We start from the raw sequence: 72,089 nt of genomic DNA, 5'->3' as shown, positions 1-72,089 counted from the left end.
GGAATAATATACGGATTGGTTACAATATTTATATCATTATGGAAATACATGTTGGTGCATGCTTGATTTTTAAACATTAAGGCAAAAAATATCCAGGCAAACATAAATCCCTCCCACCGGTAGTGACGTAGATATATAGAGGGGCTGTGGGATTTGTAGTCCAGTTTAAAAAATGGTTTCTTCTCTTTACTCTTGGGAGATAAAACCAGGCTACTAGCTAACATAAATCATTTAATATTCAGAATAAAAATATTATTGCGTTTACGGTGCAGTAATTGACCTCTGGACATGTTAAGAATATAAACTAAACTCAGATAAACAGCAACATTCCCAGAATTCCTTGCGTCATGTCGTTCATCGCTTCTGCGGCTCGTTTGAAACATGGAGGAAAAGGAAAGAAACTCTGCGAAGCCCGATAGAAAACAAACAGAACCGGAGACTGAGAGCAAACAAACAGAACCGGAGCCGGTACCGGAGGGTGATGAATTAAATGTCTGCTCTGAGAGGTTCGACCCGCTGCTGGCTCTCTACTCCCCCACGGCGCCGCCGCTTCCCTTCCCCAACATTAAATGCTTCAACAACGTGGCGGAGTACGAGAGCTTCCTGAGAGGCGGCCCTGGCCGAGCAAAGCCGGAGAATGTGGAGAAAAGGCTGCGGAAAGCCACGAAGGGCCGGGCGGACCCGGAGCGCATGGAGAGGCTGAGAAAGCTGATGGTGAACAACCCGGTGACCGAGTCCCAGGAGGCGGGAGAGAGCAGCGGGGCAGCGCCGAGAGGAAGGAGGCGGAGACCGCAGAGAAACGTCCTGACCAGGATGGCCTGTAGGTCCTAAAACAGACCCTACAAACTAAACACAGTTAATTTAGGTTTTATTTGTCTAAAGTTAGAAACCGCATATTTTACGACGCAGTATTAGAGCCAGGCTAGAAAATGTTGTCTTCTATTTCGAGAATAAACTCGTAAAATTACGAGAATAAACTCGTAAAATTACGAGAATAAACTCGTAAAATTACGAGAATAAACTCGTACAATTACGAGAATAAACTCGTAAAATTACGAGAATAGTCGTACAATTACGAGAATAAAGTCGTAAAATTACGAAAATAAAGTCGTAAAATTACCAGAACAAAGTCGTAAAAATTACGGGAATAAAGTCGTAAAATTGGCAGTATAAAGTCGTAAAATACGTCAATTAAGTCGTAAAATTACGAGAAGAAAGTCGTGAAATTACGAGAAGAAAGTCGTAAAATTACGAGAAGAAAGTCGTAAAATTACGAGAATAAAGTCGTAAAATTGGCAGTATAAAGTCGTAAAATTACGTCAATAAAGTCGCAAAATTACTAGAACAAAGTCATAAAATTACCAGAACAAAGTCGTAAAATTACGAGAATAAAGGCGTAAAATTACGAGAATAAAGTCGTAAAATTACGAGAATAAAGTCGTAAAATTATGAGAAGAAAGTCATAAAATTACGTCAATTACGTCATAAATTACGTCAATATTACGAGAATAGAATTTAGATATCCGTTTAGATATCTGTATTTACATTTTGATTAGGATGAATAATAATTTAAGATATCTAAAATTACGTTTTGACTAGTCAAAAGTCCTTTCAAGATATCTCAAATTACGACACCGGATTTGTCATTTAAAGCGTCACACGCTGATTTAACTTTTCCTCCTTTGGATTAAACTGACAGTAAGGAATTTTTTAGGAATGATCCTCCTGGAAGCCCATTAAAAAGATCATTACACATTTTGACCACTCAGAATGTCAATTTAAGATATTTTTAATGGAAAAGCTGAACAATTTAAGATATCATCAATTCATTTAGAGATATCTTAAAAGGAATTTCGAATAGTCAAACTTACAACTCAAGATATCTTTAAATTTGTTTTTTCTAGTCATTATTTGCTTTTAAGATATCTATAATTGAGTTTTCCCTAGTCAAAACTGCATATCTCCTATCCTAAAATACATTTAAGATATCATGAACTATGGTGGCATTTGAGATATCTTTAATTAGAATTATGACTAGTCAAAACTAAAATCGAGATATCTTAAAATTAGTTTGACTATTCGTAATTTAATCGTAGATATCTGAGATGTGTATTTCAGATAGTCAGTAATTCATGCTAGATATCTTAAATTGACATCTCCATACAAGTTAGTGGTAAATCTGACGTCATTTCGACTAGTCAAAATATAACTAGAAAAAGCTGTTTCGGAGAAACATCAAAGTGGGAATGCTTTTGCTGAATGAAACAAGCTGAAATTAACTGCAGAACATATGAAAATGTGATAGGAAGTCATCAGAAAGTTCAAACTGCAGAAAACAATTGAATTATCTGAAGATTTTGTAGGGTAGAATCATTTGGCAGTAAAATTGCAGAAACAGACTCATCTTAAAAGCTGCACAGCCAAACCATACATGATATCAAAAAATGTCTTGAATGTGGGCACTAGAAGGGTCTTAATATAATGTCTCCCAAGTTGCTAGAAAAATGTATAAAGAAATTTTGAAGGGGGGTTTACCTACTTTCCAGAAACATGTCAGGCGTGTTATGAATTAGCAGCAAACAGAAAAGCTTAATTCCTGTCCAGAAACAGAGCAGAATGAAGCCAAAGTTCACAACATAGGCTGAAAAGTATGAAATTAGCTGAAGTAGAAAAGAAATTACAAAGAAAAACTTTAATCTTATCTGGTTGAAGAAAAAATTTGTAGCTTAAGGATGGGAAGTAAAATGTTGAGGACGATGGTATTGAATAAGTATTAACATTTTGAAATCATATGTGGAAATGTCAAGACTTGGCAAAACAATTGGAAAATTATTTAAAATGTGTCGGTTGATCAGCATAAAGAAAACAGTGTCATCCTTAGAGGATTGAAAATCTACAAACCTATGTGCAAGACTGACCATGAGAAGCAGAGGAAGGACAGAGAGAGAAGCTTATAGAAAGAGAGCTAATACCACTTAAGGAGCTGAATTTATAAAAAAAATTGAACCTGCATGTTACGAGCCGCTGTGGTAATGAAAGCACCGTTGGCAGGCTTAGGCTGCATGTTACAAGGTTAGCAGATGCTTTATTACAGTATAAATCTTAGAACCTGATTAAGAAATATGCACTGAGGTGTGTGGTCCACAGGCCTTGGTAGTGTAATTTGAAGAAATTGGTTGACTTTGGGTCATAGCTACAAGCCATACGGCACAATGAATGAGTGTGCGTAAGGAAGAGGCTTTTATTTTGTAGGTTCCCTTTAGTCTTATTTTGAAAGTCTATCATGGATGTGTGTCAAGGGAAGGGTCATGCCCAGCAGTGATATAGAATCCATTTCCAAATATGAAATCACTGGTTTTCCATGTTATTGGGTGAATAGATGCTGTATTAGAGCGTAAATGGGAGACTTTTATTGTGAAATTTGCTCCTGGGTATGTTTTGAAAAGGCTTCTAGAGTCTAATAGTAACAAGCTGGTGGAGTTTGGGTCATAATGCTGAGCCATTTGCATCAATTAATACACGAGTATAATATAGAGGCTTTTATTTTGTAGGGTAACTGAAGTCTTATTTTGAAAGTCTAGCAGGGTTGTGTGTTGAGAAAAGGGTCAGACCCAGCAGTGATACTTGATGACTTTCCAATCGTTAAATTACTCTTTTCCCTTGTTATTAGGGCAGTAGATAAAGTGGCAATGGGAGGCTTTTATTTTGAAATTTTCCATGGGGTGTGTTTTGAAAACCCCCTAGAGTCTCATTTTTTAAAAAGTGGTTGAGTTTCTGTCTAAGCGAGAGCTATCCTTTGTCTCCAATTGGGGTAACTTTCATGGCTGTAGCTCATTCACAGCCTTAATGGGAAGGAGGAATATAAAGGTTTATAAATCCTGCTGGTCTCATTAAATAACATGCAGCACAATGGTAGAGCAGAACTCTCAAAAGCAAAACTTTCCCTCCGAACAAACGAGCGGTGAGCCAAAACCGTATTAGGTATTCAAAAAATTCTTTCACCGTGAGCGTCAGCCATCTTTGGACTACAACTGGTGTAACTTTCATATTTCTACAATATTTCGTCTAGGCGTGGTGACGATGTAAAAAAGTGTATAATTGTCAAAATCTTGATTTTGGGGTTCGGACAGATTTGTTACCCCCGAACAAACCTTTTTCCTAGCTAAACGATAAAAGATATCGACACACTTCCTTCAATGTGAGTGCTAGGAAGGTCTGAGGAACAACTTCCACAAGGCTCATGTTGCTACGTCGAACGGTTCCCGAATGGGAGCGATACGAAAAAATCTGTTTTTTTGAATTTTCAGTTCGGATTTTCAGAGAGCTCTCATTGGATTTCTATTGGGGAAGTGTGGACTTCTTCGTGGTCTGGGCCAAACTGTCGGAAAACCGTAAATGCCACACAGATGAGGGTTACATTTCCTGAATCCTGACAAAAATCCCTACGTTTTGATGTAAAATTTATCTAGATAGGGTAAAAAATGAGCGAGTGAGTTGAAGCTGTTCGGCATGAGTGAAATGTTTGAAAACGCTAGAGTGGCACACTCTAGCAGCTGAACATTCCGTCCATAGACTTCCATTATAAATTTGAAAATTTGTAAAAATTGTTTAAAAGTTTGAAGCTTCACTGAAGCAAAACTGTAAAAGTTAGCTGAAAGCCGAGTTAAACAGTAATAGCAGAAAGATACGGAAACATTTTAAAAGTTGAATGGTGTTTCTAGCTGAAAGTATGCTGAAGTAGTTAAAGGGCAAAGTAGCTGAAGATTTAGTGGAATTTTTGAAGTTTTACATGCATTTCAATGGGGCCAAAAATCGCAGAAAAAGCTGAATATCGCGAAAACTACGAACAATATCTTTACCAAAAGATATAGCAGAATTCTCCTGAACAAGCTGAACGTTTTGATACCAAATTTGTTTAAATCGGCTGAAAACTGTTGAACTAGTTAAACGAAGAAAAACCTACGGAATAATAATAATAATAACTAGAAAAAGCTGTTTCGGAGAAACATCAAAGTGGGAATGCTTTTGCTGAATGAAAAAAGCTGAAATTAACTGCAGAACATATAAAAATGTGATAGGAAGTCATTAGAAACTTCAAACTGCAGAAAACAATTGAATCATCTGAAGATTTTATAGGGTAGAAACATCTGGCAGTAAAATGGCAGAAACAAACTCATCTTAAAAGCTGCACAGTCAAACCATACATGATATCAAAAAATGTTGATCAGCATAAAGAAAACAGTGTCATCATTTGAGGATTGAAAATTTACAAACCTATGTGCAAGACTAACCATGAGAAGCAGAGGAAGGACAGAGAGAGAAGCTTATAGAAAGAGAGCTAATACCACTTAAGGAGCTGAATTTATAAAAAAAAAACTAACCTGCATAATACGAGCCGCTGTGGTGATGAAAGCACAGTTGGCAGGCTTAGGCTGCATGTTACTAGGTTAGCAGATGCTTTATTACAGTGTAAATCTTAGAGCCTTATTAAGAAATGTAAACTGAGGTGTGTGGTCAACAGGCCTTGGTAGTGTAATTTGAAGAAATTGGTTGACTTTGGGTCATAGCTACAAGCCATACTGCACAATGAATGAGTGTGCATAAGGAAGAGGCTTTTATTTTGTAGGGTCCCTTTAGTCTTATTTTGAAAGTCTATCATGGATGTGTGTCAAGGGAAGGGTCATGCCCAGCAGTGATATAGAATCCATTTCTAAATATGAAATCACTGGTTTTCCATGTTATTGGGTGAATAGATAATATATTAGAGCATAAATGGGAGACTTTTATTGTGAAATTCGCTCTGGGGTATGTTGTGAAAAGGTCCCTAGAGTCTAATAGAATCAAGCTGGTAGAGTTTGGGTCATAATTCTGAGCCATTTGCATCAATTAATACACAAGTATAATATAGAGGCTTTTATTTTGTAGGGTCACTGGAGTCTTATTTTGAAAGTCTAGCAGGGTTGTGTGTTGAGAAAAGGGTCAGACCCAGCAGTGATACTTGATGACTTTTCAATCCTTAAATCACTCTTTCCCCCTGTTATTAGGGCAGTAGATGAAGTGGAAATGGGAGGCTTTTATTTTGAAATTTGCTGTGGGGTGTGTTATGAAACCCCCCCTAGAGTATAATTTTAAAAAAGTCGTTGAGTTTGGGTCATAATGTTGAGCCATATGCTGGGAAAAAAAATATGAGTTTAATGTAGGGGCTTTTATTTTGAAGGGTCCCCGGAGTCTTATTTTGAAAGTCTAAACCTTTTTTTGCGTGTGAAGGGAAGGGTCATGGCCAGTAGTCATATTGTATCCACTTCCTAATGTTAAATCAGTGTTGTCTCCCTCCATTAGATTAAAATGTGCTGTTTAAAGTGGTGGAGGTAAAATCCTTTGAAGCACGGTTACCTTGACAACGCTTAACGAGCCTGTCAGTGACAGAGAGACATGCGCATCACTTTCGTTCCTTTCCTCTCAGGCTTTTTTGAATGGGAATAGCAGCTTCGAACAAACGAGTGCTGAAGACAAACCGTAAATGGTATCTAAAAAATTCTTTCAGTCTAAGCGAGAGCTATCCTTTGTCTCCAATTGGGATAACGTTCATGGCTGTAGCTCATTCACAGCCTTAATGGGAAGGAGAAATTTAAAGGTTTATAAATCCTGCTGGTCTCATTAAATAACATGGAGTCACATGGTAGAGCAGAGCTCTCAAAAGCAAAACTTTCCCTCCGAACAAACGAGCGGTGAGCCAAAACCGTAATAGGTATTCAAAAAATTCTTTCACCGTGAGCGTCAGCCATCTTTGGACTACAACTGGTGTAACTTTCATATTTCTACAATATTTCGTCTAGGCGTGGTGACGATGTAAAAAAGTGTATAATTGTCAAAATCTTGATTTTGGGGTTCGGACAGATTTGTTACCCCCGAACAAACCTTTTTCCTGGCTAAACGATAAAAGATATCAACACACTTCCTTCAATGTGAGTGCTAGGAAGGTCTGAGGAACAACTTCCACAAGGCTCATGTTGCTACGTCGAACGGTTCCCGAATGGGAGCGATACGAAAAAGTCTGTTTTTTTGAATTTTCAGTTCGGATTTTCAGAGAGCTCTCATTGGATTTCTATTGGGGAAGTGTGGACTTCTTCGTGGTCTGGGCCAAACTGTCGGAAAACCGTAAATGCCACACAAATTAGGGTTACATTTTCTGAATCCTGACAAAAATCCCTACATTTTGATGTAAAATTTGTCTAGATAGAGTAAAAGATGAGCGAGTGAGTTGAAGCTGTTCGGCATGAGTGAAATGTTTGAAAACGCTAGAGTGGCACACTCTAGCTGCTGAACATTCCGTCCATAGACTTCCATTATAAATTTGAAAATCTTAAAATTTTCTTCTAAAGTTTGAAGCTTCACTGAAGCAAAACTGTAAAAGTTAGCAAAAAGCTGAGTTAAACAGTAATAGCAGAAAGATACGGAAACATTTTAAAAGTTGAATGGTGTTTCTAGCTGAAAGTATGCTGAAGTAGTTAAAGGGCAAAGTAGCTAAAGTTTTAGCAGAATTTTTGAAGTTTTACATGCATTTCAATGGGGCAAAAAATCGCAGAAAAAGCTGAATATCGCGAAAACTACGAACAACATCTTTACCAAAAGTCATAGCAGAATTCTCCTGAACAAGCTGAACGTTTTGATACCAAATTTGTTTAAATCAGCTGAAAACTGTTGAACTAGTTAAACGAAGAAAAACCTACGGAATAATAATAATAATAACTAGAAAAAGCTGTTTCGGAGAAACAGCAAGTGGGAATGCTTTTGCTGAATGAAACAAGCTGAAATTAATAGCAGAACATATGAAAATGTGATAGGAAGTCATCAGAAACTTCAAACTGCAGAAAACAATTGAATCATCTGAAGATTTTGTAGGGTAGAATCATTTGGCAGTAAAATGGCAGAAACAAACTCATCTTAAAAGCTACACAGCCAAACCATACATAATATAAAAAAATGTCTTGAATGTGGGCACTAGAAGGGTCTTAATATAATGTCTCCCAAGTTTCTAGAAAAATGTATAAAGAAATTTTGAAGGGGGGTTTACCTACTTTCCAGAAACATGTTAGGCTTGTTATGAATTAGCAGCAAACAGAAAAGCTTAATTCCTGTCCAGAAAGAGAGCAGAATGAAGCCAAAGTTCTCAGCATAGGCTGAAAAGTATTAAATTAGCTGAATCAGAAAATAAATTACAAAGAAAAACTTGAATCTTATCTGGTTGAAGAAAAAATGAGTAGCTCAAGGATGGGAAGTAAAATGTTGAGGAAGATGGTATTGAATAAGTATCAAAATTTAGAAATTGTGGAAATGTCAAGACTTTGCAAAACAATTTGAAATGATTTAAAATGTGTCGGTTGATAAGCATAAAGAAAACAGTGTCATCCTTAGAGGATTGAAAATCTAAAAACCTATGTGCAAGACCGACCATGACAAGCAGAGGAAGGACAGAGAGAGAAGCTTATAGAAAGAGAGCTAATACCACTTAAGGAGCTGAATTTATCAAAAAATGTAACCTGCATGTTAAGAGCCGCTGTGTTGATGACAGCACCGTTGGCAGGCTTAGGCTGCATGTTAAGAGGTTAGCAGATGCTTTATTACAGTGTAAATCTTAGAACCTGATTAAGAAATATGCACTGAGGTTTGTGGTCATCAGGCCTTGGTAGTGTAATTTGAAGAAATTGGTTGAGTTTGGGTCATAGGTACGAGCCATATGGCACAATGAATGAGTGTATGTAAGGAAGAGGCTTTTATTTTGTAGAGTCCCTTTAGTCTTATTTCGAAAGTCTATCATGGATGTGTGTTAAGGGAAGGGTCATGTCCTGCAGTGATATAGAATCCATTTCTAAATATGAAATCACTGGTTTTCCATGTTATTGGGTGAATAGATGCTGTATTAGAGCATAAATGGGAGACTTTTATTGTGAAATTCACTCTGGGGTATGTTTTGAAAAGGTCCCTAGAGTCTAATAGAAACAAACTGGTAGAGTTTGGGACATAATGCTGAGCCATTTGCATCAATTATTACGCGAGTATAATATAGAGGCTTTTATTTTGTAGGGTCACTGGAGTCTTATTTTGAAAGTCTAGCAGTAGTGTGTTGAGAAAAGGGTCAGACCCAGCAGTGATACTTGATGACTTTCTAATCATTAAATCACTCTTTCCCTTGTTATTAGGGCAGTAGATGAAGTGGCAATGGGAGGCTTTTATTTTGAAATTTGCTGTGGGGTGTGTTTTGAAAAACCCCTAGTCTCATTTTTTTTAAAAAGTGGTTGAGTTTGGGTCATAATGTTGAGCCATATGCTGGGAAAAAAATATGAGTTTAATGTAGGGGCTTTTATTTTGAAGGGTCCCCGGAGTCTTATTTTGAAAAACCCCTAGTCTCATTTTTTTTTAAAAGTGGTTGAGTTTGGGTCATAATGTTGAGCCATATGCTGGGAAAAAAATATGAGTTTAATGTAGGGGCTTTTATTTTGAAGGGTCCCCGGAGTCTTATTTTGAAAGTCTATCAGGGTTGCGTGTGAAGGGAAGGGTCATGGTCAGTAGTCATATTGTATCCACTTCCTAATGTTAAATCAGTGTTGTCTCCCTCCATTAGATTAAAATGTGCTGTTTAAAGTGGTGGAGGTAAAATCCTTTGAAGCACGGTTACCTTGACAACGTTAACGAGCCTGTCAGTGAGAGAGAGACATGCGCATCACTTTCGTTCCTTAGTTCTCAGGCTTTTTTGAATGGGATTATCAGCTCCGAACAAACGAGTGCTGAAGACAAACCGTAAATGGTATCTAAAAAATTATTTCAGTCTAAGCGAGAGCTATCCTTTGTCTCCGATTGGGGTAACTTTCATGGCTGTAGCTCATTCATAACCTTAATGGGAAGGAGGAATAAAAAGGTTTGAGAAATCCTGCTGGTCTCATTGATTAACATGCAGCACAATGGTAGAGCAGAACTCTCAAAAGCAAAACTTTCCCTCCGAACAAACGAGCGGTGAGCCAAAACCGTATTAGGTATTCAAAAAATTATTTCACCGTGAGCGTCAGCCATCTTTGGACTACAACTGGTATGACTTTCATATTTCTACAATATTTCGTCTAGGCGTGGTGACGATGTAAAAAAGTGTATAATTGTCAAAATCTTGATTTTGGGGTTCGGACAGATTTGTTACCCCCGAACAAACCTTTTTCCTAGCTAAACGATAAAAGATATCGACACACTTCCTTCAATGTGAGTGCTAGGAAGGTCTGAGGAACAACTTCACCAAGGCTCATGTTGCTACGTCGAACGGTTCCCGAATGGGAGCGATACGAAAAAGTCTGTTTTTTTGAATTTTCAGTTCGGATTTTCAGAGAGCTCTCATTGGCTTTCTATTGGGGAAGTGTGGACTTCTTCGTGGTCTGGGTCAAACTGTCGGAAAACCGTAAATGCCACACAAATGAGGGTTACATTTCCTGAATCCTGACAAAAATCCCTACGTTTTGATGTAAAATTTATCTAGATAGAGTAAAAAATGAGCGAGTGAGTTGAAGCTGTTCGGCATGAGTGAAATGTTTGAAAACGCTAGAGTGGCACACTCTAGCAGCTGAACATTCCGTCCATAGACTTCCATTATAAATTTGAAAATCTGTAAAAAATGTTTAAAAGTTTGAAGCTTCACTGAAGCAAAACTGTAAAAGTTAGCTGAAAGCCGAGTTAAACAGTAATAGCAGAAAGATACGGAAACATTTTAAAAGTTGAATGGTGTTTCTAGCTGAAAGTATGCTGAAGTAGTTAAAGGGCAAAGTAGCTGAAGATTTAGTGGAATTTTTGAAGTTTTACATGCATTTTAATGGGGCCAAAAATCGCAGAAAAAGCTGAATATCGCGAAAACTACGAACAATATCTTTACCAAAAGTCATAGCAGAATTCTCCTGAACAAGCTGAACGTTTTGATACCAAATTTGTTTAAATCAGCTGAAAACTGTTGAACTAGTTAAACGAAGAAAAACCTACGGAATAATAATAATAATAATAATAATAAAGAAAAACAGAAAAACAATAAGTGGGAATGCATAAGCATTCCCACTTGAAAACAGAAAAACAATAAGTGGGAATGCATAAGCATTCCCACTTGACTAGAAAAAGCTGTTTCGGAGAAACATCAAAGTGGGAATGCTTTTGCTGAATGAAAAAAGCTGAAATTAACTGCAGAACATATAAAAATGTGATAGGAAGTCATTAGAAACTTCAAACTGCAGAAAACAATTGAATCATCTGAAGATTTTATAGGGTAGAAACATCTGGCAGTAAAATGGCAGAAACAAACTCATCTTAAAAGCTGCACAGTCAAACCATACATGATATCAAAAAATGTTGATCAGCATAAAGAAAACAGTGTCATCATTTGAGGATTGAAAATTTACAAACCTATGTGCAAGACTAACCATGAGAAGCAGAGGAAGGACAGAGAGAGAAGCTTATAGAAAGAGAGCTAATACCACTTAAGGAGCTGAATTTATAAAAAAAAAAACTAACCTGCATAATACGAGCCGCTGTGGTGATGAAAGCACAGTTGGCAGGCTTAGGCTGCATGTTACTAGGTTAGCAGATGCTTTATTACAGTGTAAATCTTAGAGCCTTATTAAGAAATGTAAACTGAGGTGTGTGGTCAACAGGCCTTGGTAGTGTAATTTGAAGAAATTGGTTGACTTTGGGTCATAGCTACAAGCCATACTGCACAATGAATGAGTGTGCATAAGGAAGAGGCTTTTATTTTGTAGGGTCCCTTTAGTCTTATTTTGAAAGTCTATCATGGATGTGTGTCAAGGGAAGGGTCATGCCCAGCAGTGATATAGAATCCATTTCTAAATATGAAATCACTGGTTTTCCATGTTATTGGGTGAATAGATAATATATTAGAGCATAAATGGGAGACTTTTATTGTGAAATTCGCTCTGGGGTATGTTGTGAAAAGGTCCCTAGAGTCTAATAGAATCAAGCTGGTAGAGTTTGGGTCATAATTCTGAGCCATTTGCATCAATTAATACACAAGTATAATATAGAGGCTTTTATTTTGTAGGGTCACTGGAGTCTTATTTTGAAAGTCTAGCAGGGTTGTGTGTTGAGAAAAGGGTCAGACCCAGCAGTGATACTTGATGACTTTTCAATCCTTAAATCACTCTTTCCCCCTGTTATTAGGGCAGTAGATGAAGTGGAAATGGGAGGCTTTTATTTTGAAATTTGCTGTGGGGTGTGTTATGAAACCCCCCCTAGAGTATAATTTTAAAAAAGTCGTTGAGTTTGGGTCATAATGTTGAGCCATATGCTGGGAAAAAAAATATGAGTTTAATGTAGGGGCTTTTATTTTGAAGGGTCCCCGGAGTCTTATTTTGAAAGTCTATCAGGGTTGCGTGTGAAGGGAAGGGTCATGGCCAGTAGTCATATTGTATCCACTTCCTAATGTTAAATCAGTGTTGTCTCCCTCCATTAGATTAAAATGTGCTGTTTAAAGTGGTGGAGGTAAAATCCTTTGAAGCACGGTTACCTTGACAACGCTTAACGAGCCTGTCAGTGACAGAGAGACATGCGCATCACTTTCGTTCCTTTCCTCTCAGGCTTTTTTGAATGGGAATAGCAGCTTCGAACAAACGAGTGCTGAAGACAAACCGTAAATGGTATCTAAAAAATTCTTTCAGTCTAAGCGAGAGCTATCCTTTGTCTCCAATTGGGATAACGTTCATGGCTGTAGCTCATTCACAGCCTTAATGGGAAGGAGGAATATAAAGGTTTATAAATCCTGCTGGTCTCATTAAATAACATGGAGTCACATGGTAGAGCAGAGCTCTCAAAAGCAAAACTTTCCCTCCGAACAAACGAGCGGTGAGCCAAAACCGTAATAGGTATTCAAAAAATTCTTTCACCGTGAGCGTCAGCCATCTTTGGACTACAACTGGTGTAACTTTCATATTTCTACAATATTTCGTCTAGGCGTGGTGACGATGTAAAAAAGTGTATAATTGTCAAAATCTTGATTTTGGGGTTCGGACAGATTTGTTACCCCCGAACAAACCTTTTTCCTAGCTAAACGATAAAAGATATCGACACACTTCCTTCAATGTGAGTGCTAGGAAGGTCTGAGGAACAACTTCCACAAGGCTCATGTTGCTACGTCAAACGGTTCCCAAATGGGAGCGATACGAAAAAGTCTGTTTTTTTTAATTTTCAGTTCGGATTTTCAGAGAGCTCTCATTGGATTTCTATTGGAGAAGTGTGGACTTCTTCGTGGTCTGGGCCAAACTGTCGGAAAACCGTAAATGCCACACAAATGAGGGTTACATTTCCTGAATCCTGACAAAAATCCCTACGTTTTGATGTAAAATTTATCTAGATAGGGTAAAAAATGAGCGAGTGAGTTGAAGCTGTTCGGCATGAGTGAAATGTTTGAAAACGCTAGAGTGGCACACTCTAGCAGCTGAACATTCCGTCCATAGACTTCCATTATAAATTTGAAAATCTTTAAATTTTCTTTTAAAGTTTGAAGCTTCACTGAAGCAAAACTGTAAAAGTTAGCAGAAAGCCGAGTTAAACAGTAATAGCAGAAAGATACGGAAACATTTTAAAAGTTGAATGGTGTTTCTAGCTGAAAGTATGCTGAAGTAGTTAAAGGTCAAAGATGCTGAAGGTTTAGCTGAATTTTGCTGAAATCTAAGAATTCTACATGCATTTCAATGGGACAAAAAAAACGCAGAAAAAGCTGAATATCGCGAAAACTACAAAAAATATCTTTACCAAAAGACATAGCAGAATTCTCCTGAACAAGCTGAACGTTTTGATACCAAAATTGTTGAAATCAGTTGAAAACTGCGGGACTAGTTAGAGTCAGAAAAATTAAAAGTGAAAAACAATAAGTGGGAATGCATAAGCATTCCCACTTGATTAGAGATATCTTAAATCGCTAAAACGTCAAGTCATAAAACAATTTGAGATATCTTGAATGTAAAGGCAGTACATTCGAAGTTATGTTAAAATGGCTTACCATAGAGCTGATGCCCTTATGTATCAACCTGGAGATGATTTGCTCAGACTCTTCTGCCCTGAAATTCAAACTAAAACATGACATCCTTTACTTACCTTGTTTACAGTGTTTCTGTTCTGGTCTCTGCTTGATTCGTTAAATCTTCTCTCTAATCTGCGGGTGTTTTTTTTCCTCAGTGTGTAAGGACAGTCCTCTGGGGGGGCTGAACTACTGCGTGCAGGAGAAGATCCGAGTCCGAGTTCACATCCGGACCTTCAAAGGGCTGAGAGGCGTTTGCTCCGGCTTCATCGTGGCCTTCGATAAATTCTGGAACATGGTGAGCCGACGTTAACAAATCTTTCTTATGTCTGATCAGCAGATGATCAATGTTTGGTTACGTCTCGTTTGCAGGCGATGGTTGACGTAGATGAGACGTACAGAGAGCCGCTGCTTGGAGAAGCCCTGTACCATGAAAAAGCCCTCACCATTTCACGGGTATCTGCTTCATGTTTCTAATTTCTCTTTTTTTTTTTCTGCTAAACATCGATATAAAGAATTTTGTCAGTTGTAGATTTTTCTTTATTATGAAGTCAGAATTCTGCCAAAACTGAACACACATAAAAAAATACTTAAGCTGTGTCCGAATGTCCGCCCTAAACACTAAATAGGGCACTATAGCCCCATTTACACCCCCGTCTGAGAACCGATCTTTGCCAAGCTTTGATCCTTACATCCTTTTACCCATCAGGCTAACATGGTTCCCCAGACCTGCCTATTGCTCTGTTCGAAAACCTAGGACGCGTCCTTAGAAGGCCAGATTCGAAGGCCGATTACGTCATAGCGCAGCGCCGAGGTCTGGTCGGATTCCAAGAGTCCTCGTTATGAGGCCTTAAAATGCGTCCTTCTTTTTGCCTGATTTGAAGGACGGGTCCGATGTATCCTCGGTATTCTTGGTTTATTCAGGATTCATTGCGAGACCAAGCAAGCCGGCTGCGAACAGTGGTGAAAATTGGAAGTTCAGTTTAATATAATCCAGTCTGTGAATAGTTCCATCTGAAATGAATGAAAACAGTTGTTTTAATGGTTATTGAGTCAGATATGTGGCGGTAATGTTTGATTTATCTAAAAGTTTTTATCTGTTACTGTGTAAATGGGTTTGGCTGGAATTTAAGGACAGATTCTAATATATCTGCAGTGCGAGGACTATAAATCTGATAATAATTTAATTTTTTTATTGCTGTTTTGCACAATATGCTTGACTAAGATTTTTTTGTTGTTGAATATTAGAGATTTTGCAGATATATTTTTTTTTATACATACATTGTTTCGATTTACTTATCTTTCTACCCCTTTTATAGAATAGAAGAGAAAATCCCTTCATTGTCCCACAATGGGCAAATTTACAGCAGCAGAAAGATTATTGAAAATGGTCACACAAATGAGGACCTTAGAAAAATGTATAAGAATAACATAATAGGGAAGAGTTAAAATATAAACAATAAAATACTGTAAAGTGTTTTAACAATATAAAACTGGGGAATAAATAACCAATATGCAGCTATGGACATTTTTGCAGTAATGGATATTTGAAAATAGCAGCAACATCAGAGATGTGCAGAATGACAGCAGCAGGTTATTTAACTGACTAAGGTTTCTATCGTTTCATTTGATTTGATCTGTTCCTGCTCCCGGTGGTTGGAGCCTTTATTCCACTCTGGATTCTTGTGAGTGTAGTCTTTGTTCACTTCACAGTAAAAAAGAAATAAATAAACAAACAGTTTTGAAAACTTCGGTTTTCATTCTTTTCCTGCTTTGTGTGTCAACTTTCATGGTTGCTAAGCAACAGAGCATACGGCGGTAAAACCCGCCGAAGGGTAGACCTGGTTGAATTCTCAGCCAAAACTCTTCCGGTCTCCTTATTTTCAAGGACTTGGAAGGATCCAGTCTAGGTAGACCGCGTCCTTGGAGGATGCAGCCCAGGTTTTCGAACAGAGCCTATGTCTCTGGGTATGGAGCATTGCAGGCTAACAAAAGAAGCCAAACGGACCCCATTCCAAAGGGCCGGACCCGTGCGTCAGTGTCGATTAGCTCAGAGCCGTTTCTTTCTTTAGATTACACACTATATACCATAATGTTAACATGGAAAGGAAACATAAAAGTCAAAAAGACTAGATTTATGTTTAAATCCAAAGCTGAAAATGTTAGCTCCCAGAAGTAGTGTAGGTACCCATTTCCGGTAAATGCATTATGAATAATTAAGTTTGTGAAGCCGGAGTATTTCACTGAAGCGTTAAGTATTTTTAAGTAAGTTGTCAATAAATGCCAGAGATGAGTGTTGGATATGAAGTCATTAACTCTACTCTTGAAGAGAACAGCCATTAGCCTGAACATGCTTTGCTAACGTTACCGTCACCTTCTGATCCATCCTGCGCGAACAGATATACACTATATTGCCAAAAGTATTTGCTCACCCATCCAAATTATTGGAATCAGGTGTTCCAATCACTTCCATGGCCACAGGTGTATAAATTCAAGCACCTAGGCATGCAGACTGTTTTTACAAACATTTGTGAAAGAATGGGTCGCTCTCAGGAGCTCAGTGAATTCCAGCGTGGAACTGTGATAGGATGCCACCTGTGCAACAAATCCAGTCGTGAAATTTCCTCGCTCCTAAATATTCCACAGTCAACTGTCAGCTGTATTATAAGAAAATGGAAGTGTTTGGGAACGACAGCAACTCAGCCACGAAGTGGTAGGCCACGTAAACTGACGGAGCGGGGTCAGCGGATGCTGACGCGCATAGTGCGAAGAGGTCGCCAACTTTCTGCAGAGTCAATCACTACAGACCTCCAAACTTCATGTGGCCTTCAGATTAGCTCAAGAACAGTGCGCAGAGAGCTTCATGGAATGGGTTTCCATGGTCGAGCAGCTGCATCCAAGCCATACATCACCAAGTGCAATGCAAAGCGTCGGATGCGGTGGTGTAAAGCACGCCGCCACTGGACTCTAGAGCAGTGGAGACGCGTTCTCTGGAGTGACGAATCGCGCTTCTCCATCTGGCAATCTGATGGACGGGTCTGGGTTTGGCGGTTGCCAGGAGAACGGTACTTGTCTGACTGCATTGTGCCAAGTGTAAAGTTTGGTGGAGGGGGGATTATGGTGTGAGGTTGTTTTTCAGGAGCTGGGCTTGGCCCCTTAGTTCCAGTGAAAGGAACTCTGAATGCTTCAGCATACCAAGACATTTTGGACAATTCCATGCTCCCAACTTTGTGGGAACAGTTTGGAGCTGGCCCCTTCCTCTTCCAACATGACTGTGCACCAGTGCACAAAGCAAGGTCCATAAAGACATGGATGACAGAGTCTGGTGTGGATGAACTTGACTGGCCTGCACAGAGTCCTGACCTCAACCCGATAGAACACCTTTGGGATGAATTAGAGCGGAGACTGAGAGCCAGGCCTTCTCGTCCAACATCAGTGTGCGACCTCACAAATGCGCTTCTGGAAGAATGGTCAAAAATTCCCATAAACACACTCCTAAACCTTGTGGACAGCCTTCCCAGAAGAGTTGAAGCTGTTCTAGCTGCAAAGGGTGGACCGACGTCATATTGAACCCTATGGATTAGGAACGGGATGTCACTTAAGCTCATATGTGAGTCAAGGCAGGTGAGCAAATACTTTTGGCAATATAGTGTATATCTGGGTGTCCATAAATAATCTAATTATGGTACTAAAATTACTTATTTCTATCCTAAACTCACTAAAGAATGCTAATACACATCTTTAAAAAAATGTTTTATGAATTCTCTGAGACAATTTTGTTGCTTTTTACATTTTCTTCGTTAAACTCCTTCTCTGGTGTCATCATCCGACGTGCTCAGAGCATTCCTGCAACATGTGATTAAACCATTGTAGTTGTTTCTTTCTTTAGATCTCGCTCTATATACCATAATGTTAACATGGAAGGAAAACGTAAAAGTCAAAAAGAATAGATTTATGTTTTAATCCAAAGCAGAAAAAGTTAGCTTCTGGAAGTAGCATAGGATCCCATTTCCAGTGCAGATCGGCCACAGAGGAATGATAAAACAGGATTTTAAGGCTTTTTTTTCTCAGGAAATACATTATTAACCTTTAACACGTTATATTTTAGTAGGCTTAATATTTTGGGGGAGGGGAAAATTTCATTTAGGTCTTTTTAACAAAATAAAATCGAGGGCGACCTGGGTTTATATCTGGATGCGCAAATGAGCTGATGGCGCATTCACAGAACGGATCGAGCTTCTGGGACGGATCAGGAAGTGACAGCAGCTTCTGGGAAGAAAGCAGAGCTTTCTAAAGAGGCGGGATTTCCTCCAATGTAACCAATCACAGGCAGTTTACTTTCTGGGGTTGGTTGAACCTTCAAAGTGACAAAAAGTTGAGATGAGAGCAGAGAAACAGGACCACAGGAGCATAAAACGCAGAGAATTAGCATGGATGGTTGGGACACATGATGTTTTCCTGTTTATGTTTTAAATTAAAAAGCATTTATTTTAGCATCATATCAAGCTTTCATTGTCTGTTTGCCAGCTTAGCAATAGGAACTAATGTAAAGTCCGTCTATTTTCCTCCTGGAAGTCAAACTTGATCCCCTGAATTTTCTTCAGATTATTTCTCAATAAAAATCTGTTTTTTTTTCCCACCAGCAGTAAAAAAATAAACGTCTTTTACGGCATATTTAGTTCATAGATTTTAAAGGCGTTCCTTTGCTTTTATCGACAAACGTTAATCCCAGCTAATCTCTGTCCAGCTCTTCGAGAAGCTGAGTCTGCAGGAAGGTTTGGGATCCAGCAAAAAGCCCGCCGACACCACGGATGGCAGCAGGAGAACACCATCAGAGTGCGGCGAAAGCAAACCGGACAAAAGCGACGTCTCGGCGTACGGGAAGGTGCACACGCGCCACATCAACCAGCTGTTTATCCGTGGTGAAAACGTTATCCTGGTGAACCCGCAGCCTCTCTGATGCCTTTTCTTCTCATACTAAACAACAGATTCCGGTGAATCGATGAGCTGTTATATCATATTGATATGAAAAACCAGAGAAATTATCCTTTCAGTGAAAAATAAAGGTCTCTTTATTGTGATGAAAGTCTGTGTGTTTTCTGTGTTCTGGTGGTGGGCCAGCAGGTGGCAGCAGAAACCCACAGCAGCCATCTGTGAGGCTATTGTCATGTGGAGAAGCTTGTCCCTTTATGTTGCTTTTCCCGTTAGTTTGAACAGGAATGACAGCGCGGTCTCAGCGGGCTTCATAAATGCATTATGAATAATTGAGTTTGTGAAGCTGGAGATTGCAGATGGCACTCAAAAGCTGTCATTTGTCTTGACGTCTCAGATTGCTTTTTACTCTTTAATGGGCACATTACCCATAAAAGCACAATTTACTGCATCTCGTGGAAGTTGTAAAGATGTTGCTCTGTTGTTTTTTTTTTTCCTTTTTCTTTTTAAATGACGACGTTTATCTGGGATGATCAGCGGATGCTTGTCTGCATATCTGCAACTTTTCTTATTTGGGTTTCATATCATTTTCTCTGCACAGAAGAAATGACCCTCTTCCAGTCTCTCAATATATATATATATTTATATATTTAAATGTCACAAGTGGGGCATCTTCTCTCATTAGTTTAGCTTTTGTTCATTACTGTATATACTGTTACACTTGATGTAATGTATCAGAATATTATTAGTGTAGCCCATTTAACAGGCCTCTCCAGAGAGGGAAAACGGGGTCAATTGTTTAATGCAAGCCGTGTTTGTCGCACAAGTGTGCTCAAACAAATCTTGACACCATATAAGAAGGGCGCAGCGCCGGTTTTAAAATGACCCAAAATTAGATTATACTTTCTACGTCTAAATTACACCAGAGAAATCACTTCTCTCTACAAGAAACTAGAATTTTTAAAGAGTTTTTTTTCTCCAGGCTACAGAAGCTAAAAGAAGCTTTAAGTGGTTTTTCTATCAGCTTCAATGTACAAAACCCTGCAAAAAGCAATTAAAGCCTTTCCACATGATCATCTACTTTAATTTATCCTGATTTATTGTTATAGACCAACAAAGAAGTGCACAGTTGTCCAATCAAAAAAGAATAAAAAAAGTAGCAAAAACTAAGCTTTTGAGGTCACCTGTCTAGTAAGCAGGGTCCATCTGTCATTTAATCTTTTAATAAATCAGCTGTTTTGTAAAGGACTCAGAGGTTCATTACAGCAAAGTTGTGTAGAAGTTTGTAGGTTTTCACTGTGTCCTATCATCTGTGTTTAGTCCATCTGAAAATGGAAAAGCAAATTTATTTGACAGGATGTGCAAGAAGAATGTGAAGTAACCAGGGGCGGTTCTAGAGGGGGGCCAACAGGGGCCCATGCTCCTGTAGAACTGGTTATCCTCCCACAGCTGTGTCGCAGTGAGCTTGTCACAGATATTTTTGATTTATGCCCAAGTTTGAAGCACAGTCTGCACTATGTTATTCCACGCCACAACGCAAGAGGTACAATCACCAACTAGCTGTGGGTCTAGATAAGGCCGTGGCGGTGAGGAAGTGGAAAAACGCAAGTGGCAAGTTTGTGACAACGGTGGGACATCAGGGCCAAAAAGAGCGGGGATCCCAGTGAAAAAGGGTCCCAGCGTTCTCGCGCTCCTCGCTCTTCTAGCTGGTCCATCTTCACAAGTCGTTTTCCACAATGGTGGTCATACAAACAAAACAAGCCGGTAATACACTATGGGCCGGATCTATCAAAGGTTTGCGTGTATAAAAACGTGAGCTATTTCACTGCGCACGCTAAAAAATGTACAAACTGATCTATCAACAGCGTGCTAAAAGATTTGGTCTTTAAAACGTGCTAAATAGCGCCTCTTATCCATTTAGTACTTTTTCTGCAATGAATATGCAATAATTTTGCTAACGGTATCTGACTCTATATTTAACACGTTTCAAAAGAAGGTGCAAATGGTCTGTATGCGTAATTGCGCACACATGGCAGCGGTTATTGTCGCAAGAAGGAGACATGGAAATGAAGCAAGGAGATGCAGAGAACGCATTTTTTCACTCCGTGTGAATATTTTGGAATGAACGAGGAAACGATCATCAAAACATATCGTTTATCCAGCATTGCCATTTTGGAGCTGTTGGGGGAACTCCGAATGGATTTGGAGCCAGCCACAAGGAGGACCCACGCAATACCAGATACCACAAAACTCCTTGCAACATTGCACTTTTTTGCATCTGGGTCATTCCAGCGTACGGTTGCAGCGAGAGCTGGGATCTCCCAATCTCGTTTTTCAGAAGTGCTGTCCGACGTTCTAAATGCCATGTCGCCCTGACGCCCTACTGGAGAACCCCAACCTCCTCCTTGCGCCTGGGAAGCAACAGGCCAATGCTGCGGGGATGCGTACGCGCAGTAATCTCATCCACAGTCACTTCTTGTGAGCCATTTGGTATGTGCATTTTTTTACAGGCCAATACAAAACACCTGTTTTTTGTTTTTTACTGCAGTGAAGTAGAAATTCAGCCACATACCACCTTAGGGAATAAAGGTTGCCAAAGTTTATATTTATATATATATATATATATATATATATATATATATATATATATATATATATATATATATATATATATATTTTTTTTTTTTTTTTTTTTTTGGAGGGGGTGGGGGTGTCACTGTAAGATTAAAATTTCTTAATGCACTAGTTTGCACAAACTACAAACTACTTTGCCGCAAACCACAAAACGCGCAAAACCATCATTTAAATAGGGCGTCTCCAACAGTTTTGCACCTGCCACCAGTTACGCAATCGCTCTTGTTAAATCACCCGCAAACCATGGTTCAGCCCCTCGCGCAAAATTCCAGTTTGCGAGCGCAAATTACTGCACGCAAAATTGGATCTTGATAAATCCGGCCCTATGCGTATTACCAGAGCGGATGTAGATTTGACCAATCGCATGCCTCCTGTCTGCGGTCACCTACGATTTGGGAGAGGTGCAGCAGAGTGTCTGGGGAAGGGGTGGGGCACATCTGCGTTCACTGCAACACACGCAGACGACCTGGTTTCTGAGCATAAATCGGCCTTTATGTCCCCCTGTACTAAAAACATACAATGCATCAACTTTTCTTTAATTAAGTGTATTTTCTATTAAAATGAGCAGGTAAGACAATTTGCCAATACAGCGCAAAAAAATTATATCTAAGTAATTTTTTTCTGAAAATAAGTGCATTTTTTCTAGAATTGAGGAGGTGAGACACTTTCCCAATGGAACAAGATGATTTACATTTAAAATAAGAAAAAGCAACTGCACTTATAAGTGCATATTATCTAATTATCTTATTTTAAAAGTAAAAATTCTAGTTCCATTAGAAACTCATCTTAATTACCTACTAAAATTAAGGGTAAATACACTTGATTTATGAAATTTGTACTTATTTCTAGATCGTTTTTGCAGTGCAGGATTAGATCATTTGTAATAATGAAAAAAATGAATCCACTTATTTCTAGTGCATCATATTTAATCTTAAAAATACTCATTCCTTAGCAGATCATCATAGCTACCTGCCTAGATAATGCGGAGTGAGTTTTGTTCCATTATTGTTGGAAGCAAAGAACACGTTTTAGAAATAAGAAACTGAAAACACGTTTAGCAAATTGAAATTTTTTCTAAATTGTTCTAAGTTATTTTTTGTACTGATCTTAGATTTTCATTTTGGGTGGGTCAAATTCCTGTGTTTTAGATTGAGTTTTACAAATTGCATTCATATTGCGTTTTACATTCCCTTTCCTTCTGGAGGCGGGCTTACCTCTGGAGTGAGGAGTGAAGATGCAGTTCTATTGGTCTGCAAGGAGTTAAAATGACATTTTTATTGAGTGGCTATTTAAAAAGAATGTGATACGATAAATTGAGTTAAAGAAATTTAAAACAGAAATCTAAGGGGGAAAAAAATCAAAAATATAAATTCTGCAAAAAATAAAACTTGAAAATATATCTGTACATTTTTTGGGAAAAAAATAGAAAAAGAAAAATACATTTAAAAAAAACCCAAGAAAACAGCTAATTTACTCACAAAACCGTGTTTTGCTCCGCATATCCATCTGGAAACCTTCCGTTGAAGTAATTTTGGGGAAGGGGCGAAAATACTGGTTAGCTGATTGGCCTATGTTGGTGATAGACGGGCCAAATAAAACAATCAGATCAACGAAGCATATGACGTACTAACAGAGCGATGACGAAAACACAACCACAAGCCAGGCTATTCTTGCTGAAACCAGTCGGGAGAAGAGCAAAAACATCTTTTCCTCTGAGAAAAGCCTCCAGAGCAGTGTTTTGCTCTTCTTTCAGTGAAGAAATACTCTGTAATTCCGATAAAACTTGCTCGATAGCCACGCTAACGCTAGTTTCATCGGCTGAAGCCGCCATGTTCTTTAGACTGAACTGTCGTGCTTCTCGTTGCGTCGCACCTCAACCCGCCTCAAAGCCAACGCTGATTGGACGTTCGTTTGGTGAACGGCTCTAAATTTTCTTCAACGGAGAGTCTCCAGACTGATCTGCGAAAGCTCGCGAGATCAGGATGGTCTCACGAGGCTACCGTCTTCCCCCACAGCCCAAAAACATGACTGTTAGGTTAATTGGCTTCTCTAAATTGTCCTTAGGTGTGTTTGTGCATTATTGTGTTTCTTTGTCTCTGTGACAGACTGGCAACCTGTCCAGGGTGGACCCTGCCTCTTGCCCATGAGCCTCATTTACATCACCCTTTGAAAGCGTGCTGAGATCGGTACGAGCACGGTAACCATTGAGTGTTAATGGCTCTCAGAACTGAACCGAACCACGCCAGACACAACCAAACCGCGCTAAACTGGTATTTGTTCATCAGTAGAGCTCGGCGTGGTTCAGTTCTCGCCCGGTTCTCTGATAACAAAGAGAGCATGAGCAGACCGCGTCATCTCCTTACAGTCAGCCTCTGTAATCAGGAGATTTCAGACATTCATAAAAATTCTAGCTTTCCTACCTGCCACACGACTTCCAGTGAAGATTCTGCTCAGCAGTGTGATGAACATGGGGTCGCCTTTTGCAGCTGCTTTTTGTGTCTCTGCTTCTGTCTCCTTGAACCCCAGTCGGCCTCAGCAGATGGCCGCTCACACTGAGCCTGGTCCTACTGGAGGTTTCTTCCTGTTAAAAGGGAGTTTTTCCTCTCCACTGTCGCTACAAGCATGCTTAGTGTGAGGGATTGTATTTGAGTCAATGAGTGGATGCAATCAACTGATTTTCCTTAGATAGAAAACTTTGTATCAATCTCACTGGATGATCTGGTTGAACTGTAAAGTGCCTTGAATTGACGGGTTGTGAATTTGGCGCTATAGAAATAAACTGAATTGAACATGACCGTCTGTCAATGTTTCCTGCGTCTGTAACCCCTGATTAGACTATCTTTCATTGTATCCACTTCCCAAAAGCTGAATCTGTCAAGTAAATTCTCCAAAGGCTGCCTTCTTGGCCTGACTCTGCAAAAAAACCAAATATCATAATTATAACCAAACTTCCTGAATGTTACGAGCACCGCTGTGTTGATTTACTTGTTTACCTCTAGAGAGCAGTAGTACCGTAGATCGCCACTAGGAGATGAGGAACCGTGTTAGCCTGGTTATAAACGGTTGTAAGAAACCGAGCTCGTCATGGATCGGTTTTCAGAGGGTAGTGTAAATTATTCTCTCGACTGCCAGAGATAGGCATCAGCCCCACTGTGACCCTGACAACGGCTAAGCAGGAGGAAATGGATGGATGATTTCTTTATTTGATACAATAATAAAACAAAATTCACTCCATCCAATTAAGAGCAAAGACTCTTAAGCTATGTTCGAATTCTTTGATCAGTCTTTGCATTGTGGCATTAAATCAGCTTCTGACGATGACATGCCCTGATAGAAAGAAACTGCAACTTGTCCCTTTTACAATTTACTTCAACAGTTATTTAGAACTAGCTGTTAGCTTTAAGCTTCAGTCGTACTAAGATAGAATCACAGTTTTTCATCTGGTAGATCAGGAGTCTGTAACCTTGGTTTTTGGTACTCACTTAATATGCGAAATAAAACAGTCTCCTCTTTCTTTCTTTTTTTGTTTTCTTCTATGCCCCTATTAAAAAACAGAACCGCCTTCTAGAACCACCACTGATGCCAGGAGGCTGATGGTAACTCTGGAGGAGCTGCAGAGAGCATTAGTTAGATGGTGAAGGATGCTTTTTACAAAACTGTCCTTCATGGAAGAGCGGAAAGAACGTCTGAAGCCTGTTTGCTGTTTGTAAGATATGGAAACAAAGCAGAACTTGATGGCCATATTGTTAAAACAAAACAGCAGGTGTGGCTGCAGAACACCAAACAGACCCCTCCCTCACAGTAAAACTAAGTGGCAGCAGCATCAGCGTGTTTTAGGATAGTTTTCTTCATCAGGGACTATAATATACAACCGATTCTGTGACCCATCATTGTGTATCAACAAGCTCCTCCTCACCTGTCTGCTAGCCCCAACTTCACAGCGACTCATTTCTGAACCTGAAGTCTAAGGTGAAATACACACCTGGACTAAATTATTGGAAACCCCCCCCCACAGTTGTCAGAGAAATAAGGTGAATCTGAAAAAAGTCATAATGAATAAAATTCTATGAAAATGAAGAAATGAAAGTCAGTCATTGCTTTTCAACCCTGCTTCAACAGAACGATAAAAAAAACCCTCATGAATCAGGCCTGGAAAAAATTATGCAAAGAAAAGACAGAAAGCAATGAAGCATCTCAGGTGTCTGCAGCTTGTAGTCAGTCATTGGGTTTATGTTCGGACTACAACTAACGATTGTTTGAAAATAGATTAATCTGTCGATTATTTTTTCAATTAATAATCAGATATTGATATGATTTTTTACTAAATCAATCCAGGTGACACTAAAACTTTTCCACCATTTGAGGAGTTCTGGATTGAACATATAGACAGACAATTTTTGTTTTTGTTTACAATTTTGACATACTTACTTCTCTAAGCGGGTCTCTGTCAGCTAAAGGCATTTTTTTAAGAGTCTAAACTCCATTTAACGATTAATTAATTACTAAATTAGTTGACAATTTCTTCAATAATCGATTAATCACGATAGATCCAATTGTTTCAGCCATAATCTATATATATATAAGGCTGTTTGGTGACATGGTGTGTATCACACTCAACATGGACCAGAGGAAGCGATGGAAGGAGTTATCTCAGGAGATAAGAAAAAGGTAAAGGCTACAAGTGCGTCAACAGGAAGCGTGATGTTTAGGCGACTCCAGCTGCACATATTCAGAGATTTAAGATCCATGGGACTGTAGCCAACCTGCCTGGACGTGGCTGCAGAAAGAAAACTGATGAAAAATCTGATTGGATAGTATGAATGGTAACAAAAGAGAGCAGAAAAAGGAGATTAAAGGTGAACTTTAAGCCTGAGGAACATCAGTGTCTCATCAGATCGCACCAGCCGTTGTTGCTTGAGCCAAAGGGGACTTAAGGAGACGACCAAGGAGAACGCCATTGTTAGAAAAATAAAAATAAAAAAAGCCAGACTGGAATTCACCAAACTACATGTTGAACAGTCAAAGCCTCTGGGAGAAGGACCTATGGATAGATGAGACAAAAATAGATGTTTTTGCTAAAGCGAAATCAGCTCTATGTTAACTGTGGAACACGGAGGGGGCTCTGTTATGCTCTGGGCTGCTTTGTTTCGTCGGGCACAGGGTGGATGAATTCCTGCAGGGTCCAATCTAAAGACTCTAAAGGGATTCTAGAGAGAAATGTGCTGCCCAGTGTCAGAAAGCTCAGGGTCAGTCCAAGGTCAACAGATCATGTGACAGTCTGCTGCACCTTAAATGCACCAGGGAGCGTCATCACAGATCCTTCCTCCCCATGGGCGGTTCTAGACGGGGGCCAGTGCCCCTGTACTGAAGAAATAATACCTATAAGAAATTCTAATGATGATGCGCTGGAACAGACATGGTTACTGATAGGTCCTTTGGATCTATTTCATTTTTTATTTTACAACTTATGTTTTACCAATTATTTAAAAACAATAGGGTGATAGCTTCAGTCATATTGAGATAGGATCCCAGTTTTTATCTGCTAAATGTTTCTTTTTTTTTTTCAAAACAAACAAAGAAAAGAAAATGGTAATTTTAACTTAAATTAAGTGAAAAATATGTAAAATTCCTAAATTATGAATGTATATTGACCTCATAAGGATTTTTTATTGAACCTAATTGAATAGAATATATTATATATATATTTGAACCCCTTGCCCTTTTTTTATGTCATGCTTTTCTGTTCCCTCATGAAAACACGCCGGCCCCCTCCTGGACCCCTTGTACATTTGGTCTAGAACCGCCACTGTTCCCAACAACCTCAATAAGTTGTTCCATTCGTGATGATTTTGCACAGTTTCTACCTTAGTCAGTTAAATAACCTGCTGCTGTCATTTTGCACATCTCTGATCTCGCTGCCATTTCCAAATATCCATTACTGTAAAAATGTCCACAGCTGGATATTGGTTATTTACTCTCCAGGTGCAAAGTTTGTTATTGTTAAAACACTTTATTGTTCTTTTATCTCTTCTTGTTGGGACAATAAAGGGATTTTCTATTCTATTCTATGAATGACCTAAACAGGATGGGGAAGTGGAAAACCTTGGGACTATTCTGAAGAAACCTTTTTGGAGTAAAACATGTTGAGATATGTAAGAATATAAGTCCTCTTCATAGCATGAAGAGGACTGTTGTTTTGAGAGGATCCATCTGGTCAGGGAAAGATATATTGAAAAATATATTATATCTTAGATATAAACCTAACAGGGAACGGCCTTGATGAACTCAGGTTGTTTTCCTCCAAATGTTAAAATGCGAGAAAGTTCTTTATGCAGGGGGTGGGTTGGTTCCCCTGGGAGGAGAGTGTGTTTGGGGATTTTGTAAGGTATAAATGTATGTACAGTACTGAGGTTGCCTCAGTCAGAGCTCTATCTCTTTATCTGAGGACGTTAAATAAATTTGAACCTATTTTCAGGCAAGAAGTGCCTCTGTCTCAGCTTCCTAACTTCACACCTTCTACGAGCTTCAACCCAAATCCTATGGAGCATCTTTGGAAGGAGCTGAAACAGGCCGACTGGAGAAGAGACTTCAAACTGTTCGCTGATGAGGAGCAGAAGTCTCACCGACCGTTACACGGACGTTTTATTGCAGTGATTGCGCAAAAATATTAAGTTAAGGATATCCTCATTTTTGTCCAGGCTTTTTTTTAATAAGTTAATTTTTGTAAATCATTCAGTGGAAGCATGATTGAGAATCAATGTCTGACTAATTTGTTCAATTTCAAGTAATTTCCAGTCATTACTTTTGTCCAATTAAATTTATTTCTGTGACAATTGTGGTTTATTTTAGTCCACAGGTGTAAATAAACGACTCCTGAGCTCCAGTACATGAAGTCACAGTCGAGTTTAAAGCAAAAGCAGGATTAGATTTTTGTTTTGTTGGCTTGGATTAAAATATTTAAACACATACCTCAGGCTCTTTGTCAGCTCAAACAATAAAGTTTAACTCGCATTAAGTAAATTCAATTTAGCAGCCAAATGCGTTGGCTTCACTTTTGCTGCTTGAAGCACTTTTGAATGAGGCTAATGACACAGCACACCAAATAACACACATCATTAACAAATTTAAATCAACTGTTTAATGTCGTCCATAAGGAATCCTGACATTCAAATCAAATCAGAACGGGAGAAACGCAGAAAACTCATTTTCCTCTAAGGGTCGTCGTACATTTGCATATACTAGTGTTTAGTAATAATCCCATTTAAAATAAAATGATTTAAAGTAGAAAACAAAAAATGATTTCTGATATACATTAGAAAAGAAACAGCAAAGAGATTTTGGTCATTTTAAATGCTTCAGACATCAACGCGAGGCTGCGGCGTGTTTCTGCGCTCAGCCTCTGGAGCCCTTAAGGAGAGTCGGAAAGCACAAGTTGGATCCTCCTGAGAGGCTCCTGCCGTCTTTCCTGGTTGGTGAATTATTCATCTCAGACACAAATACCCCCCCCCACAAAGAGAAAAAAAAAAAAAAGTCACGCTACCACAGTTCATTATTATCAATCACTCATTACAAGGTCATGAGACAGCCTTCAGCAGGCACTTGGAATCACTTAGGACCAACCGTGTTCACATGTTAACACAGAATTTCACTTGATAAAGTGCTTCCTCTCATCCTTTAATCTGTACCTGACAGGTTGCAAAAACAAAGGTTCCAGGACTCACGATTGTTAAGACGGTAAAAAAGATCCGAGGCTGTCATAATGTGCAAAAACGATGATGATGGAAGGCACTGAATACCAAAGAAAATAAAGAAAAATGCACGACGATGCATCTTACAATCGGCTGAGCTTAACACCTGAGGTGCGGAGTGAATACGTTGATGTTTGTAACTGAAGCGATCACTGGCCTGAAGAGTTAGGACACAATTAAAAAAAAAAGAGAAAAAAAAGGTGCATGGGAAAGAGGAAAACGAATAAAACAGATGATTTGACATCAGTGCAGACGGCAAGCTTCGTAAAAATCGGCCGCCTTTATCGATTATCTCGCCTGGACGCAAACTGATTATATTCTTCATAAGGTAAAATATACAGATATATTCTAATAAGAAAGGCCACAAATTACAGTTTATCAAAGAAACTTCCTTGAATTAACATCTTTTCACTGCAAATAATCGATAAATTTAACCCCGTATGCGAGACTTAAAGCCACATTTGGAGTAGAGGACATTTATGTACAAAGAGGACGCATTCCTGTGCTTCTTTTTTTTTTTAATGGATCTGGATTCATTTCGGGTTTGGTCTGCTAGATGCAACTGGTCACATTTGCGCAGCTTCATAACTTATTGCATCTATTTACACGCCATCGGAAGACAGAGACCAGAGAAAAGGAAAAAACAGAAGAGGTAACAACATTCTTTGACAGGCTGGAAGGTTAAAACGGTTGATCATGTTATCCAAACGAGTCGTTAGATAAAAGATATTGAGGTTGTTTTTATGTATTTTTTAATAAATGATGGAGCTACTAAGGTATGCTTTTATTTTTTTCGCTACTCTGATTTTGGGTGATTGAGGTTATGAAGCGAATCTCTCCTCACTGAATATTAAATAAAGGCAACAAACCATCTGAGCTTCTTCCCAACATGCCGGACCGCACATCATTGGTTCAATCAGACATTCACTAAGATCCAAATCGCTAGAGAAGTGTTAAAAAATAATAATAATAAGGGTGATGGCAGGGTGTTGATAGTATAACTGACATTTTTCAAGTACTCTTTGTTTGGAGCTCATGATGATTCTTCACCCGTGGACGGCCGCCGTTCCTGACGATCCATCACTTTCCAAAGTTCCCAAAGTCAGCAAAGGCGTCTTGTTTGGGCTGCTGGACCATTGCGGGGTTCATCCCCATCCCCCCGGGCATTCCCATGTTCATGCCTCCCTGGGGCATCCCCATGTTCATGCCCATCCCCATCATGCCCTGGTTAGGAACCATCCCCATCCCCATCCCAGGCTGCATCATGGGATTAACAGGAGCTCTGACTGCCGTAGGTCCAAGATTCATGCTGGAAAATCCCTGGCTCAGCATGTTGGGAGCCATTTGGTTGCCTGGGAAACCCACAAACAGATAAAGTAAAAATGAATCTAATAAAAAATTAAAACACTTTTGATTGAAGGGAAACTTTAGAGGAAAGTATTAAATCTCACCGTGCTGCAGGGTGTTCAGACTGGGCTGGCTGGGCTTAGGAGGCTGCATGCCGGGGCCCAGGAAGTCCAGGCTGATGTTAACTGAATGATCCGACCAAGTGGAAGGAAGGGATGCTTTGGCTGCTGCGCCTTGTGGGACCATTCCCTGCTGGACAGGCTGTGGCTGCAGAGGACCGCCCATATTGTGGACAGGCTGAGAAAAAGACGCAGGTGGTTAAGCACAAAGTTCCCATCTTCACCATGAACGACTAAAGAGCTTAAAGGATCTAAAACCGACTGAATCCATGAGGAAAACCTGAAGGGTTTTATACTTATGGGGAGCAGCGGCCTAGTGGTTGAAATCCTAAGGTTCTGAGTTTGAGCCCCACCTACAGACTGCCAATCTGGCTCTCTGAGCAAAGACCCTTAAGGCCAATTTATGCTTCTGACGCATAACCTCTGCAACTATCAAATGTTTCTGTGCGCGACCAGGCAGATGTTGCAGAGGTTCTGCAACCTTAAAAAAAATCCTGATTACCCGTCAGACGGTCACAAACCTGCGCAGACCTCAAGCTGAAGTGCGCAAACAAAAAGCAGCTGTGATTGGTCCTTGGTGTGCCTTCCAGCTGTCTGTGTGGTCGTCCTTCTCGATTCGGTGCCGGGGCGTGCCATTTTTAAAAAACCGAGGAACAACTACAATGGACGACTACGACGAAAGGTTAATCCAGGGTTCCTGCGGGTCCTTAAAAAGTCTTCAAAATAAAACTAAGGCCTTAATTGGTATTAAAATGTCTTAAATCAGTCTTTCGTAGGTCTTAATTTTTAAAACATCATAAATAGGATTATTTTTATTACGAAAATAACGGCTCGCCCTTATTGGTTCCGTCCCGATAGCGGAACCAATAAAAGCGTTGCTGCGGCCTGGACATTTGGGAGACGCACCATTAACTTTTTATCTGGAAAATATGAACAAGTGTAAATGTAACCAGAATTGTCTCCAGCCAAGAGTTTTCTCCATGGCTAAAACCAGGGAACATACAGGAGGCTCAGTGGATTTAGTGCAAGAAGCGATTCAAGCTCAGAACGATGGGAATTAAGGCAGTGGAGTCGCACATGCGAAACACGAAACACAAAGCGTCAAAATGGAGTTACAGAGAAACAGCCGGTATTTCTCAGTTTGGTTCCACCCTTGTCTCTGCAACGCCTCCACTTATCACCAAATCAAACATACTAAGAAAACCATACAAAGAAAAAAAGCTGCAAAAAAGACTTAGCACTGGTTATGTTGAGGCTTTTTTTGTGAATTCAGTTAAATAATTGTTCAAATATATCTGTCATTTGTTTGTTTTTAGCTTTCTTCCTGTATGGGAAGCTTTTCAACATTTGAAACATTAGTGCAGTGGTTTATGTTAGAATAAACCTTTGGGTTAAGTTGTCGCAAGCAAGTTTTTCTTGCGTTTCTTGTGAATTTGGTCTTAAATTTTTATTTCAAGTGGCATTAAAAGTCTTAAAAAGTCTTGAATTTAACTTGCCTTATGCTGTAGGAATCCTGTAATCTGTCTTTTTGCCAACTCCATTATCAGAACCTGTTCCTCTTCGATGTTTAGCAACTCTAGATCCATCTCCGCGACCGTGGTATCTTGCAGAGACGCCATTGTTGTTATGGAAGATAAACACCCCCACCGGGGCCCACGAAGTTCTCGCGAGTTCTCAAATAGGCGCCCCTTGCGCTTTGGTGGGAAACTGTTGTGCGTCCCTAGAAATTCCAGACAGACGGTGCAGAAGCATACCAGCAAAACTTGTTCGCCCTTTAACCCCACACTGCTACCCAGACGCCGCACAATGGCAGCCCACTGCTCCCCAAAGGGGATGGGTTAAATGTAGAGGTATATTTCTCCAATTTGAGATCAATAAAGTCCAGTTATTATTATTATTATTATTATATTAAAGCCCTTAGCGGCGAAGAGGTCGACTTGCATCTCTAAAGGCAGAGAGGAGACAGCAGGTTGGGGTGCGTGTCAGCGCAAAGAACCAAAGTTTGAAGTAGGTCACCCTCTTAACTTGAAAACACAGACGACATGTAAAGCTTTTGTTGAATTTGTAATGTTTTAGAGTCTGAGGAGTGGGTGGTCTCTGGGGGAGACCAACATCTGGTGATGCTAACGCTCCATCACCGAGGCATCTCTCTCCACCATTAAGGCCAGCTTAAAGACGTCTAAAGTAGGAAGAAGAACAGTGTAGGATTTATACGCCATTATTGGTTTCTTTTTTTTCTTTTTAGCTGTTAAAATTTCTTCCACCACACAATAAGCATAAAACCAAGTTGCTTAAAAAGTGACGCGTAGTGATTTAATTTTCACTAAACCCTGCAGAGACAGGAAGCCTGTGGATTCTGCAGTTTTACTGCAAAGTCTAAACAAGCTGTGCAAACTAAAACGCACTAATGGGAAGGAAGAGATGAGAGGTTAAAACTGAAATTAGGCAAAAATGAATGTGGGAATGTTTTAGCATTTTTAAACATTGATGTCAGTGACTGGGCCAAATATGACAGCAGAGGGGTCTAATCTTTAACATCATTATATCCTCTCGCTTCTAAATATTAAAAGCTTACTTTAGTAGCCATTCAACATTTCCCCACTTTCCTTGATGGCTGCTTGACTAGTCCGCTACAATTCCTTTTTAAATATCAATATTTATACTAAAATATTCTGTCATGATTTGTGGACATTAAAGTCGTAGTGAAACGGCTGTTCCAATGGTTGCATTTCTGAATTCTCCCGAGTGGTGCCCGACTTTACACGAGTGAATAAAGTGAATGTCATTGGTTGATTATTAAGTGGGCGGGTTTGTTGTGGCGAAAGGTTCGCAAGCATGTTTAGTTGTGGCCGGTTTGTCGGAAGCATCTTGCTAACCAGTTAGCAACTTAGTGCTAGTAGGTTCCCAATGGGAAATTCCCTTGGGACCAAATAACTGACAGGTCCTTTGGATCTATTTCTTTTTTTGTTCTTTACAAATTCTGCTTTACTAATTAAAAAAGGTGATAGCTTCAGTGGTATTGAGATAAGATCCCAGCTTTCATCTGCTAAATATTTTATTTTTTTCAAAACAAATAAATATTCAAATTTTTACAGCCTAATTTATCGGTTTTGCTTGAGTTCTAATTCAGATTTTAGAGAAAACGGTAATTTTAACTTAAATTAAGGCAAAAATATGTAAAATTCCTAAATTCTGAATGTATATTGACCTGATAAGACACAGAATTTTAATTAAAGTCGTAGGGAAGCGGCTGTTCCAACCGTTGCATTTCCGAATTCTACCGAGTGGTGCACGACTTTACACCAGTGGATAAAGTGAATGTGATTGGTCGTTTATCAAGGGGGCGGGATTGTTGTGGTGGAAGGTTCGCAGTCAGGTTTGGTTGTTTGTTGGAAGCATCTTGCTAACCAGTTAGCAACTTAGTGCTAGCAGGTTCCCAATGGGAAATTCCATTGGGACCAAGTAGCACTAAATTGGTGATTTAGCAACGACGCTGTCAAGGAACGCTATGGACAGCGGAAACATGCAAGAGGAGGAGAGTTTAGTGTCGGAGGTCGTGGATGAGTCTCCTCCGTCATCCATTTTTTATTTAGAGGAGGAAAGCGGGGACGAAGATGCTGTGGAAGAGGACGCCAGGGCGGCAGAAGCTTGGTTTGGTGTAGAAGGCTTCCAGCCGTACATGTTTGAGCCCTTGCCTCGCAACGCTGCAAAGTTCTGTTAGCTCTACGCCTGCTGAAGACACAGACGTCCATCCCCGTGAACACTGGGACGCAACTCAATGGGAAAGGAAAGGATTCTGATTTCAACCGTTGCGTATATTAGCTGCCACATATGAATCAAGATGCTGTCAATCAAATGCGAAAATAAAATATTTGATTGACAGATCACCGTTGATATATGATTGGCCGAATTTAGGTGTTCAGGCTGACGTAGAACTAACTGGCCTGCAGAAGATAACGAAAGAAAAACCACCACAGATTTTAAGAATTTTTTTTTTTTTTAAATAGAAATTTTCTACATTTTGAGAGAATATAGTCTGATAAACGGTACATTTATAGACATGTTTAAGCCAGAATGATTTGACATTTAAATATGACTTCCCTACTACTTTAAGATCTAAAGAGAACGTCATCTCCTGGTCAGACCCTGTAATTCAGGGAAAGGGTGGAGTCCGACTAAAAAAAATTTGCAGGAAGAGGTCAGTCCAGTGGCTTGAAGTTGTAGCAGATTTCACTGGGAGTTGTAGGGAAGTGTGCTGCCATTCGGCTGGTGTCTGACTGGGCGGGGCCATTTTGAATGGCTGCTACTATAGATATCAACCAGAGCAAGCAACAGAATAAAAAACTGACAAGCTTGGACCAATAATACCAGTTTATAAGCTGCGAATCATAACCTTGTTTAACAGAAAGAAGGTTTAAGCAAACCAGTCGTTTGTGAAATTTGTAGGTAATCGGTAAAAACAACTAGCCTGGGTGCCATTCCGAACTTAGTCCCGCCCACAAAGTTTGAGGTCGGGAAGTTCGGTCTGGCATTGCTCCATAGTAGCGCGAGTATTATCGCCCACTGTCAGGCGATCCAATCAAATTGTCAGGGCGGGCTTTATACGATGATGGACAGATGACCAACAGTAACGTAATCAACCACGTGACCAATGTGCGCTTGGGTGACAACAACAATGGCTGCTGGAGAGTTGAGGTGTGTAGATTCTGCTATTAGGTCTGTTCTAGAAGATATCGACAGCAAATTAATTTTAAAAGAGGAACAGAGAAACGCGATCAAGGCTCATCTTCTTATTATAGGCGTGCAACTGCACGCTTTGATTTTTGTGGACAACAACTATGCGTCGCTTAACATACGTTGCTCTTATTGGTTGTAGGTCTATCCAATTGAGTGCAGAGGCATTTTTTTTCCTGGTTCGTTCGAAACACGCCCCATAATCACAGCTCTATGGAGCAGTATCAGACTCATATTCTGACTAGAATTGAGTCGGACTACGTCAGGCTAAAAAACAACCATAAATAAGCCTAAAACAATAGGCTGGTTTATTTATTTCTTTGTTTATTCTTATTTGTTATTTAAAGGTTTCTCAGACTTTCTGGTCACTTCAGTCCATCCTGGACGTTTTTCTACTTCAAAACTTTTCTTTAAAATAAAAAGATAAATAAAAGTTACAGTAAAGGAGAAAAAAGTGGTTAAATAAAGATGTAAATGGAAATCTGTGTTTATTTTTGGTCATTCAGCAATAACAGAACAGTCAGGAATGCACTAAACATAATTTTAACCTTTTTTGATTGTCATTGATCAGTAGGAATTTATTTATTTATTTAATAATTATGTTTCTTTTCTATTCAACACCATTTTTTTTTTTTTTTTTTTACATGCTGATGCTGGAGCATCAACTCTATAAATCATTAAAAAGGAACCACTGACTAAATGTTGCATAGCTAACGAAGAACTGCTTAAACAGTCAAACTAGGGAAGTTTAGCTCCTGCTGGAGCCATTAGCGGCCATCTTGGATAGGACAGAGAGTTGGGCGTGGTCCTTCTCCTCTGACTTCAGAGTTTCTCTCCTAGGTCAGAAACTCCAACCTTCAAATGCAAATGAAAATGCCCCTAAAAGCACCGCAGCTTTTCTTCATTCCTTTCTTCCCAAAAATTCCTATCTAATGAAAGAGGAATGTTTTGTTTCTCTAAACCTCTTTATGACCTTGTTGTGCATAAACACCTCTTTCTTATTGCATAATCATGTTTTCCTGCATCTCTAATGATTTTACCTCAGTTTCTGTTCAGATGTTTCTAATAATTTTACACCTAAATAAGCTCCAGTCGTTCCTGGATTGAGGTTCTAATAACATCCGACTGTTCTGGTAACAAACGATCGTCTCTCATCCAGGTAGGCAATTGGTTCATTTTTTCGTTTTTGCCTTTTATAGTTCATATAAGATGTGCAATAAAAGGTTTTTTTATTCCAAACCCTTATTTGCTTGTTTACAAATATTTATCCACTGAAAATTTTTTAGGTTGACTGATTAATTGCAAAAATGATCAATAAATTAATTCCTAAAAGAATCGACAGCTGCAGATTTAATGGAAAATTAAAGTACTGAAGTACTATAATATTCTGTTGAACTATTTTAAAGTTAGCAACACTTCATGTTTCACTTATTTATTAACAACTAATAAAAGAATATTTGGTTATGTTGTGTTGTTAATGTGATTTAATCAAAGCCCTACAGAAGCTTTGCAGGGACAGAATTATATAAAAGGAAATGAGTGAAGTCCGGCGTACCTGGGGCACAGACTGAGGCATGATGTTGGCGCTCAGCGTCTGCGTGCTGCTCATGCTGAAGTTGAGGCTCTGGGAGGAGGTGAGGGTCTGAGTCGGCCCCATCAGGTCGAACAGGTCTGCCGAGGCGGGAGCTGGCGCTGCCACCGGCGCCGGGGCGGCAGGGGAACCCGCCGCCATGGCTCCAAAAAGGTCACTTCCACTGGTGACGGGACTCTGAGCAGATCCTGGAATCTGACCTCCAGGAAAAGCGTTCCATTCTCCAAAGTCTCCATTAGGGCTGGAGGCTGTCGGGGAGAAAAACAGGAGTTGCTCTGATTTTCCAGCCAGATTCTGAAGCCATTTTTACAAGGAATAAAAGTCAAAGTTGCGAGCCACGTTTTCACTTTATCCAGAACATTCTCACCGACCACTGGTGCTGCGCTTTAAATTTTCATTAAACTGACCTAGCTTGTTGCCTCTAAGAGTCATCTCACCCCCCCCCACCCCCCCCCCCCCCCCCCCCCCCACGACTTCTTCTCCCATCCCCCGTCTCCTTGTCATCCATAACAGGAGTTGATGTGTGTCTGTTCTTATTATGCAGAGCAGGTAGCAGGCTCCATATGGCCCAGGCTGCCTCCCAACATATCTCTGAATATTCTAGCAGCACGGCTGCAGCAGGACAGCATTTCTGCAGCCAGGACTGAAAGCTATTAAAACGTACCAGAAACGGATACTTGTCCAGTTGAGGCAGCAGGTGAGTTGAAGTCCGCAAATCCACCGAAAAGATCTGTAATGAAAAATAGACACAAAAACAATAATAATGGGGTTAACTTTGGGTGCCAGTATTGAGTCGTTAGCATTCCTTTAGTGTTAACGTGTCAGACGGACGGACGGGTCGGGGGGTGGGGGGTTAGGAACGGCTGGAGGAGCTCAAACATCTGTTTAGTCATCCACAGGGGACTCCTCCAGAAACATCTGGTGCACTTAGCTCCTATAGATCACCTCCCTCCCTCACAGCTGAAGCCTGGCAGCAGCAGCTGGGTCAGTCCAGCTTCACTAGCGGTTCCTAGCAGCAGCTCGAGCCCGACTGGTTTTTCTGCTTGTAATCTATGAACTATTTTGTTGATACAACAGAGAGAAAAGCGACCGATGTGCTTCTACCTGTGGCAGCAGGCTGGCTGGGTGTGGTGTCCACCATCAGGAGGTCAGCCAGGCCTGTACTGGCAGGCTGCGGCGCTGCAGCAGGCTGAGTCTGCAGAAACAACACAAACATTTAGGAATATAATAAAAAAAAAAACAGCCATTTCCTTCATGTTCTTAGCTCATACGTATAGTGTCTACCTGCTTTGCTGTGGTGCTGGGGCTCTTGTCTCCTGTGTAGTGGGCTGCAGCCCCCAGATCCACTTTCTTGGAGGGCACTCCTCTCTTCCGCGTCGCTGTCGTCTCCGTCGCCTGGACAATTTGAACGCTCTTGGTTGTAACAGTCTCCTCTTCGTCTTTAAACTCCTTCTTTGACTGACCGTTGTACGAAGAGCGATCCCGGTCTTCCTCGTGGTCACTGCGGACGACGTGCAGGAACAGCAGATTAATCACGGTAGACTAATTGCAGCGCAGACACTGATGGGTTAATAGGCAGTACTTCCAAAACCTTTTAAACTGTTTTACTGCAGTTAAAAACATAATGCAATAAACTTCAATCTTGTTCAAAATGACCATACTAGCACCTTTCAAGAGCATTTATTCTAAGTTTATTTTACAGAATTCAACGTGGCTATAAATACACCGCATTTGGAAACCTTTAGGTCACGTGAGGAAGAGATGATGTCATCCATTTAATCTAAAATCTGGGCATTCAGACCCACTTTTGCTGATCTGATGAATGGAAATGCCTCAGAGGCAGAGCTGTTTCGATCTCATCCTGTTGGCTTTTAGTTTGAAAATCCTTTTCCAGGAGGAGTCTGTTAGAACTGGAGGTGATTTAGAGTTAAAGGAAGAAAACGTAATTTTTTTTCCTGAAAGGAAATCCTCTTTACTTTAATTATATCTTCCGTTTTATTCAACTAAGTAGTGTTTTATAAAATCAGCATCTCTATAACCTGGAATATCGTAATAATTAATAAAGTAGTTTGTTTAAAGTAATAGATTGGTACTCAAAATGGTAAATCAGTGATGTTTTATGATTATGACAAACAGGAAATTAAAAAAAACTAACTAATAGAATTAATAGAAAACAAAAAAACATTTTTTCCTCATGATAAAGGTATTTTGAAAACAGTAACTTTAAGCTCTTGCCTTTAAACCTTGGAGAAAATGAAACCCTCCACAAAAAGAGCTATTGCTAAGAACTTTTAGCAAAGCATTTTACAGAGTTTCTGCTTTATGTAGTTTATTGTAAACTATCAAAGTGCATGCAGCAAATTCATACAAATAATCAGACTTAAAATAAATCAAAATATCAGTAAATATTCAAACTTATTTTATTTTGAAAAGCCATCACCAGCAGCTCCTGACCTGCTGCAGCTGACTAGCGTATGAAGCTAACTTCTGGCTACTCTACTACACTCAAAGCGAAGGACTTGTGTTGCTAACATAATGACTTTGGGGATTTTTCTCACCCTTCTATCAGTTGGTTTTACTAAAAGTGATTTGAGACTATTAATTGGCATTTCTCTGTGTGTTTGGCAAGTTTATTTGCTTCACTTAAAGCAGCAATCATTCTCAGGACAGCAGCTAAAGCTGTCCTGCTTCCCTAAGCGCTGTCTGACAGGCAGCTGCCTCGCCCTGAAAGCACAGTCAGAGCAGAGAGGAGACCTGCTCCGTTTTCCCACAACCACGCCCTGGATTACAAAGCAGGATATCAATATAATGTAAATACAGTTTTTAATCAAGTCTTTTTTTTCTCTGAAACCGTTTCACAGGGTTTATACAGGAATGAGTACCTGTAATTTAATGCTTTTCAATCCTCTTAGAAATAATTTTAATGCCATCAACAATTACCCACAACTCTCTCTCTCACTCTCTTCATCTATATATATTTAAATAAAAGACACGGCAAAAATCCTTTGTCATCTTTACTGTCGACAGGCTGCAACCGTGTCCCGAATTCCTCGTTTTCCAGTCACTTTTGTTTAAATTCACATTTTCCCCAATCTGTAGTTTTTTCTCCTCCTCGAGCTTCTTTTCCGAACAAATGGCTTTACGATCAACGGGAAGCAGTTCCGTGCAAACACGCAGAACTAGTTATATGACGAAATCGGTTTTAGAAACTTTTTAATAATAATTTTAAATGCCACGGTTATAACATTTATTACTTTTTAATCCCAATTAAGGCCTTACTTAAAATAAAATAATAATTTAATGACTTTTAATGATTTTTAATGACACGCAGAAACTCTGGTTTCAGTAAAAATATAACCCTGATAACCGCACGGCTAGAAACACTTATTAACCTCAACAGACGTTGCGTCCGATTACCATCTGCTTTCTAAAATTTAATATATGCAGTGAGAATTCAGGCAATGGCTCAAACATTAGTGCATTATTTTATAGAGGGAGGTTAAGTTATGCTGCATTTTAATAATTATAGTTCTTTCATCCCCCAAACACTTCAAAAATATAAATAAATAACTAGCACCTAATCTAGGGACTTTTTTCTGTCGTTTTAAACTGGCTACAAATGGAAACCCTGATTATTCTGAGTTTACCATCTTCAGCAAGCAGATAGTGCAGCTGTTAGCCCCTCCCTCCACTGATAGGCTCGCTGTGCAGCAAACCGCCTGCAGTCGGAGGAGAGACGAGATCAACTTGTTTGCTTCCCCCCCTGAGCAAAACTTCCACTGATTCCACCTTGGATAACAAAGGGGGATGTAAATATAATCTTAACGTAATGTTTTTATTTCTCCGTTTAAATAGATCCCTCCCCTCACACACAGCCTTCGTCTAGTTTAGGTTCAGGTCAAATATTAATGAATGCTTTAAATTATTATTTCTTTTTTTGAGTGTTTTTAATCACTTTGTCCCATTAATGCTGACACTCTCCTAGAATTAAACAACACGCTTTTTATTTAAAGGTATAGTGTAGGATATTCTTTTTCCGGGTGGATCACCAAAATAAGTGGTCCTCCTAATTGTCAATCATTCTGGTGATATGTGGGGGTATGTGAGCATTGCGCCTTTTGATTTCAAGCCCCACTCGTTCCTACGTACTGCCACTCTGGGTTCCTGAGCAAGACCCTTAACCCCACACTGGTCCCCGGACGCCGCATAATGGCAGCCCACTGCTCCCCAAGGAGGATGGGTTAACAGCAGAGAAGGAATTTTGTTGCTTTGTACTTGTGAAAATGTAATGACAATAAAGTTGAATTCTATTCTATTTACATAAGGCCGCCCTACGTGCTCGCCCCCATATTTACTTTAGGCCAATTTGTGATTCCTCTGCAACCATCAAATCTGTCGTCGCACACCTCAAAAAAATCCTGACTATGCGTCGGACGGTCGCAAACCCGCGCAGAGCAAAAGCAGCTGTGATCAGGGTTCGTACACCTTTTCCAAAGTCAAAATCAAGCACTTTCAAGGTCCATTTTAAAAACTTTTCCCAGCACCTTGGGGGGGGGGGGAGAATTTTTTTTTTTCCCCCCCTCGGATGATCACAGAAAATTACTCCTCTGCCATGGCGTAGTATTATAACCAACCAGAGGGTGTCGCAATTCAGTATTATCAGCCGTAGAGTCATCAATGCTGTTTTAAGGTCTGGGCCTGGCAATGAATTAAAACTTTGTTTTTTTTGGAACGTTGGCAAGGCGTTAGCGTGAGTTTAGTGCAATAGTGCTGCGGGAAACACTGCAATACTAATATTACATTATCACACCGTACTCTCAATCACTATGACTTACCCTTCATGTGACTCGACAGCGCAGACTCGCCCATTGTGAAAAGCTGCACATCTTTTTTTGCAGACTTTACAAGAGGCAACTCGTGGGGTTTGTCCCCGTTTAATCCATAATTTGTATTTTTCATCTTCCAGCTAACGTTCATTGAAACGACAACCTCCCGGCATGGTGCAGTAGTGGTTTCATGGGGGCGGAGTCACACATGGAAATAGACTGGCAGATCGCAGTCACACATTCTCGAAGTTCAGTAAAGTTCTGCGAGTTCTCGAATAGGCGCCCCCTTGCGCTTTGGAGGAAAACTGCTGTGCTTCTCTAGAAATTCCAGACCGATGTTGCAGAAGTATACCAGCAAAACTGGTTAGCGACCAGACCCAAGCAACATTTGATGTGTTCGGTTGCAGAAGTCTAATCTGCCCTTTACTGGTGGCGAGTCTGACATAGTGGAAATATTGCAAATATTCTTTTGGAAAGTAAGCAACGTTTAAACAGAGCATGCAGGAGGAGAAATGGCCTGTACACACTCACGCGTCCTTCATTGTTTTATTTATATAAGAATAAATATGTGTTACATGTTTTAAACTGATTTTGTGTTTAATTCCAGATGTTTAAACAATAAAAAGTCAGTGCTCACTATTTTATTTTTTTTAATCTTTTGTTTGAATAGAAATAAAAAATGAGGCGTAAGTAAAGTTGGTAAATAATTAGCTTCAGATTAAAATAAAACTTGTGAACATATAAAGGTTTATTTTTGCCTTTGCCACTCAGCTTTTGGTACCTGAATCGATCTGGCGAGTCGTCTCTGTCCTTGCTCCTAAAGCTGCTTATCGTGTCGTTGATGGTGCTTCCGATTTTGTCACTTATCTCGCCCAACTTTTCACTGAAAGGGAAAGGTCCTTTATTCTTCTCCCAGTCATCGTCCCACTTCCCACGGCTGTCGCTGGAGTCGTACCTGTCCCCAGCTGAGGAGAAAAAAAAAACATTAAAAAATTTTTTTCTTTTTAGGTCTGTAAATTACATACATTTTTAAAGGCATACAGCTTCATTTAAACATAAGAGGTCTAACTAAACATATTTCTGTTACTTACAGTAACCTCTGTATCCCATGCTGTCCGAGGATACGCCGATGTATTTGTCTTTGTTCTTTTTTGCCTTTTTCCGTTCTTCCCTCAGTCTGTCGTCATCCTGAACAAATTCCACTAGCTCCTTCACCTTCTGACGAACATTTACTCCTTGATCCTTCCCGTTCTCATCTAGTGAGCCAAATTGAGGAAAAGAAATACATACTTTGACGTCAGAAATAGCGTTGAATTGGAGGCTTTATAGAGTGGACCAACAAAGCCTTCTTTTGGCTTAGAAACAGACATTTTGAATTGAAAAAGTAAATTTATGCATAAAAAATGTAAAATGGGTTTCAGAAAAAAAAAAAAAAAAGAAAATGAAAGTTAGAACTCGAACTATACAGTCATATGTTTACATTACGTTTTTTTTTTAATCAATTTTTATTTTATTTTTTTTAAATCACTGCTGCTTAAAGGCAGCACTAAAAAAATGAAATAGTCTAGAGAGCTTATCTAAACAAAATGTCTTTTTTTTTACACTTGTATACAAAATGACAAAATAAAATCTGTCTAAAGACTAAAAGTCTAACTTTTATCCAATAAATGTCTTAATTTTATAATGGCAGGATCAGTCCTCCATATATTTGATCAATTATTGAATAAACTGTGGGCCATTTAAATTTAATGACACAAACTTATATTATCAGCAACTTTTTCACCCATATTTTATATCATTTAGTTCTTTACTTTTTCTGTATATACTTTTATGGCATTGATAAATACAATTGATCACTTATTGAATAAATGCCTTTTTTAATCATTGTGTGGCATTTAATGAGACACAAATTTGTATTACTACCTACGTTTTCACCCAAGTTTTATATTATTGAGTCTTTTATTTGTAACTGTATGCATTTTTATTGGGGCAACGTTGAGCCTCCATATAAGGATGCCTTACCCACAAAGTGATAACTTTCCAGTGACCTCAGGTCATACAGATGTTCTCTGGCACTGGTTACGACCCGTTCTGACCCATTCCTGATTAGATGTGCCAATAAAAGCAGGGACTGGGAAAGAAAAAACCAATGACTGTGAGAACAAAATATCAGAAAACAAACTTATGAAAACATCCATCTTTAATCCCTTTCAATCAAACCATCGGAAGAAGTCAGGAAATCATAACTTGGTAAAAACTAGTAGCTTTGTGCGAGGCTGCAGGCGTCACGTCACAAACCTTGTAGACTCGCCTCCAGTTCTTTTTGTTGTCCCTCAGCATGCGGGCCCAAAGCATATTCATGACCTCTGGGAACTGCTCATACATGAAGGTGGCTCTGTTTACACAATCATACAACAGAGGATAAGAGTCAAAACTCCTCATATGAACAAATGTTTACTTTGCAACAGACAACAAAAGCGTTTCAGGTAACGCAGAAACATTTATATTTAATAAAAGGAAATGCAGAGCCTAATGTCGTTTTGAAAAGCATAACTCTAAATATGTGTAATTATGACTTAAGATTATAGAACCAGACAAATAAAAATAAGTAAAAGCAAAATGTAAAGTCTTCAAAAATGTTCCCAGTTTGTTTATATTTTGAATAATTAATAGTTAATTAGAACAAATTAGGTACTAAAATCACCAAAAACAAATCTAAAAAAAAAGGTTACAGATAGACAAGTTGAAATATTGCAAAACAATAATAATAATAATAATAATAAACTATAAATTAATGATTCACTATACATTAAAATGAGGACCAGCCAAATCAATACATTATCCTTCAACTATTCTACAATTACAGGATCTGGGCTTTTCTGGTTAAAAAGATGCAGTCATTTGTTGAAATTATCAACAATATCAAAAAAAACAAAGAGGTTATAGAAATGTCTCATCAAGTTCAAGGAACATCTGACTGTGCAACTATTACATGTACCCTATAAATGACAAAAATCTGTTTTAAGATGAACTGATAAAAGAGAATTAATCATAAAATGCAATTTGTAAAAGACACTTTAATGGATCAATTTCATTTATCATTTGGAAACTAGAAAAGCACTCTGAGCGCCCAGACCTTCGCCAAGCACCAACTTTGCCCCTTATTATGACTTACAGTTAAAGCTTAAACTCACATGAACTGGATAAATACCAGATTTTTAATGAATTGTTCCTTGGCATGAGGCAGAATTCTGTTAAATTTTTATTTAAAATCCTTTAATAAGTTCCTAAGTAAGGCACAGAGTGTGTCTGCAGCCTCTGGTGTTTGTTCTGTTCGCCCCTTCTTTATTTGATCTGCCCTCTTCTTTGATCAGCAGAGACTCCAAGTGAGGCATGGCTCCCACAATTGTTAATTAGCTTCTTCTGCCAATTAATGTTAAAGAATGCTTTAACCCTTTAAAGCCCGATCCAAGAATAAAACAAAACAGAAAATTACTTTTTTTGGTTTGAATTCCTTATTTGCTCTTTTAACAAAATATGTAAAAAGAAAAAACAGAAATACATTTTTGATATTAATAATTTATTACTATGCGATAAGTCAAGATTATTTTTTGTGTAGTCTTCTACTGGCTGTTATCAGGTATATCTGATTGTGTACAATAGGATTTTGAGCAAAATTTTTACCATTAAATTATGCAAAAGGTTACAGACGAAAAACATTTCAGAAACCGTATGTATCAAATATGATACATTTGGCATTATAGGGTTAATAAAATTCCTGCATCCGGATCGTGATCAGGATCACCACAAACATTTAATTCGACGGAGGTGCTGCTTTGATAAAAAATGTCATTAAAATCCTTTCAAAACGTCTCCTGTACACAGACAGCCGAACTCTCCTAAAGATATTACCTCCTTAGCGTAGGTAACTAGGGATTATTTTAGCTTAATTTAGAAGCTGCATTTTGCAAAGAGAGTAAATCAACTTAACATCCTCTTGCAGCAATACGTTATGTTGCAAGCAAATCCTTTTATGAGAGGAATCAACATCTTATTAGGGCTGGGTATTTAAGTCCTGAATCGATTGGATTTTGATTCATACCGTTCTAAAGTGCAAACTTGGACAGTTTAAACTTCAGATGTGAACAAAACTGTCTCAAAAGTGCAAACTTGTTTGTAAAAAGTGAAAAAGTGAAGCCTCACACAAGCAAGCAGACGTGACACAGCGGGGACACAGCAGACATGCATGAGCTGCATTATCTCCAATGCACAAACTATATTTGCAGCTAGAGGTGAGTATTGGCATGAGTGTTGCGATACGATACATGTCGCGATACTTGGGTCACGATACGATATTATCACGATATTGCAGTATCACTATATATTGCCATATTTTCCCCAGCTATCAATAGATAAAACAGCAATTGCTATATATTTTTATCAGAAAATATTGATTAGGTATTATTATCCATGTTGTTTGGGGTTTTCTTCCACTGTGACTGCCTCAAATACAGATTTGGTGCTGCACGCACAGTTAAAGGGCTCCACAGCGCTTTCTGCCAGAGTGGTGGTACAGAGGTAGCCCATTTTCCCATCAATGTTTTATGTAACTATTTTTTTTTGTTGAAAATCGATACTAAGATGTGAAAGATCGATATTATATTGGGCAGCCGAATATCACGATATATCGCCAAAACGATTTTTTTTCCCACACCCCTATTTGCAGCGTTGTCTGTAACAACTACAGGGGGTTTGCTGGTCAGCCCCCATTTGTTAAAGTCTTCAGTCAACCTGTTGGCTATATTTGCAGCTGTCTGGCTTGAAGTAATCTTGGTTGAATCTTTCCTGCTCATTTAAATGTGAAAGTCACGCGCGTCACTATAAAACTAATCGATCTCATTCCCTAGATATCGATTTTGCAAAAATTTTATGGAATCGATTCAAAATCGATTATTTTACCCAGCTTTACATCTTATACTGACCATCATGGATGCACATTTAATTCAAAATTTTATATTATAGGAAAAAGGAATGATGAATGATAAATAAGAGCCTTTAAGAGGGTGTGGAGATGAAGTGTTTTTCTGCCCTCCTTACCGTGATATTTCAGCCATCATCTGTCCTGATGGTCCCCAAGGATCATCATTGGTGGCTTCCCTGACCTTAGACTCCACCTCTGAGTAGTTCATCACCACATTGGTTCTACAGATCAAACAAAAAATACATAAATTTTGGCATCTGGAAGAAAATAGACAGTAAAAAAAAGTCTGTAGATGAAAACATGTGGAAAAGGAACAGTTAAAAAACAAAAAAAGGTTGAAGTGGTTTTCATTTCACACGTTACTTTACGTTTCTATGGCATATGTACTCACACAAGCCCAATCTATTCATGGCTTTATCAAGATCCCGCCATATTTAGGGTGTGGTAAAAACCGATAAACTCGACACCTGACAGCACTTAGAAAGGATGCTTTCCAGAAGTTCAAAGAAAAATCAAACAAGAAAACGCATTATCTCCATGAAGGCACTGCTTGCATCACGTGAAGCTGCATATCCTCAGAGAAAGCAATAAACTATGTCTACCAAGAGAATACTTTGTTACACAATGCAAACAATTCGAAACGACCAATACTACGTCAATAATAAAGCTGTCATAACGTCATGAAAAGAAAAGCAAACAATGAATCTGAAAGTCGTACCTCTTCATTCCTCTTAAAGTACATCAATGAGACGCAGAGGAACTATAACACAGATATATATGCTGTATGTTTATTTTTTTATAGTGTTTGTGACTACTTTATATAACTCTTTAAGTTATGCGCACACTAAGTGTGTTTGGCGAACTATTTTACAATCATTCTAGTTTCTATGAGGGATTTAAAGTGTTAATCTTAAGTAACTGCAGGAATGTCACACAGACATGAAACCAAATCTGAATTGAGAAAGGAATCCCAGACAGCCCTTAAAGGAATAGTACACCCAAAACATGATTAGCCTTGATTTTCTACTCACCCCCATGCTGAACAACACTCTGGAGTACTTTTTTGATATCTCAAATGCATCTGGAGATCTGGGAGGCTTCTTGCTGTCTGCTGACATTCAAATAATGGAGGTCTATGGCACCCGAGGCAGAAAGGTCCATAAAAGTCCACAAAAAACGTGTCAATATTCCTCCATACTGCTCGTCCAATGTATTCCAAGTGTCCTGAGTGGGTAGCATCCAGAATTTACTCGAAACGAAGTCATTTAGAATGTTTTGTGATCATAAACAGTAGTATTTCCTAAAAGCGCGTTCACGAGTCTACGGAAACCGCGGCAGACCAAACCGGATGAAAGTGCGCATTCAGCTCGGCAAAGAACTCCTGCTCTTCCTCAACACTGAAGTCCTCAGACATTTTTCTTTCGTTGTTTCTTTCTTTGCACAGGTAAACAGCACATTTCTTCTTCTACGCTTGCATTATCGGCAGAGCAGACGCTGAATGCGCACTTTCATCTGGTTTGGTCTGCCGGCTTCCGTAGCGTCGTGAACGCGCTTTCAGGAAATCCTATACACTACTGTTTATGCTCTAAAAACATTCTAAATGACTTCGTTTCGAGTAAATTATTGACGCTACCCACTCAGGACACTTGGAATACATTGGACAAGCAATATGGAGGAATACTGACACGTTTTTTGTGGACTTTTATGGACCTTTCTGACTCGGGCGCCATAGACCTCCATTATTTGAATGTCAGCAGACAGCAAGAAGCAACCCAGTCTCATGGGAAAATGTACCCCCACTACGTTGGTCCACACTGCAAAACGTAGTGGAGGTACATTAATGGCCATTTTTTTGTGGTACTGTTACGTTTCTTCTGCCTATACGCTTTCTATTGTTTTACGTCCTAGTCACGTGACTTTCAAGATTCCAGCTGGGAGAAGAAAAAAAAATATATATATGGCCGACATTCGCTCATTTTTTTGTGGAAAGATTAATAACTTGAGTTTGTTTTTGCATTAAAATGAGTTTTGATTACATTTCTAGTGAGAAATGTATAGTTTGTTGCCAGAATATTTACTCAGGGAATGTACATATTCACTTGCTTGTTCGTTTCTTGCAAAGATTTTTCAAGATAATGTGAAACTGTAAAATTTTGGTATAAACATGGCTGAGATTTCTCTATTTTTTAGTGGGAAAATCAATAATTTCAATCAGTTTCTGCATTTAAATGGGTTTTGATTACACTTATAGCGAGAAGTGTAGGGTTTATTTACATATTTACTTCGTGAACATACATAATCACCCGCTTGCTAGTTTTTGCTACGTTTTTCGGATCTCGTCAGGATTATGTGAAATTGCAACGTTTTGGCTGCTACCCATCGCCTAGCATTTAGCTGCCGCCCCGATTCAACATTGAATTCTTTGTGATTTAACTCCATCTGACGGATCAAACCCTCGCCACTGCGTGCGTTGCGTCTGAGGTTGATTTTCAGATCAATGCATTATGTCGTGGCATACGGGAGAAACTAATTAAACTAGTTAAAAAAAGGATCATGGGTTAAGATCGGATGTGTTTTATTTGGAAATCTACCGGATCCTTTGTGCATTTAACTTCCTGTTTGGTGCGATCTCATTGATGGATTTTGACCAGATTTTGACCAAAGAGGAACTAAAAAAACAAAAAACAATTTGAATACACAACCAGCATATCTGGAATCAATGACAGAGAGCGACTGGGACCAAAAGTTTATTAATTTCTCCCCATTGATTTCCATTCAAAATGTTTTCGATCCCACCGGGCTCTAGGGAAGGGGCGGGCATACCGCCACCTACTGTTCATGAGTGTGTAGCAACATTGTTTTAAATCTATTAAATTCTATTTTTTAATTTTGTATTCTGAAGATAAATTAATGCTTTCCTTAATCTATAAATATCTTTTATATTTCCTTTATTTCCCAATAATCCTTTAAGACTCCATTCTTGGCCTGTCCTTTCAACTCTTTTCAATTTCTTCCTTTCAGGTCCAGATGTTTTACATTTCCTCAATACGTGTTCTATATTTTCTATCTCTCCACATCCTTCACATTTATCATTATTTTTCCTACCTATTAAGTATAAATTGTCATTTAAATAAGTATGACCTACTCTTAATCTGATCATTATTATTTCTTCCCATCGGTTTCTCTCATTAATATTTCTATTTAATACTGACTTTTGTACTTTATATAACCTTCTTCCTTTTTATCTTCATTCCACCTTTTTTTTTTGCCATTTTTCAATTTCTTTCCTCTTAATAAATGATTTTCCTTTCCCTTTCCCTAAAGGAATTGTAATTGTTATTTGTCTACTTTTCATTCCACCTAACTTTCCATTAATTAGCTTGAAAACAGCACTTTGTAGGCACCCAGTTTCTCTAACAATGGCCCTTTTTGGGTTACCCTCCATGCATTGGGTGTCAGTTCAGTGGCAGTTCCAGAACATTTTCTTAGGGTTGACCAGGCAGTACAATAATGTGCATGTGGCCAAAAAGTAATAGGGATCAAATTCGGTTCAGAGTCAAGCTATTGGGATCAGGCTTCAGGTTCAATTTGCATATTTTCTTAGCCAAAACAAGGATTTGTTGGGCTACTGTAATTTTGAATTGAAAAACGTCCTGAATGGGAAGTCTTCAAACTTGAAAAACAAAGTCCAAAGTTTTTTTTTTTTTTTTGGAATGATTATGACGTGGATGTCTAGGAATCTTCACCAGCTTATCAGGGAAATGAATGCCCACAATGTCTATATTCTCCAAAAGAGAATAACAGAACAGACCTTCATGAGGCCCTTGTTAAAGCTATGCATATATTAATGCATCTATGCTCTTCAAATAACTTTCTGGTTCGACGCAACATTTACATTAAATGGGTTGAGAGGTTGTTTTTTACCAGTAAATACATAAAAGATTCCCAGATGACTGCCGATGCAAACTCTCCCCTATAAAACCTAAAACTAATTCTTATAAGAGAGTAAAATCTGTATTAGTCTTCATTAAATGTAGCATATTGTTGTACATAATCAATTGCTTTATTTTTGGTGTCAGCTTTTGGTCAATATGCTAACCTTAAAAGGTCAAAGTGGGAAAATGTAGTAGTAGTAGACAAATTAGCAATTAGAGGAGGCAATAACAATTACAATTCCTTTAGGGAAAGGAAAATCATTTATTAAGAGGAAAGAAATTGAAAAATGGCAAAAAAGGTGGAATGAAGATAAAAAAGGAAGAAGGTTATATAAAGTACAAAAGTCAGTATTAAATAGAAATATTAATGAGAGAAACCGAAGGGAAGAAATAATAATGATCAGATTAAGAGTAGGTCATACTTATTTAAATGACAATTTATACTTAATAGGGAGGAAAATTAATGATAAATGTGAAGGATGTGGAGAGATAGAACATGTAGAAAACGTATTGATGAACTTTAAAACATCTGGACCTGAAAGGAAGAAATTGAAAAGAGTTGAAAGGACAGGCCAAGAATGGAGTCTTAAAGGATTATTGGGAAATAAAGGAAATATAAAAGATATTTATAGATTAAGGAAAGCATTATTTATGTATCTTCAGAATACAAAATTAAAAAATAGAATTTAATAGACGTAAAACAATGTTGCTACACACTCATGAACAGTAGGTGGCGGTATGCCCGCCCCTTCCCTAGAGCCTGGTGGGATCGAAAACATTTTGAATGGAAATCAATGGGGAGAAATTAATAAACTTTTGGTCCCAGTCGCTCTCTGTCACTGATTCCAGATATGCTGGTTGTGTATTCAAATTGTTTTTTTTTTTTTTTTTTTTTTTTTTTTTTTTTTTTTTTTTTTTTTTTTTTTTTTTTTTTTTTTTTTTTTTTTTAGTTCCTCTTTGGTCAAAATCTGGTCAAAACCCATCAATGAGATCGCACCAAACAGGAAGTTAAATGCACAAAGGATCCGGTAGATTTCCAAATAAAACACATCCGATCTTAACCCATGATCCTTTTTTTAAACTAGTTTAATTAGTTTCTCCCGTATGCCACGACGTAATGCATTGATCTGAAAATCAACCTCAGACGCAACGCACGCAGTGGCGAGGGTTTGATCCGTCAGATGGAGTTAAATCACAAAGAATTCAATGTTGAATCGGGGCGGCAGCTAAATGCTAGGCGATGGGTAGCAGCCAAAACGTTGCAATTTCACATAATCCTGACGAGATCCGAAAAACGTAGCAAAAACTAGCAAGCGGGTGATTATGTATGTTCACTAAGTAAATATTATGTAAATAAACCCTACACTTCTCGCTATAAATATAATCAAAACCCATTTAAAATGCAGAAACTGATTGAAATTATTGATTTTCCCACTAAAAGTTAGAGAAATCTCAGCCATGTTTATACCAAAATGTTACAGTTTCACATTATGTTGAAAAATCTTTGCAAGAAACGAACAAGCAAGTGAATATGTACATTCCCTGAGTAAATATTCTGGCAACAAACTATACATTTCTCACTAGAAATGTAATCAAAACTCATTTTAATGCAAAAACAAACTCAAGTCATTAATCTTTCCACAAAAAAATTAGCGAATGTCGGCCATATATATATTTTTTTCTTCTCCCAGCTGGAATCTTGAAAGTCACGTGACTAGGACGTAAAACAATAGAAAGCGTATAGGCAGAAGAAACGTAACAGTACCACAAAAAAATGGCCATTAATGTACCTCCACTACGTTTTGCAGTGTGGACCAACATAGTAGGGGTACATTTTCCCATGAGACTGGGTTGCAAGAAGCCTCCCAGATCTCCAGATGCATTTGAGATATCAAAAAAGTACTCCAGAGTGTTGTTCAGCATGGGGGTGAGTAGAAAATGAAGGCTAATCATGTTTTGGGTGTACTATTCCTTTAATCTTCCCTCCGAATAAATATTTGAAATTCAGCTTTGGGTCTAAGGAGCCTGTATAAGACATGATGCAAACACCTTTAATAAAGGTAGCCAAAAGAACTAAAATGTTCAGTGAATTATCAGGAATAACAGGGGATCTCATCACATGAACAACGGTGCAAAGAGTAATAATGCATTGACCCGTCGTATCATTTTATTTGATCGTATTTACCCCCACACTTTAAAGGGCGGTCAGTGGTGCAAAAAAGGTTGTGGACCGCTATTTGACAGACAGCCATTACTTTTTCTTACAAAAGGGGGAGAAAATTATTGGAAGGATTTTGATCACAAATCAATATAGTGAATAAACTAAAACTGCACCATCCATAAAACTAAAAAAAAAACTAATTCCGCATTTAACAATTTATTCAAATCAGTTTATAAAACAAGCAAACATGCTATAGATGATATTAATAAAAACTGTAACAATCCAAATGTTTTTTTTCCCGATCAGTTAAACATTTTTCAGATGTTCTCTAACGAATAAAAACAATTAGATTGTGTTAAAAAAGAAAAAGAAAAAACACCAGAAAAGTCTGATGCAACGTTTTTTTTTTTTTATCTCTCCACAGAGGTGGCTGGCCTCCTTTGCTATCTGCGAGATCAAACACATGTCATGATGCTTCCAGGATGACACACCATCACGCAAATTTCCGCTTCTCTAGCACAGAGTCGAACGTTACTTCAAAACTTTAGTGAATTTGAATCTTTTGAATTTCAAATGTCTACTTAACAAAGTTTGGCTGCTTTTTGGTGCAATTTCTGTTCGTTTAAAGGATTTACATAGGGAAACACTTCTAACGACGTTTTCTTAAATGGGAGAGAAAAAAAAAACATCAAAGAAAATTGATTTTAACAAACACCAATTAATAAAACTTTCACCTCTCTTTCCCTTCCAGCTCGTCTTTCCTGACTCCCACTAACAAAACAAGATTTATTACAAGAGTTTCCACTCCAGGAGGGTGGATGCATCCACAGAATAAAGTCTTCAGTTGGCTCAATGACGTTCTATTGTCTGGGTTTGCTAAATTAAACCTTTGAAGAGGGGAAATGTTGCACAATACCCTAATACAGCTCGCAGTTCAGGACAGCACTGCATCCTTTGTTCAGGAAGCAGCTAAAAACAACGAGATATTGCCCAACATTAGTGCTAGCAAGCCAAAAGTCAAACAGCTGAATTGGAGCTGCTATTAACCTGTCAAAAAACAAACACAAAGGTCTTACAGTACATTTTCTTTAAATGCTTTAATACCTTGCTTTGCAGTTAAGAAATTACCTACTTGGCAAATTAAACCAAAATACTCGAATCAACAATTTCCTGTTTAAGAAACCAGCTAGATGTTCACTAAGGGGCTGCAAAAAAAAAAAAGCAGCTGCTTATCAGTTGGAAATGCTCTAAAATAAATCAGTTAATGCACATTAAATTGCTTTGACATTTTTAGAAAGTGATAAAAAAAAAACATGCTTTAATTTCTGTTACTAACATTGTTTAAAAGCAACCATTTTTTTTCTGCAGGTCTCTGATCAGTCATTATGTGATCGGATGAATCTGCACCTCAACATTTTTGCATGGTGTTGATTCTTCTTTTTTCTATATCACTAATAAAAATGAAAGAAACATACCAGTCATATAGTGTTTGATTTTTAATTCAATTCAGAAAAACTTTATTGATTCCCAAAGAGAAATTAAATGCTGTAGTAACTCATAGGATTTTTTTTTTTATACATCCTTTTATAAAAGTGGAGATTTATTTATTAAAACAGTGTTTATTAGATGATTATTTCAACCGTCTATAAAACCCATAAAAAATAAATAAGGAAAACTCAATTGAATTCAGCCTTTAGGAACATGCCTTTCTAGAAAGATCCTTCATAAGTCAAAGGACTTTGAGAGAACATATAGCTTCATTTGTGAAATTAGATCAGTTTCTTTATAACCGGTCATTTCTAATGGAAATTTACGATTTTTTTTATTTCTTCATAGGAACAACAAAGCATATTTCCAGTTTTCTTCTTACCCGCAAAGAAAAAACATTCTGGGTAGACGTTATTAATTGTGAAACTGTCACAATCTGCACAAGCAAATGAGACTACCTGATTGAGTAGGACAGTTTCAATCCAATTAGCTAACATATAGTAAGGTTGCAAGACCAAAGAAAAATAAAATTCCCTTTATTTAGACATTTCATGAGATAATCTCACAATTATTGCTGATTTTTGGGTCAATTATTTAATTTTAAAACTTAGAAAAGTTAATTACGAAAAAATTTACGCTCAGAAAATGCTACAACTATTATTATTTTTTAATCTATCCATCCACAATAATCACCTTGCTTAAAGTCGTAGGGAAGCAGCTGTTCCAAACGTTGCATTTCCAAATTCTCTCTAGTGGTGCCCGACGCGAGTGAATAAAGTGAATGTGATTGGACGTTTATCAAGGGGGCGGGATTGTTGTGGTGGAAGGCTCGCAAGCACGTTTGGTTGTGGCCGGTTTGTGGGAAGCATCTTGCTAACCAGTTAGCAACTTAGTGCTAGTAGGTTCCCTATGGGAAATTCCATTGGGACCAAGTAGCACTAAATTGGTGACATAGAAACGACGCTGTCAAGGAACGCTATGGACAGCGGAAACATGCAAGAGGAGGAGAGTTTAGAGTTGGAGGTCGTGGATGAGTCTCCTCAGTCATCCATTTTTTATTTAGAGGAGGAAAGCGAGTACGAAGTAGCCTAGGAAACTAGCCCTATCCACCAGCAGCTAAAATCATTTTTTTCTGCGAGTGGTCTAGCCTCGATCAATGCCCCAGGCCCTAGAACTGACGGGCCTATCACAACGCAGAGATGTGTTTGAATTTCTGGATACAAAGTGGGCGGGATTTTGAGGGCGTGACGACAAAGCTGAGCAACGCTGGAGAAAGCACAACGAGGAAGACGGCAACAACTATTGAACGGTTCTCGTTTGACTCAGCTTTGGAATCAGTTTTGGAAGGATTAGACTTGGAGTTTTCGTTGAAACATGAGCAGGAAGAGGCTCTATGCTCATTCATTTTTAAAAAGGACGTATTCGCCAGTTTACAGACAGGCTGTTTGTTTACACTCCCCCACCAGCTTTCTGTCCCGCTTACTACGTCACAGTCAGTTGCGTTCATTGGTCAGAGCGTTGGTTAATAGGCGCAGACATAGTTAGAGAAACAACGGGTTGTTCTCATCAACAATCTTCCGATGTCTCATTCATCGGGGCCAGACTAAATTACACATTTAATCTTACATTTACAGTTTATCAGGCTAGGGATAAAGATGTTGTGGAAGAGGACGCCAGGGCGTCAGAAGCTTGGTTTGGTGTAGAAGGCTTCCAGCCGTACATGTTTGAGCCCTTGCCTCGCAACGCTGCCAGTACTGTTAGCTCTACGCCTGCCGAAGACACAGACGTCCATCCCCGTGAACACTGGGACGGAACTCAATGGGAAAGGAAAGGATTCTTAATATTTCAACTGTTGCGTATATTAGCTGCGACATATGAATCAAGATGCTATGACTGAAAAAATGTGATTGACAGATGACCGTTGATATATGATTGGCTGAATTTAGGTGTTCATGCTGACGTATAACTAATTGGCCTGCATAAAGTAATGAAAAAAACCACAGATTTTTAAGACAGGATTTTTTTTTTCTAAATAGAAATTTTCTAAATATTTGGGACAATATGGTCTGATAAAGAGTACGTTTATATACATGTTTAAGCCAGATTGACTTGATGTTTAAATATAACTTCCCTACAACTTTAAAATTAGAATATAGAGAGACAATACCGTAATGCCATTACTGTGCTATAAACTGTTATTCTAAACTAAATGGGAAAAACATTGTATTATAACAAGGATTAAATTATGGTAATATATTTGATTATTTTCCTATATGTTTAGGTTGATCTATGTATGTTAATAAACACTGTCCAATTCTCTTGGAGGGACATTTATTATGGCTTAAGACTATATCAATGTAAAGACTGTATAAAAAAAACAAATGAATTAGTTTTGAAGCTACATGCTTTACCATGGTTTAAGTAATACAGCTTTAGCTTATATTTCAGAGGAAACTAGTTATTTGCATAAAGAGATTATTAAATACTAACATAAAATATAGGAAATAATTACTTCTGGAATACTTCTTAGGGAGTAGAAAACTCTGAACTGTTTATGGATTAACTTTAGGAACAAGCGTCAACAAGCGAGTTGGTTGTGTACTTATTTTATGACATAATTTACAGTACTGCTACTGTGGCGGTGATATAACTCGACTATAGATGCGATAAAACAAAGTAACGAAAATTAAAGTTTCCAGTCAGGACAAAATAAAAAAGCGACGGAGAGGAGAGAGAGATAAGTCTTTAAAAATCCCTATTGATTTTCTGCAGGGCTGTCAAACTAGCTTAGCTGGCTAGCCCAGTCAGCTACATAATTAGCCTGTTAGCTACACAAGTTAGCTTCCACTTTCGAAGAAAGCAAAAGAAACGACACGACAAGTTACACCCAAACACTGTTGACGCAACTAAAATGGACCAAAGAGTCTATGAAAAACAGCAAACAGTCAAAATGAGGCTAACTTTAGCTAAAAGTCACTTTAACGGCTAGCAGCGTTCAAGCTAGCTCACTTGTAAGAGTGACGTGACGTCAAAGTTTTGAGTACGTGTCTCTTTCAAACAGGTAGAGACACAAATAACAGCAAAACAAATAGAAAACTATCCACATATACTCACGCTTTGTCAACCAGCTCCCGTACTTTCCACATGTTCAGCATCTTGACTGTGTGAAAAGGGGCTTTATGCCTCGGTGAGAAAAATAAAAAAAAAAGCCCTTCACACCGGGGGAGGAACAGCGAAACCAAACCTTGAACTCTGAAACTAATCTATTCCTCACCTCCTCTTTAAGACAGGAGGCGCAAACGCACCAGCAGGCGGACAGGAGAGCTTTCAGCCAGCAAATGAAACGTTCACGTCATCGAAACAGCCCGCAGCAGTGTTGGAGTTGTAGTTTATTATGCAGGTTTAGGTCAATGTGCGTAAAATGATCATTTAAAGTTAGGAAAGCTGCCGACTTCCTGGAGTGGCTTTGTATATATATATATATATATATATATATATATATATATATATATATATATATATATATATATATATATATATATATATATATATATATATATATATATATATATATATATATATATATACATATAAATAAAACATTTAAAATTTATTAAAATATTACATTTATTAAATACATATTTACAAAATAAAACTTGCCAGGGGTACAAGTATTAAAAAAAGAGTTTATTTTTTTCAAAATCTTTTATTTTTTTATTTTTTTGTTCCCCCCCCCCCCCCCCCCCCCAATATTTTCAGCTTAAAATTGAAAAAAAAAAGACCAGCTAAATGTTGAGAAAACTGTAAATCATTGTTTAAATTGTTTAATTTTGCATGTTTTTTCTTCCTCCAAATGTTTAAATTTGATCACTGATGCACTTTAAGAAATGGAAATGTTATGAGAGCTGTAAAAAAAATCCATTTAGTATTTTATACACTCTGTGTATACAAGAGGAAGAAGTCTAAGTATATGATGTGTGGTATATAGGCCAAAAATACAGTAAAAATAAAAAAATATAGCACTCATTGCAAAAACTTTTCCAAAGTAATACATTTTGTTTATTATGGAAGAGGACTAAGGCCATAGGAAAAAAAGAAAAGAAAGTTAACAGATTTTTAAATATTATTTCAGTTTAATGTGGGGGAAAAAGTCAGAATTCTGAATTTAATCTCAGAATTCTATGGAAGAAGATTATGGAAACCTAAAAAATAAAAAAAGTTAACTAATTTTTAAATATTATTTCAATGTAATATGGGAAAAAAGTCAGAATTCTGACTTTTATTCTCAGAATTTTGAATTTTATTCTCAGAACTCTGACTTTTCACCAGGTCCATTTGATGCTATTTCATTAATGGACGAGCAGAAGGTGATCAAAAGAAGAGAGCTAGTTTAGTCTCTAAAACAGACATGGCTACGGCTTGATGCTAACATGTTTGTTAGCTGTCAGAATTCTGAGATTAAAGTCAGAATTTTGAGATTAAAGTCAGAATTCTGTGGTTAAAGTCAGAATTCCGACTTTTTTCCCATATTAAACTGAAACAATATTTAAAAATCAGTTAATTTTTTTTTTTTTTTTTAGTGGCACTAATCCTCTTCTTTAGTTTTTAAAGCCTTTGAGTTTTCAAGATCATTGATGAAAGTGCTGTATTGAGATAGCTATTATAAAAATAGGACACAGATCGAAAATTCCCCTTATTAATGGGGAAATTTTTCCGAAAATAAAACAAGTTAAGCACAAAAAAAAGTCTCTTTCCAATTTAAAATTATCCAATTATCCAGAAAACAGTTGTTTAACAGTTTCTTCATTTAAGCCACAAAAGTTAAAGGAGCTCCTGATCAATGTAGTCTACTTAACAAACAAGATGACTGAAACATTTTACCAAAATATTTCTGATGTATTTATTTAAACATTTGTGTTTTTGAAGCCTCTACATTTCTCAGAAGCATATTGTTCACAGGAAGCCGTCATAAAACGCTGAGTTTTAGCTGTAAAGTGTTCTTTAGGACAGCTGTAACAACATCATCATTTTCCTATGGTGTGACTCCAATATAAAAAAAAAAAAATTCTTCGAAATGAATTCTTTAAAAGTAATAGATGGCCATCAGATTTCCATAAGTTGTGAAACTAAAACAGAAAAAAGTAACCAAGCAACAGTCTGAAAATACGTCGGTTTACACGGCTAGAGACGGAAATAGTAAATGAATGTGCTTCCTACAAATCAAATAAGCTGGTGTAAAAATGCAAATGCCTTCAGCTAAGAGATGTGAGAGATAATAGCTCTTGACCAAAACTCTGTGGGTAAAAATCCAGTGTAATAATTAGATCAGTTTAATTGTGCCTGTCGCTAGTTTCATATCTTTTATATTTATATCAGCAGCTTAAGAGCAATATACATTCATCAATTTAAGTGTTTTATTGGAATTTTACATCAACACAAACAAGCACATAATTTCAAAGTAAAAAAATAAAATAAAAAATAGAATACTAAGTATTTTTTTTGTCTGAAAAAGTTGGAGTTTATTTGCTTTCAGCCTTCATCACTGTGATACCCCTCAATTAAATCAAGCCCAACCTGCTTTGACTCTGCTGTGGCATCAGCCATTCTTTGCTGTGTTGGATCAGCGGGTTATCTGTGGCTGAGATGAAACGGTTGAATAAGCTCATCACAATGGCTGACTGAGCTTGGATGCCCTCTGGACTCAGTGCAATAAATGGAGTCTAACTAGAAAAAGATGAGCTCCTTCAGTGACAGACTGCTGCACCTTAAATGCACCAGGGAGCGTTATCACAGATTCTCCCTCCCATATGAGACTTCATAACATCACCATTCCCATTAAGCTAAATATGGGTTTACATTTAACAGTTTTTCTTTTCTTTTGGTCCCTTTATATAAAACTCTGCTGCTATTTTTTCACACCTCAGGTGTTGCTGCTATGATTATATCCACTTCCTGTAAAAATGTCCAAAGCTGTATATGTTGCTTATTCATTCTTTTTTATTGCCTGATCAGCGTTTTTTTTTTTCAAAACTTATTTTTGGTCTTATGGTATAGTATTTGTATTTTTATTAGTTTTTTTTATTTAGTGTCTACACTTGTGTGATCCTTTTACTCTAATGCTTGTCTTTGAAGGTGTTACACCATAAAAATTCCCCAATAAAGGGATTTTTTTATTCTATTCTAGATAGGGATTGGCGGCCTTGGGTCGCTTGGGTCTCAGAGGTCTTGAGTTCAAGTCCCACTTCCACAGCCTTCACTCTGGGTCCCTGAGCAAGACCCTTAACCCAACACTGCTTCCTGGGTGTCTCAGAATGGCAGCCCACTGCTCACCAATGGGATGTCTTAAATGTAGAGAGTGATTTTCGTTGATGTCTTATTGTACTGCTGCCCCTTGGCCAGGTCTCCCTCGAAAGAGAGATTTTATCTCAAGGGACTTCCTGGTAAAATAAAGGTTAAATAAAATAAATAAAAATGATTGTACTTGTGACAATGTAATGAAAATAAAGTTGAATTTTATTCTATTGCTTTCAGGGGCCAATTAATAAGTAATTCGATTCTGCTTCTGTACTCTTCAATATCAGTATGAATGCAGTGAAGTACAGTGATGGCAGCCTCATGCTGTGGGATATTTTCTTTAGCTGTTCAAATAATATAGAGAAGCTAATCAAAGAGAATGGAGGACGGAATGCATGAGGAAAACCTGCAACAAGGAAGGGTGTCCTGATATTAATTCAATACGTCATCAGCTGGAAGAGTTAGAAAAACGCCTGATTGAGTGATTTTACCTTTTAGTTACAAAAACATGTAAGACAACAACTCACCCATTTGTTATGAAACAACCTCAACATAAACTTAAGATTTAGATATAAAATAAAATATAGATAGACATAGCTCCTCCTCCGGTAGGATAGCATCTTCTACTCCGCTAACAGACACTGTTGTGTTCACATTGGATCTTTTCGGGATCCAAGAGCGGAACGCTGCAGATTGCTTCTATCAGTGAGCATATATCAGAGATTTTTCATGCAAGTCGACCGATTCCTAATATCAATATCAGCTTTAGACGTCTCTAGTAAGAAGTCTAAAGGGGATATTTTCTGCAGCATTTCATGAACAACAACTTTCAAGCAGCTCCCAGTCATCCTCTAACGCAGAGGTTCCCAAAGTGGAGGTCGGGACCGTCCCCAGACGCATATAACAACCTTCATTGATGTCATCCCTGGATTGTCAAATTGCCTAAAAATATATCAAAATGTGAACTCACTGGCCACTTTATTAGGCACACCCTTCCAACTAGCAGCAACTAGTCAGCAACTCATTGCATTTAAGCACATAGAAATGGTGAAGATGATCTGATGCACTTCAAACCCAACATCAGAATAGCGAAAAATGCTGGATTAAAGGTATACTATGCAACCAGTGTTGATTTTCCAGCGAGGCTCCCCCCAGAGGGCGAAAGTAAAAGTGCACTGTCGTAAATATGCTCAGCTGTTCTCCTGGTTTCTCCGTCAAGCCAGGCGCGGTTGTTTTGAACTTAGCAGACAGGCGAACGCAACCAATCACCATGTCTACTGCGGTAAGTGACTATTTTGTTCACATTTTCGAGTTTAAAAATTTAGCATGTTTTCATACATTATGTTGTTATGCATGTATCTAAATAACAAAGATTATAGTTAGCCAAGGTTTCGCCGTAAAGCAAGACCGACTCTCGCGATGCACGAGACTTCTGAGCCTGTGGGTGCGGGCCGAGGACTCCTGCAATTGCAAGTACGGTATTTCCCCTACAGACCACCAGGGCGGCGGAGAAAACCTTTGTTTGACCTGAAATGACTCATTTAATCATCCAAAACGTTATGGAACACATTAATTAACTGAAAAATGTTGCATAGTATGCCTTTAAGTTACTTTGTAACCAGAGGTGGGTACTAACTAGTTACATTTACTTTAGTAAGTTTTGATAAAATATCTGCTTTAAGGAGTAGTTTTACAGCATTGTAATTATACTTGGGTAAAATTATGATAGAGTATCATTACACTTGCCTGAGGCAAATTTCCTTGTCCTCCATTCATCATGAGTTACTTCCTTTAATGACAACAAGCCTGTTTTTAACAAATATGCACATTTGAGACACTTTCACACACTTTCTTATTCTTTGCGGCACTAAAGCTTTATTGATTAATTGTTCTTTTCCATTTGCTGAATCTGTTGTGTCATTTGGAGGTTTAGTGAAAATATAGTAAATATTATCCTGTAATTTAACCTATTCTACATACAGTACATATGCATTTGATTGATTATATATATATTTTACTTTTTTCATTGCATTTAAATTTTTTACTGTGCAATATCTGTATCTTTTGAATTGGTTATTTTTATCCTATTCTTTGAAAAAACTGAATTTGCATATCACTTTATATTTTGTTCAGTTTTACATTATAAAAAAAAATAGAATGTTTCCATGATTATGGGTAGGAAGTAGATCAGTTACTCAATAAAAGATGTTTTGTTCACATTCATCTCTGATGGTTGTTTGTCTCACCTACCAAGCAGGACCGGTCTGAACTGCAAACAAGTCTGCAGAGAGGATCATCAGGTCTGACCTTCCCTGTCCTGGGGAAAAACTGTTTTTTTCCCCAGGTTATCTTTCTGTTAAACACAATGAACACCTCCCAGCCCGGCTGGTCAGACTCTGCTAAAACAATGAAGCCCTTTTTGCGCCATTAAACAAGCCTTCCCTCTTTTGTTTCTATAGAAGAAGAGCTGCACGTTTACATATTGTTAATGATCACACACTACCTCCATTCAGACACACAGCACTCAGTGTTTAGCACTAATAGTAGCACAGACTGTTAATTAAACAATGTGTCTAAACTTTATCTAACTTATGCTGAAAGAGAGGCCCCAAATGAAATTTTATCGTATCCTGTGCGATGGCTATAAAGCTTCTTCCTCTTGTTTTATCTTGTCCTTTTATCCCTCTAAGCTTTCTCTACATATTGCGGCTGTATTAATAGTTAACTACACAATGGAGAACCAATGTCAAATTCCTTGTTTATGTTCAGACTTGATCATTAAAATTTACTAGATACTCTATTCGGTCTCACTGAGCTTCTGTCATTTTGTCAAGAATCAGCAGATGCAAGTAGCGGCAGGTATTCCACCAGGAAAACCTCTGAACCCTGCAGGATCATGGATAAAGAGAAACATAACTGTGTTAATCTTTAAGGTTTTTAAAAAAATTATCTGAATTTACAAAACCATATATCTGTTATGTTAAATGTAAAACATTAGATTTACTTTTGCCAAATAGTCATACTAAAAGGTATTTTATTATGTTGAAAGCACCTAAACATCATAGGTAATTTGATCATTTGAATTATTTGCGAAGTTGGCAAAGTCTTGTCTTACTGAATGATAACTTTCTGAAAATGTTAATATATCCATGACATTTATGGCAAAGAAAGGTTTCGTTCTAAACTGTCCCTATCATGGTTTTATCTAAAGGTCTGAACCCAAGATACAGAAGACCAAACAGAGAGACCAGGGAAAAGTTTAAACAGGTTTATTAGGGAAAAATGTGATGAAATCAGTGCTGCTCAGAGTAGAAGGGAATGAGTCCAGTGCTGCTCTGAACACTGCCAAACCGGAACTGGAAGGTGAGGGGAAGACACTGCGGTTAATTCAGGCTCAGTGGGAAATTTGAATCTTGGTTTAGAATTGGAGGAAAAGGTTGCAGACTCACTTCTCCAGGGAAAGGTGTCCTTTATGGAATCCAGACTTTGAGGATTGAACGAGAGATTGTCTTGTTTGGTGATGGGTGGACTGGGTTACTCAGACTGCGGTTGTTCCCTGGTGAATGGAGAAGCTGACCGCCACTCTGATTTCCTGTGGAATTTGAACGGGCTGCGGTGCAGATGAAACCTTTGCTTGGTGTGAAGCTCAAACAACCTCTTGGGGAAAGTAGGTCCAAACTTCCTGTTTGGAACCCCAGCTCAGTTAGAAGCTCAGTTGAACCTTCCAGAGAGAGAAGGTCTGAACAAATCCAGTTTGCAGGATGACTTCCTGCCGAGAGGCAAAGACAAAAACAAAGTTAAGACTCAGGTTGACAAAAACTCAGCTTGACTCGAGAATCCAAAACTGGCAAACAAAACCTCAGGTTAGACTCTGCTAAACTAAGCATGGCTAGAGTACCCTGTATTGGCAAACACTCTGGCGTCGAGGTAGTGGCAGTCAGCAGCTTAAGAACACTCCACCGTTAATAAGGCAATGAGCTGCAGGTGTGTAGGGAGACCCAATGAGGACGGGGCACCACCTGGTGGTGGAGCAAAGGAAACACAAAAACAGACCACACAAACTGGATTCCTGACAGTCCCATCTTCTCTGGACACGTAAGGGGGGAGAAAGCAAGGATGCATACGGGAAGAAGCTGGGAAGCAGAAGAATATCAGAGATATGTGGTCAGGGATGAAGAAGATCTCAGGCTTCAAGTAGAAAGAGCAAAGGGGCAGATGGGGGTCTGGAAAGAGCCAATGAACTGAATGCATTCTTTGGTTGGTTAAGTACAGGAAGTGTGGTGATCACTACCCTGATAGCTGACCCAATTGCTCATTTTACTCACCTAACTCGCCTAACTCTGCCCGGTTACGAGCCATCATTCATCTTATCCACCTGCTCCTGCTGCTCTATATACGGCTCAATTCCAGCTATCAGGGCCAGATCATTGTTTGTTGAGTTGGAGACCATTGCTGATTCCATAGTTCATGCTTTTGTTCATGGAGGCCAGTGGTGAGAGAACGAATATATGGATGGAAGGCTTTTGAGCGCCATGGTGAAGAAAGGTGGCTATATTGGTCACTGATTTTTATTTATTTATTTTTTGTTTTCGAATGTCACAAATTTTTATTTCTGAATTTTGAGTTTTTATATTGGTTTACCTGGTGAGAATAAACAAATGAGATGAATTTATATATTTGTTTTTTTATTACGTTGCCTAATAATTCTGCACAATAATATTTACCTGCACACACAGACATCTATCTAGCCTCGTGAGACCATCCTGATATCGCAAGCTTTCAAGGTTTCACTCGCAGATCAGTCTGGAGACTCTCCGTTAAAGAAAATTTGGAGCCGTTCACCAAACGAACGTCCAATCAGCGTTGGCTTTGAGGCGGGTTGGGGTGTGACGCAACGAGAAGCACGACAGTTCAGTCTAAAGAACATGGCGGCTTCAGCCGATGAAACTAGCGTTAGCGTGGCTATCGAGCAAGTTTTATCGGAATTACAGAGTATTTCTTCACTGAAAGAAGAGCAAAACACTGCTCTGGAGGCTTTTCTCAGAGGAAAAGATGTTTTTGCTCTTCTCCCGACTGGTTTCGGCCAGAGTAGCCTGGCTTGTGGTTTTGTTTTCGTCGTCGCTCTGTTAGCACGTCATATGCTTCGTTGATCTGATTGGTTTATTTGGCCCGTCTATCACCAACATAGGCCAATCGGCTAACCAGTATTTTCACCCCTTCCTAAAATTACTTCAACGGAAGGTTTCCAGATGGATATGCGGAGCAAATCCATCTGGCGGAGTCAGGTTAACAGACATCCTCATGAAATGGCCAAGAAAAAAGAAAACCTATTAAAAAAATATGAAACTTTGATATTAAATAGTCTTTTGGGTTCAGCTTCATGACCCGCCCCTGCTCCATAGAGCCCCCTAATAGGCTTAGCCTCACTGGGAGTGGTGGACTAGTGGTTACAGCATTGTGCCTGGTCTTGGAGGTTCTGTGTTCAAGTCCCACAGAGTCCCTGGGCAAGACTTTAACCTGGGTGCCCCACAATGGCAGCCCACTGCTCCCAAAGGGGATGGGTTAAATGCAGAGAGTAAATTTTCTTGCTCTGTGACATTCTAATGACAATAAAAGTTGAAGAAAAAGAAAGGAAAATACTTTCTCGCTGCTTACCTCAATAGACTGAGGCTGAAACCTCAACAGGGATTTATCATAGGGGCTGACCAGCAGCGTCCTTCTGCTCCAGAGCAGATTATTTAATTAATGCGTAACATACTCATGAAATGAAGTGGATTTTAGCGCACAATTAATGCATTTTAAGGATTACATTTACAAAGCTTGACTTTGCATATTTTACAAATAATTTTACAAAATTTAGAGGTGAGGTTTAGCCTCCCTAGTATTAAATGAGAAATCGCCACCGTTTCCGGCTTACAGCCGTTAACACCTAAAACAACTAGTTGAAAAAGAAAATAATCAGTTACTACAACAGTTAGTTATCCTTTGGGATCAATAAAGTCTTTCTGAATTAATTTTTTTTGAATATGTATGAGATCTAACCAAATAAATAACCAAAAAATATCTATTACATGATATATTACGATATTTCATTGGTGCTGATTTAAAACATTAGAAGAATTCATTACAAAAGAATATATATGCATCGTTTTACTTTTATAAAACTATAAAAATGTATTAGTCCCCCAAAACCCGGACAACTAAGGGTGCAGACCAGGAAGCAAAGACACACCTCTCTGTTACTTTTCTACTGTTACCCACTCATTACTCCATCCAGACAGTGTCTTGCCCACGACAAATATCTAATAATTTAGAAGATTCCCAAAGGAGTAAATCATAATAATCCAATTAAAATTAAAAATACCTCAAATTGAGGAAAAAGTTGAAACGATTAAATGTAGTTTATTTAACATAACATCTCTTTCTTTAAGAAGTCTGCTAGTTAGTGTCTTGATTTGTCATGATCACATTGACTTATGTTGTCTTACAGAAACTTGGCTGCAGCAAGAGGATTAGATGTTGGAGATCGTCCTGTTTTTCAGTGTAGTCCTGTTTCTCTGATGATGACTCTGACTATGTGCTCTCTTCGTCTTCTGGCATGGGAGCTGGCTCGGAGCTCGTCTGCCTGGCTGTGTGTTTCCTGGACGGGGCCGCCTTTTACAGCTGCTTTTTCTATGTCTGCTTCTGTCTCCTTGAACCCCAGTCGGCCTGAGCAGATGGCCGCTCACACTGAGCCTGGTTCTGCTGGAGGTTTCCTCCTGTTAAAAGAGAGTTTTTTTTACCTTCACTGTCGCTACAAGCATGCTTAGTGTGAGGGATTGCCTTCCAGTCATAGAAAACTTTGAATCAATTTGACCGAATTATGTGGTGAACTGTAAATTGCCTTGAGATGATATGTGTTGCGAATTAGTGCTATGGAAATAGACAGAATTTAACTGAATTGAATCTATTAGTTCAATCTCTAACGTTCTGCTCTCTCTGCTTTTTCTCATAGTAGCTTCATCTGGTCTGTTCCTGTTTGGCTGTGACTCCATCCTGGAGAGAAATATCAGCTGTGCTGCTGCCACCAACACCTTTGTTTCTAGATGTTGGAGATCGGCCTGCTTTTCAGTGTAGTCCTGTTTCTCTGACTGTGACTAACTGGATGTGCTCTCTTCCTCCTCTTACATGGGAGCTGGCTTGGAGCTCGTCTGCCTGGCTGTGTGTTTCCTGGACGGGGCCGCCTGTGGAGCTGGTTTACAGTTTCCTTTTGTATCTATGCTTCTTTTTCTATGTCGGCTTCTGTCTCCTTGAACCCCAGTCGGCCTCAGCAGATGGCCGCTCACACTGAGCCTGGTTCTGCTGGAGGTTTCTTCCTGTTAAAAGGGAGTTTTTTCCCTCCACTGTCGCTACAAGCATGCTTAGTGTGAGGGATTGCTGAAGAGACAATGAGTTGATGCAATCAGCTGGTTTTCCTTGGATAGAAAACTTTGAATCAATCTGACTGGATGATCTGGTTGAACTGTAAAATACCCTGAGATGACATGTGTTGTGAATTGGCGCTATAGAAAGTAACTGAATGGAATTTTATTATTCCAAATATCACAATATATGGTCTTTGTTAATGTATCGTTTCTCATATATTGTATTATGTATTTTATGGTGAAATTCATGCCAATTCAAACTCTTGATATCTACCAAATATAATTTCTTAAATAATAACTTTTCAAATCCTCAGTAAGTAAAGTATTTTCTCTTTAAACAATAATACGAATCCCCCTAAAAGATTTTCTTTTCTCTGCAAATATGTCTCAGCCGCCCCAGGACTGTAATGCCACATAACAGTCAGCGGGTCACCACCCCATGTGTGCTCGCCGTCCCTCCTCATCCTGCATTCAGACATGCTACAGTGACCCAGTGATGCTGTGTGACAGGCCGGGCAGGGCACTTGCTGTTTGTGTCAATCCAGATCAATCACCCCCTCTTCTGGACGGACAACGTCATCAACGGCCAGAAAGGTCAACGAGTGTGCTCAAGCCGGGTCTGATGTCGTGAGCAGGGAGGTCATCGGCGCACATTTGAATGGCTGCCTGTTTTTCTAAATATATCGACTCCACTGGTTTGTTGATAAAATCAATCTGAGCTCCATCCCTCTAACTTTTTTCCTTTCTTTTGAAATGGAAGAGCATAATCCCCATCGGTGGTCACTTTATTTAGTCATCTTTCCAAAACTCTCTTGTGACTGGATTCGTGCAAAAAGTATTAAGACTCTTTATTTTATTGATTGATATTCCAGAGGGTAAAATGAGCCCCCAGATGCCCTACATTCGAGAGGGTTTCTGTTCTCTAATGATACATATAAATACGGCCAATTGCTTACACTTCTACAGAGGAGCGGGAAGAAACAACACAATAGGCAAAATACAACCCATCTGAGGAAAAAACAACAAGAAACAGCACTTAACGGCCCAGAATGCACTGTACCCTGGGGAGAAACCTCAATTACTGTTACACGTCCAAAAAGAAGAACTCTGGGAGAAGTGATTGCCTAGATGGAAATGGCTGTGTTTGTGCATGTGTGAGTGTGTGTGTTTTTTTTTTCTTCTTTGGTGGGTGTTGGCTGGAGGAGGAGGGATGGAGAGGCACTCAGTTAAATGATCTTTCCCGAACACTTTGCCTCTGTGACGTTGAAGCGAGCTGTTGATTGACGTGCACTTCTCGACAGAAACCAGAGCTATCAACGTATCCGCCGCGCATTAGGGATGGCACGGTCCTCGGGGAGGGGCCTAAGTGGTAAATGATGTTGCTGGAGACACTCTCTGTCAACAGCGTGTGTGTGTCTGTGAGTACGTGAGTGCTGAGGACGGCAAAGCATTCAATCAGAGCTTTGATTGAAAAACCTTCATGTCCTTAAAGATCAGGATTGTGTACACTGATTTATGGGGGTTCCTCTGTGTGTGTGTGTGTGTGTGTGTGTGTGTGTGTCTGGATAGAGAGATGAATCTGATGTTTTTGTATGTTTTGTTTGGAATCCACTGAAAGGAAAGGGTGAAATCAAATATTTCGTTAAAGTTATATAAAAGCAAAGTTTGGATTTCAACTTTAGAGAAGAAGACAGAAAATAACTTTGCTGTAGAAACTGTTCTAGACCCAAAAAGTACTGTTAATGCCAAACTTTTCTTGTGCCTTTAAAAAAGTTATTGACAATATGTAACCTTTTATTAATTCATTACAAATTAAACAAACTTCTACAAATCTTATATAGTCTATAATGTATTTATTCTAAACGACAGAGCAATAGAGAGCAGAGAACCCTGCAGAACGTTCATGAGAAGTTCATAATCAGATGTTTTTAGGCGGGCAAGTGATCGGGTCTGGTTGTTTAGGACGCTCTGATCTGGTCCATGTCTGACTTTTTAAAGGCGCATTTAAGCCACATTCATGTGTATTCCTGAATCCAACTCATGTCTGATTATTTTCCTCTCCACTGTCGCTGCAAGTAGGAGTGGATTTAGGAAAATTGGGGCCCTAGGCAAAGACAGGCAGGGGGCCCCTATGAATTGAGAAGACAACCATTAAAACAGACCCATTCTACAGATAGAGAAATGTTAATAGAATAGACATCCATTATCTGTTCTAGGTTGTGTCCCTCTCTTCTTGTCCCTTTTCTTCTTGTTTTCCTCTCTATGTTTTGTACTCAGCTGACTTTTCATGCTGTCTCTAAAGGAATGAAAGATTTTTTCCAAGCACTAAGCTCACTTAGCTGATTGCTCCTTCCTGTGTTTCCAAAAAGGCCAAAGTAAATAACCCAGTCCTTCTTTTCACTGCGGACAAGCCATGATCTGTTTATCTGTTCTCCATTTTTCATTTGGATGAAATAATAGCTGCATGAATCATGACAGCAGACAAGATAGAGGAGAGCAGGAGGCGGGGTTACCAATCTACTCGCTCTGGAGAGCAGAGTTCGCTGCTTTTAGATAAAGTAAAGTAAGTAAGTAAACTTTATTTGTATAGCACTTTTCACAGACAAAGTCACAAAGTGCTTCACATGATAAAATAAAAACAACACAAGTAAAAACAGATAAAATGCAATAAAAGCTAAAATAAATAAGGGAATAAAACGATAAGCTATGTGCTTTGGAAGGCTAGCGAAAACAGGTGTGTTTTTAGCTGCTTTTTAAAGATATCCACCGAGTCCAGAGAGCGCAGGGATAGGGGGAGTTCATTCCAGAGACGGGGTGCCACCGCTTTAAAGGACCGGTCTCCTCGGGTTTTAAAACGGGTCTGAGGAACCATAAGCAGGTTTTAACCTGAAGACCTTAGGCTACGGACCGACGTATACGGCTGGATCAGACCTGTCATGTAGCCAGGCGCCTGTCCATGTAGGGCCCTGAAGGTAAGGACCAGGATTTAAAAAATTATCCTGGAAGCAACAGGAAGCCAATGTAGGGACTTCAGGAGAGGATTAACATGGCCTGTCCTATTTGTGCGGGTCAGGAGTCTTGCAGCAGAGTTCTGGACAAGTTGTAGGCAACCCAGCTCCTTCTTGCTCAGACAGGTAAACAGGCTGTTACAGTAATCCAGTCTTGAAGAAACAAAGGCATGGATGATTCTCTCCAAATCATCGTGAGAGAGGATTTTCCTTACCTTGGAGATATTGCGCAGATGGAAGTAACAGTTGTTGTCTCCAAAGTCTCCAGTAGCAGAAAAAAGTCGCTAGATTTGGCGCTAGGCGCTTTTTTGATATAAAAGTGCTAGAGGGGTCTGAAAAGTCGCTGAATATAGCAACAAAAGCTCTAAGTATGCAGCACTGCTCTTCGCACCTTCTGCTGTCTATTTGGACCTTTCTCCACATGCGCAGTAAATGGACTGATCCAATATGGTGGACACTGAAGGTGGGGGCGCTGAGACACGCAATATTATAAGCGTTCTGATGGCATTTTTATACATGTAAATAGAGTTTCATGGGGCTCCCAGGAATTTGGGGCCCTAGGAAACTGCCTAGTATTCAAAGAAAATAAATTCAAAGAACATGACTCTCACTGCATTCCCTATGGTCCCAGTGGGTGAGCACCCGCTGCAGCAGGTAGATGATGGCATACTCCACTCCGATGTCAGGTAGGTAAGAAAACTGCAGATGGTCCAGGGTGAGGTTATCCATGGTGGCAGGTGGGCTAGGATGAGGGGCTCTTCATCAGGTGACTGGTCTGAAGTGGGCCGCTTCTTTGGTATGCAGTGTTTTGGGAATCAGTACCACACTGGAGGTC

At 38.8% G+C, this 72,089-nt stretch overlaps 2 protein-coding genes across 2 annotated transcripts; one reads left to right on the top strand and one right to left on the bottom strand.

The window, feature by feature from the left end:
- Positions 1–325: 325 nt before the first annotated feature.
- On the top strand, positions 326–19,134 carry lsm11 (LSM11, U7 small nuclear RNA associated). The gene is made up of 4 exons (XM_038275174.1): positions 326–820; positions 14,212–14,351; positions 14,426–14,509; positions 18,801–19,134. Exons 1-4 carry the CDS (start codon positions 382–384, stop codon positions 19,011–19,013), a joined length of 876 nt encoding a protein of 291 aa, XP_038131102.1. The 5' UTR covers positions 326–381; the 3' UTR covers positions 19,014–19,134.
- Positions 19,135–28,734: 9,600 nt separating this feature from the next.
- clint1a (clathrin interactor 1a) lies at positions 28,735–57,849 on the bottom strand. The gene is made up of 12 exons (XM_038275175.1): positions 57,664–57,849; positions 47,082–47,186; positions 44,283–44,379; positions 44,007–44,115; positions 43,076–43,240; positions 42,766–42,949; positions 38,443–38,659; positions 38,263–38,353; positions 37,823–37,888; positions 37,123–37,406; positions 30,819–31,011; positions 28,735–30,719 (listed from the first exon to the last, which is right to left on the bottom strand). The coding sequence occupies exons 1-12, from the start codon at positions 57,702–57,704 to the stop codon at positions 30,448–30,450; spliced, it is 1,824 nt and encodes a 607-aa protein (XP_038131103.1). The 5' UTR covers positions 57,705–57,849; the 3' UTR covers positions 28,735–30,447.
- Positions 57,850–72,089: the final 14,240 nt, after the last annotated feature.

Source organism: Cyprinodon tularosa, unplaced genomic scaffold (assembly GCF_016077235.1).
Source record: "Cyprinodon tularosa strain WSP-4 unplaced genomic scaffold, ASM1607723v1 ctg949, whole genome shotgun sequence".
In the NCBI taxonomy this organism is placed as follows: Eukaryota; Metazoa; Chordata; class Actinopteri; order Cyprinodontiformes; family Cyprinodontidae; genus Cyprinodon; species Cyprinodon tularosa.
The sequence above is the reverse complement of the archived record's forward strand: the minus strand, read 5'-3'. Positions and strand labels throughout refer to the sequence as shown.

Bases quoted from the DNA above. Each gene is read 5' to 3' on its own strand.
- lsm11 (XM_038275174.1), top strand. From the start codon at position 382: ATGGAGGAAAAGGAAAGAAACTCTGCGAAGCCCGATAGAAAACAAACA. The intron at 14,352-14,425 runs GTGAGCCGACGT...TCTCGTTTGCAG, and splicing joins TCGATAAATTCTGGAACATG to GCGATGGTTGACGTAGATGA. The intron at 14,510-18,800 runs GTATCTGCTTCA...ATCTCTGTCCAG, and splicing joins AAGCCCTCACCATTTCACGG to CTCTTCGAGAAGCTGAGTCT.
- clint1a (XM_038275175.1), bottom strand. From the start codon at position 57,704: ATGCTGAACATGTGGAAAGTACGGGAGCTGGTTGACAAAGC. The intron at 44,380-47,081 runs GTAAGGAGGGCA...TTGTGTAAACAG, and splicing joins ATGATGGCTGAAATATCACG to AGCCACCTTCATGTATGAGC. The intron at 37,407-37,822 runs GTACGTTTTAAT...TCTCCCCGACAG, and splicing joins TGGACAAGTATCCGTTTCTG to CCTCCAGCCCTAATGGAGAC.